The sequence below is a fragment of the Bidens hawaiensis genome, unplaced genomic scaffold (genome assembly GCF_021521415.1).
Source record: "Bidens hawaiensis isolate Kalapana, Puna unplaced genomic scaffold, B.hawaiensis_p1.1 tig00001910_1, whole genome shotgun sequence".
Taxonomy (NCBI): domain Eukaryota; kingdom Viridiplantae; phylum Streptophyta; class Magnoliopsida; order Asterales; family Asteraceae; genus Bidens; species Bidens hawaiensis.
The window spans coordinates 32625-104713 of NW_027491105.1; the positions used below are offsets into that span (position 1 = coordinate 32625).

The 72089-nt window shown below is 36.0% G+C and overlaps 2 protein-coding genes and 1 pseudogene across 4 annotated transcripts; 2 read left to right on the forward strand and 1 right to left on the reverse strand.

Annotated features, from left to right (window-relative positions):
• Positions 1-25387: 25387 nt before the first annotated feature.
• On the forward strand, positions 25388-28360 carry LOC143598831 (homogentisate phytyltransferase 1, chloroplastic-like; annotated as a pseudogene). The gene is made up of 11 exons (XR_013147191.1): positions 25388-25475; positions 25846-26123; positions 26239-26322; positions 26419-26519; positions 26566-26674; positions 26774-26875; positions 27395-27490; positions 27591-27662; positions 27772-27867; positions 27978-28082; positions 28209-28360. The product of XR_013147191.1 is annotated as a homogentisate phytyltransferase 1, chloroplastic-like (transcript).
• A 6932-nt stretch (positions 28361-35292) lies between these two features.
• LOC143598839 (adagio protein 1-like) lies at positions 35293-40988 on the reverse strand. Of its 2 annotated transcripts, none has more exons than XM_077076960.1 (3): positions 40696-40988; positions 35533-37337; positions 35293-35350 (listed from the first exon to the last, which is right to left on the reverse strand). In XM_077076960.1, the coding sequence occupies exons 1-2, from the start codon at positions 40935-40937 to the stop codon at positions 35729-35731; spliced, it is 1851 nt and encodes a 616-aa protein (XP_076933075.1). In that variant the 5' UTR covers positions 40938-40988; the 3' UTR covers positions 35293-35350; positions 35533-35728. The 2 variants fall into 2 exon arrangements, with proteins under 2 accessions (XP_076933075.1, XP_076933069.1); XM_077076954.1 differs by having other exon boundaries at positions 35293-35435; positions 35520-37337.
• Positions 40989-45580: 4592 nt separating this feature from the next.
• On the forward strand, positions 45581-51014 carry LOC143598858 (lysine--tRNA ligase-like). Its single transcript, XM_077076967.1, has 17 exons — positions 45581-45785; positions 46062-46131; positions 47177-47230; positions 47334-47499; positions 47577-47670; positions 47756-47841; positions 47928-48046; positions 48124-48186; positions 48997-49122; positions 49198-49480; positions 49590-49686; positions 49781-49937; positions 50011-50154; positions 50260-50328; positions 50407-50550; positions 50628-50679; positions 50761-51014. Exons 1-17 carry the CDS (start codon positions 45697-45699, stop codon positions 50781-50783), a joined length of 1836 nt encoding a protein of 611 aa, XP_076933082.1. The 5' UTR covers positions 45581-45696; the 3' UTR covers positions 50784-51014.
• The last annotated feature ends 21075 nt before the right edge of the window (positions 51015-72089 follow it).

Below are 72089 nucleotides of genomic sequence, written 5' to 3' on the forward strand. Positions count from 1 at the left end.
AATCGTCCTTTCGATTTGCCCATCGGTTTGTGGATGATAGGCGGTGCGAAGGTTCAACTTTGTTTCAAGAGCTTGTTGGAAGCTTTTCCAGAAATGAGACGTAAAACGACTGCCTTGGTTAGATATTATAGACAACGGTACTCCATGCAAAGCAACGATGTTGTTTACATAAATACGCGCTAATCTATCCATTGTGTACGACTCATTGATGGGTATGAAATGTGCGTACTTCGTTAAACGATCCACAATTACCCAAATAGCATTGTGTTGTCGAGTCGTCTTCGGGAGTTTGGTAATGAAATCCATAGTTATTAACTCCCACTTCCATACAGGAAGTTCGGGTTGCTGAAGCAATCCTGAAGGCCTTTGGTGTTCGGCCTTGACTTTCAAACAAGTTAAACGTTTCGCAACATGCGAAGCGACATCCCTTTTCATCCCATTCCACCAATAGTTCGCTTTGAGGTTATGGTACATTTTATCACTTCCGGGATGCATCATATACTTAGATTTGTGAGCTTCGTTCAAGATTTTCTCACGCAATCCTCCAATGATTGGTACCCAAATTCGGTTTCCCATTCTAAGGATACCATCGTCACCCTTGACTAACGAGTCAATGGTGCCGTTACGTTTTTCGTCAGAGATTTGGTTTTCATTGATCGCTTGAGTTTGAGCGGATTTGATTTGTTAGATGAGATCAATTTGAAGTTCTAGACGTAACACTCGGACTCTTTTGGGTTTCTCGTGTTCTTTGCGACTTAGGGCATCAGCCACGACGTTGGCTTTGCCTTCATGGTAAACAATCTTGCAATCATAGTCATTAAGCATTTCCATCCATCGCCGTTGGCACATGTTGAGCTCTTTTTGATCGAAAATGTGTTTCAAGCTTTTATGATTAGTGTACACGGTAAATCTTACTCCATAGAGATAGTGCCTCCATATTTTAAGTGCAAAGATTATGGCGCTTAACTCTAGATCGTGAGTCGTGTAGTTCTTTTCGTGTAATTTGAGTTGTCGAGAGGCGTAAGCAATTACTTTCTTGCGTTGCATTAGTACGCATCCTAAACCCGAGTGAGATGCGTCACTAAAGACAACAAAATCCTCAGTACCTTCTAGCAAGGCCAAGATAGGTGCTTGGGTGAGTTTTTGTTTGAGTATATCGAACGCCTCTTGTTGCTTCATTCCCCATTCATACTTGATGTTCTTACGAGTCAAAGAGGTTAGGGGAACGGCGATTCGAGAAAAATTTTCGATAAATCTACGGTAATAGCCGGCCAAACCTAAGACACTTCGGATATCGGTTGGCGACTTTGGGACCTCCCACTTAGAAATAGCTTCAATCTTAGCAGGGTCCACTTGAATACCGTTAACGTTAATGACGTGACCAAGAAATTGCACCTCGTGCAACCAGAACTCGCATTTCAAGAACTTAGCGTACAATTTCTCGGTTCTAAGAATTTCAAGCAAAGTTCGGAGGTGGAATTCATGATCAGCCTTTGATTTAGGTCAAATAAGTATGTCATCGATGAATACTATAACAAATTTATCCAAGTACAGCTTACAAATACGGTTCATCATGTCCATGAACGCGGCTGGAGCATTAGTAAGTCCAAACGGCATAACCGTGAACTCATAATGTCCAAACCTTGTTCGAAAAGCAGTCTTTGGAATGTCTTCGGATTGAACTTTAAGTTGGTGATAGCCGGAACGAAGATCGATTTTTGAGCTTCGTTCAAGATTTTCTCACGCAAGCCTCCAACGATTAGTATCCAAATACGGTTTCCCATTCTAAGGATACCATCGTCACCCTTGACTAACGAGTCAATGGTGCCGTTACATTTTTCGTCAGAGATTTGAGCAGCACTCTAACGCCGCTTGATATTCTTGGTCGTCAAACAATAACGCCAAACTTCAACACTCGTCGACACGCTTTACGAGGTTCATCATCGTTACAACAAACACCTTCTTGTTATGTGGGTGGAGGGTGGACGCACTTCGAGGAAACATCGTACACAAACAAAGGTTCGGGAAACGTTTTACGAGGAAGTAAGGTATGTTTATCGAGGTGGATTGAGGATCGGGTTTATAATACTAAGAGAGATGTTAGAGAGAGATTTGAGAGCTGAATTTGGTGTGAGGATTGCATGAACCCGACTTGCTATTTATAGACCTCAAATTGGTTCCCATCGCGGTACGAGATGGGTCCCAGGGCTGACCTATCGCATACCGCGATATAGGTCAGCTGAGTCAGAGCATAGGTCTGCCACGTGGTGACACGTGGCAGCCGTTACGCCACGTGGCACACGTGTCAAATTGTGTCAGAAGCCCCATCGCGGTACGCGATGGGTCTCTCTAATGATCCATCGCGTAGTGCGATGGGTAGGAAAATCAGAATTTTCATTTTTAACCCTCAAGTTTGGATTTTGGCAATTTTAGTCCCTAGACTTTGGAAAGTTAATACTTTGAACTCGAAATTTTCACGATGTTACAGTACGGGAAGTTTTTAGAACTCTTCAAACAACACCATATCAACATACCTTTTGTCGAAGCCATTGCTCAAATGCCAAAATATGCCAAGTCTCTTAAAGAAGTACTGACAAACAAAAGGAAGCTGGAGGAACTCTCGCATGTCACTCTGAGTGAAGAATGTTCAGCAGTCCTCCAAAGCAAGCTTCAAACAAAAATGACCGATCCATGGAGCTTTACTATCCCTTGTCTTATAGGAAATTTGTTTGTTAGCAATGCCCTGGCCGACCTAGGAGCTAGTATTAATTTAATGCCGTATGCGGTTTTTGCAAAACTAGGGATAGGAGAACCAAAGCCCACCCGCAAGAGAATTCAATTAGCCGACCGATCAGTTAAATATCCTTGGGGCATTGTTGAAAATATGCTTGTCAAGATTGAAAATTGTTTCCCCAGTAGATTTTGTGATTCTAGACATGGAGGAAGACAAAAGTGTACCTCTGATTTTAGGAAGACCCTTTTTAGCCACAGCAAAGGCTATTATAGATGTTTGCAACGGCAAACTCACTCTCAGGGTCAATGACGAGGCAATCACTTTTGACATAGGATAATCTATGCAATATTCGCAACATCACGATGACACACTATACTGTGTTGACATTATCAATTCTATCGTGAGCTGCTATATGCGGAAATCTTCCCTTGATACCTCATTAGAAACACAAATCTTAACTGACACTATTACCAAACCTATTGTAGAAAACGATAATCCCAATATTGTGAATAACTATCAGGAAGCATCAGAAGTAGTATATGAGATCACCGAATGCAATGAAAAATCAAAACCATTAATCGACGAACCACCGGCCTTAGAGTTAAAAAAACTACCAAGCCATCTCGAATACGACTTTCAAGAAAAAGACTCTCAACTCCCAGTAATTATTTCATCTCACCTTTCTAAAGAAGATAAAGACGAACTTCTTCAGGTTCTCAAAACCATAAGAAGGCTATCGCATGGAAGATCGTGGATATCAAGGGCATCAGTCCCTCCTTTTGTACTCACAAAATTCTCAAGGAAGAAGAATACAAACCTGTGGTCCAAAATCAAAGACGTCTCAATCCCAACATGCAAGATGTGGTGAAGAAGGAAGTAATCAAACTACTTGATGCCGGATTAATATACCCAATCTCAGATTCACCTTGGGTCAGTCCAGTTCAAGTAGTACCCAAGAAGGGAGGAATGACAGTTGTAATGAACGAGAAGGATGAAATAATACCTATGAGGACCATTACAGGCTGGCGAGTTTTCATTGACTACCGGAAGCTTAATGATGCCACAAGAAAAGATCATTTTCCACTTCCTTTCAACGATCAAATGCTTGAACGATTATCTGGAAAAATGTTCTATTGTTTTCTTGATGGATTCTCCGGATACTTTCAAATTCCCATTGCTCATGAAGATCAGGAGAAAACCACTTTTACATGTCCGTATGGAACCTTCACCTACCGAAGAATGCCATTTGGACTAAGTAATGCTCCAGCCACCTTCCAACATTGCATGGTGGCCATCTTTCATGAGATGATCGAGCACTCTATGGAAGTTTTCATGGACAACTTCTCAGTCTTTGGAGACTCCTTCGATCATTGTCTGAAAATCCTCGAAAAAATGTTAGCCAGATGTGAGGAAGTAAATCTAGTGCTCAACTGGGAGAAATTCCACTTTATGGTTAAAGAAGACATCGTTCTCGGCCACAAGATTTCTCAAGAGGGATTAGAGGTCGATAAAGCAAAAATAGAAACCATCTCTAAACTTCCGCATCCAACCTCAGTAAAAGCCATTAGAAGTTTTCTAGGTCATGCAGGATTTTACCGACGCTTCATAAAAGACTTCTCCAAAATTGCTAGACCTATGACCAAACTTTTGGAGAAAGATACACCATTTGTCTTCTCTAAAGAATGTGTTGAATCATTCAACATATTAAAAGACAAACTTGTCAACGCACCAATCATGACTACACCCGATTGGACTCTTCCATTCGAAATCATGTGCGATGCAAGTGACTTTGCAGTTGGAGCTATACTCGGACAACGCAAAGAAAAACACTGTCACCTAATTTACTATGCCAGTAAGACTCTTAATGATGCACAAGAGAACTACGCCACAACATAAAAAGAGTTACTAGCAGTAGTTTTTTCCTTTGAAAAATTTAGATCATACCTCGTTCTTTCCAAAACCATAGTTTACACCGACCATGCCATCATACGATACCTCTTCAACAAGCAGGATGCCAAACCCAGACTTATCCGATGGATCCTACTACTCCAAGAATTCGACAGAGAGGTCAAAGACAAAAAGGGAGCAGAGAATGTAGCCGCAGACCACCTCTCACGTTTGGAATGCCCAGCTTCAGAAGAACTTCACAAAGAAATTATCAACGATAATTTCCCACACGAAATTCTCATGCGCATCCAAGGGGTCATAGAGGAAAAAGACGAAAGTCCTTGGTATGCCGACTTCGCAAACTACCTAGCTTGTAGAGTCCTAAGAAAAGGACTTACTCATCAACAACGGAAGAAATTCTTCTCCGACCTAAAGTTCTACTTCTGGGAAGACCCATACTTGTTTAGGATAGGTGCCGATCAGGTTGTACGTAGGTGTGTAGCAGAAAAGGAAGCCTTAGATATTCTCAAACAATGCCATGAAGGACCAACTGGTGGGCACCACGGTACAGCCACTACGGTCAGAAAAGTATTTGATGCAGGATTCTTCTGGCCCACCATATACAAAGATACACATACTTTGATCCAAGCATGAGATGCTTGTCAAAGAGCCGGAAACATCTCAGCCAAAAATGAGATGGCTCAGAAAGACATTAAAATTTGTGAAGTATTTGATGTATAGGGAATAGATTTCATGGGTCAATTTCCTAACTCGTTCGGAAATAAATACATCCTTGTAGCAGTCGACTATATATCTAAATGGGTAGAAGCTCAAGATCTTCCTACTAATGATGCTCGAGTAGTTGTACAATTTCTGAAAAAGCTGTTTTCACGATTCGGCACTCCAAAAGCCCTAATTAGTGACACAGGTACTCACTTCTGTAATGCTTAATGGACAAAGTCTTAGCACGATATGAAAACAAGAGTTACATCCAAAGAGGTTAAGGTATATATACTAGATTACTAGATACTTTGTTTATTTACAAATATAATTATTTTTTTATGTACGGGTTTTAAATTATGATGAAACGTCTCCACAAGTTTCTATAAACTACAAGTACTCATTACTATACATGTTTTTTTATTGATAGAGAAAATATTATTCTTTTTCTACAGATAGATTTTATTGAGGGGACAAACAATGTAGCTATTACATTAAACATTACGAAATCTTATAAGTATTATATATTTTTTTATTACTTGTTTATTAATTTGTTATAACTTTATCTCATTATCTATTACATGTGATAAACTTAAAACTCGTTCCCTTTCATTAATTCAAGATTTTGTAAACCTGATTTACATTTTGTGTATATCAATATCTTTGTATTAGGTTTGTACGTAAATGGAATATGTATATTGAAATGTATTTTAAGGTCCTAGACCCGGTTACCCTACTTTGGACGTGGGATTTACTCATAAACATGATTCTAAATATCATAGTGAATTAAAATTTTCGTTGAATAATTAAAACTTCAATAATATATTACAAAACCTTCAAATCTTGTCTTAACCAAAATTCACTTGTCTTTAATAATCAAAACATAATAAAAGAAACATCATAACATTCCTTCTCAATATGTCAGTTTTTTTCAGTCTAATGTCATGTGTCTCTCTCAAGCTAGCTGTTTTTACTTATTTGTCTGTGTGCATACTAAAAGTCAGCTATGCTGAATGAGTTTTGGTTAATCAGACAACATACATTACATACACATACTTATATATGTGTACAAGAGGATACATATTACATACTTAACTTGTTCATCTTTCTTTCATACATACATACATACATGCTTTCAAACCTTCTTTCTTTTCATACTTTCACGTTTTAACTTATTTAATACATACATAACTATCTCTAAATTTTAAAGAGCATTTCGCCCTATGACCTCCGCGGATATTATTAGGGTCTGCAATCCTAAATCATTCGTAGATATTTTTAAGGTTTGCAACCCTTTAACCTTCGGAGATATAATTAGGGTCTGCAACCCTTTAACCATTCAACCATACAGTCTTCGTCGTACAACCATACATAAATTTAGGTTTATACTCCATCCGTCCCATTAAAAGTGTCCACGTTTCCTTTTTATTCGTCCCACTACAAATATCCACTTTCAAAATTTATTAGCTAATTTCCAAGTTTACCCTTAAACACATACAACTAACATTAATAAACAATATTTACGGACCCAATTTCAAAGGGCATTATTGTCATCTGGTAAGAAAAAAACAATAAAAAACAATAATTTAATCTATCAAAAACTTTGTGTTTTTCAAACTAAGACACTTTGACCAGGACGGAGGGAGTGTATATATATATAGGAATGATATTTTGAAAACTTGATGAGTTGTAGAACTTTTAGAACTCAATATGGACTACACAAAATTTAAATGAGTATATAATATGTGGCTTAGATTAAATCTGATTAAAAAATAAATTAGAAGAGAAACTAAAGATGTGTGATGATTACACAAGTGTAAACGTTAGTTACACCTACGTAAAAACTCGATTCGGTGAGTAAAAAAATTCTATAATTTTTTTTTTGCATACATTTAGAGTATGTTTTGCAAAACTAGCTGGAAGATGCTAGCTGATGGTTGAAAGCTGATGGCTAGAAGCTGTAGCTGATAGCTAAGCTTTTTAAATATATTTAAATATTTGGCAGAGTAGCCGGAGCATTAATAAAAGGTATAAAATTATTAAAATGGGCATAACTAAAAAAAATAATGGTAAATGTATTTATTTTGGAATGTTATTTAAGTAAATTAAAATACTAAAAGCTTGTAATTCTTTCTAAACACTACTAGTAGAAGTTTTAAGCTTTAAGTTTTTTCTCCTGACCTAAAATCTTCAAGCTCCTTGAACCAAACAAGGCTTTTAATTGAGTATGAGTTTTTTCTTAAAAGCCTGAAGCTCCTAAAAGCTTCCTGCCAAACATACCCTTAATCTACATATTACATATGTGTAAGAAAAAAAATTTGTTACGTTGAGTTTTTTCGAGTTCTTAAAACTCAAAGTGGTTCTTAAAATAAATCAACTATATATATATATATATATATATATATATATATATATATATATATATATATATATATATATATATATATATATATATAAGAAGAAAACCTCCTCCAGTAGTGAAAACCCTGGAAACTCAAATGAGTGGTTAATATGAGACCACATATTCAATTTGCTTATTTAATTCAATAATAGAGAGCATAGTGGTCTTTTCCCATTGCTTATCTCTCTCTCTCTCTCCTCCTGCACTTTTTTTACTACTAAATCAGATTTCCAAACACATTTTTCTCCTTATCTTCAATATCCATAATTTCTCTCTTTCTCTCTCTTTATGTACATATATTACAAAAAAACAATGGAGATTGTTTTGGGGAAATCTGAAGCAACAATGGTGATTGGTTATTATTTTGAATCTTACTCTTTAATCTATGACTTTTTAGCCCCTTACATACATTTTTTTATTTTCCAGATCTGATCTTGTTTCATCTGTTTTTTCAGATCTGATCTTGTTTTATCCGATTTGGGTTGGTCCAGTGACGGTGGACGATGGCACCCTGATGGTGGTATGTTGGTGACAGTAGGTGGTGTGGCCGTTTTCTCGAAATCGCCGCTCCGATGGCTGACCTTTTTCTGGCAACATGCCGGTGGTTCCAACCATCGATTGATGCTTAGATCTATCATATCAGGTTTGTGTTTATTTTTTGTGAACTTGGGTCTAAAATTGTTTGCTAGTTAATAATTAATTTATAAAAAAAACGGTGGCCGGAACACACCTACGGTTTGAACCTTTACTTTTTAGTTAGAAGTTTTTGTTTGAACTTTTTATTCAAGGATATTCAATTTGTACACAGTTAACATATGTTTTTTAAACATATGTGTTGGTACATGTTTGTTAGTAGTTCATAGTCTAACGATTGTAATCGAGTCTGTAATGTAATTATGTTTTTGATTATGTTTATGTTTATGTAACGAGCGAAGTTGTCAACAAGTTCGCTTAGGCGAACTTGTTGAACAAGCGAAGTTGTTAACAAGTTCGCTCAGGCGAACTTGTTGAACAAGCGAAGTTATAGACAACTTCGCCTGAGGCGAAGTTGTCGTGTTTATATAAACTGTTCACCGTAACAGTTTGAGTGTTCGAGAGTTAGTGAGTTCGCGAGATTGGTTAGGGTTACGTGTTTACAGGTCAGAGTCTGTAATAGTGACCGCGTGTCACGTGTTCGTGTTATCAATATAACGTGTTTCGGTTATTGCTCGTGTGTTTGATTTATACGTATTCTACGCTCGTATCTAACTACGCAGGGATTCCGCACCTGCGCAGATAGCGACATCCCGTGTACAATCCGTCCAGGAACTTACAAGTGGTATCAGAGCCTTAGGCTCTTATGCTATGGTTCGAGATCTGCGTTTTGGTGTTTCTGGCACGTTTCTGTGCGTTTCTGGCCGAACAGCGCCGTAGGCGAAGTTATTGTTCATCAGGCGAAGTTGTCGTCACTGTTCGTAGGGTTTCAGCGAAGATATAAGGTCTGGCGAAGTTGACTTCTAGGCGAAGTTATAGCCAGGCGAAGTTATAGCCAGGCGAAGTTATGAACAGGCGAAGTTAGCAGCCAGGCGAAGTTAGCAGCCAGGCGAAGTTATGGCCAGGTGAAGTTAGCAGCCAGGCGAAGTTAGCAGCCAGGCGAAGTTATGGCCAGGTGAAGTTAGCAGCCAGGCGAAGTTAGCAGCCAGGCGAAGTTATGGCCAGGTGAAGTTAAAAAAAAAAAAAAAAGTATTTTGGTGTTTTCGTCTGTATGGCCTGGTGTACACGATTATTGTGAGACCGGAGATGTTGTTCCGTCAACGAGTGAAACTTGTTATCTCTGGGTCTTACGTGTGAACAAATACGTGTCAACTCTGGATATGGAGTTGAGTTTGTGAATGGGATATTGATTGAAACTGGATATTGACACATATTTGGGTGTTTGTGGGCAATGAAATTGTTGTTGTTCGAGGTGACCAATTGAAGAAAGTCAAATTGAACTGAAGGTTTTTGTCATTACTGGATTGCGGTCAGAGCATATTATTTATGTTACTTTCAAGGCGTTCGAGAATTGGATCCTGAAACGTGATGCTTATTTATTAGAGTGAAAATTCTGGAACAAGTTGGATTTAATCGGGAACTAAAGTGTTTATGTTCTTGATCGTTATCCCTGGTGATTGAAGATGCTTCGGATTAATTAATGGTCATGTGTTAGATTCTGTCAAGGTGGTTTTGTGATGAAATTGATCACTTGATGTTGAGTAGTTGAAGATTAAACCTTATCGTATGCCGACGAGTTGGTGAAGTTGTGGAGGAAGCCCAACTTCATGTGTTGGTGAAGTCAGATGGACTCACGTGATTGGTTGAGATGATCTATTGGCACGAGGATGCATGCATTTCAAAGACCTCAATCGTTATAGTCGGAGATGCTTACACTGAAGGGGAGATCTGATATGGAAGACGCTGGGTGATTGGTAGATTTGTGAAGCTACAGGACAGTTTCAGACACGGCTGGTTGATGAGCAAACAGAAGATCATCAGTTAAGAAGGAGTCTGTTGGTGCATGTTTTGTAACAGATGATCTTTTGTGTTTGTTAGAATTGAGAGCAACGGTCAAAGGGGAGACTGTTGGTGCATTTTGTGACCGTCGCTATGCAATTCAGACCAGCGGAACGCCACAGGCGAAGTTAGCACAACTTCGCCTTAGGCGAAGTTAGAACAACTTCGCCAACGGCGAAGTTGTAACAACTTTTGCCTTAGGCGAAGTTATCACAACTTCGCCATAGGCGAAGTTATGAACAACTTCGCCTACTGGCCCAAGCCCAAGCCCGAGAAGATGTTTTGTCTATATATATGTGTGTCTTGTTTAGGTTTTGGATCTAGAAATCAGTGTGTGTTTGAGCAGCTTGTTTATTGAGAGAGAGTAAGAGACTAGAGTCGTGTGAGACGACCCGAGGTAGAGCTCAACTCGGGTCAGTCGTGTTTTATGTTTTTGTTACGGTATGTAACGTGATTATTTTATATATGAATCTGCAGATTTGTTTATCCCGTTCTAGTATAGAGAGAGACTTAGGGTTAGCCGTTTTGAGCGAGTTTTAGGGAGAGATCATTTCACGTGTTTTAGAGTCTGTAATAGTGACCTCGAGTCACGTGTTCGGTTATCAATATAACGTGTTCGTTCATTGCTCGTTTGTTTGATTTATACATATTCTGCACTCGTATCTACCTACGCAGGGATTCCGCACCTGCGAAGATAGCGACATCCCGTGTACGATCCTTCCAGGAACCTACAATTGGTATCAGAGCCATCGGCTCGATTGTGAGGTTCGGGATTTCACGCGGGTGTAGAAAACGTCTCGTTTGACCTATTCGCGGGACGTGTTTTTGATACTGCAAAAAATGAAAACTTTTCAAAATGCCAAAATGTAACTACTTCAAGTTTTCATAAAAACAAACCTCAGCTTTTCAACCAAACCACAAGATATAACACTTTCAATTCACATAGGTTTGGAAGGCATTACACTCCATCTGCAAGGAGATTTCCTAACAGGACTTACAGGAATTATCCTGATGCTAACTTGAGAAAGCCAGGGTACGGGACGTATCGATCCAAGACCAATTGGTCTTGGGTCCCAAGATTCTAATTCTTTGTTTTATTGTGCAGGAACAGTTGAACAGGGCTGCCAACAATCTTTGGATTGTAGATAGCGGCTGTTCCCGGCACATGACGGGCAACAAACACTTGTTGCACGACTTAAAACCTGTTCAGGGAGCGAGAGTTAGTTTTGCTGGTGAAAGCGGAGGAAGGATTACTGGTAGAGGAACAGTGTCAAATGGAAGGATGACACTTGAGAATGTGAATTTTGTGGAGGAATTAAAGCACAATCTGCTGAGTGTGTCGCAGATTTGTGATAAAGATTACACTGTCCATTTCACGAAGAACGAAGCGATCTTATTAAAGCCTGGTTTTCAGATACCAGACGAATGGATAGTTATGAAAGCTCCACGTGAAACGAATACATATGTGATGGATATGAGGTCTACTGAAATGGCCACCGGAGAATCTTGTTTAATGACAAAAGCAAGCGAATCAGAATCAGAATTATGGCACAGGAGAATGGGACACATTCATCTTCGGAAGATGAACTTCATTGTCAAGAATGGGCTTGTGATGGGCGTTCCCTTAAAAAGTTTTAACTTTGAAGACAAATGCATAGCATGCAAGAAGGGAAAACAACACAAGAAATCCCATCTCACCAAGAAGATCAATTCAATTGCCGGTACTCTAGAACTACTTCATATGGATCTCTTCGGTCCCGTGAATGTAAAAAGTCTAGGAGGTACTTCTTACTGCTTGGTGATCACTGATGACTACTCGCGATATTCGTGGGTATATTTTCTGAAATCTAAAGATGAGACGGCTCAAATGGTGAAGAATCTAATTACTAAGGTTGAGAACGTCATGAGTAAATCAGTTAAATACATCAGAAGTGACAATGGGACAGAGTTCAAGAACTTTGAAATGGAAATCTTCTGTCTTCAGAAAGGAATTGAACATCAATACAGCGCTCCGTATACTCCGCAACAGAATGGAGTGGCTGAAAGGAAGAACCGAACGTTAATTGAAGGAGCCAGAACTATGCTGGCAGACTCGAAGCTTCCTGTGATGTTCTGGGCTGAAGCAGTTGCTACAGCCTGCTATGTTCTGAATAGGGTGTTAACCGTTAAGAGACTTGGAAAAACATGTTACGAGCTTATGCATGGAAGGAAGCCCAACTTGTGCGGTCTTGAACCATTCGGGTCTCCTTGTTCGATTCTGAAGACTAATTCGAAATTTGGTGAAGTAGCCGATGAGGGAATCCTAGTCGGTTATGTTGTTGGGACTCCCAACAGACGGGTCTTCAATACGTCGACTTGCAAGGTGGAGGTGGTTTGTAACACCGACATTACTAGTTACCAATCGCCAAAACCAAGCAATGGACCTGCTGAGCTTTTCGACTATGTTAAGCTTTTTAAGTCGTTTAACGTACCTGATTTGGAAATTTCTGAAGAAGACGAAAGAGCTGTGACGAAGATGATACTTGATGAGGAAGAGAATCTATTGCAACGACAGCTGATTGAGAAATCTCAACCTTCCACATCAAACACTATCGGTACCCCTACTGCCTCGACTGAAGATGAATTTATTAATCCTTTTCACTCTCAGCCAGAAACAACCATTGATGAGATCTCTTCAAATTTGGAAGATAATTTGCATGTCGGTTCTGTTCCGACCACGAGAATACACAGAGATCACCCTTTGGAGAATATTCTAGGTGATGTGTCCACCGGTGTACAAACCAGAAAAAGCTTGAATGAGCACACCTGTGTTTATACAGGCATTAAGGAAACGGGTATACTGAACGAATGTTTGTACTCCTGCTTCATAAGCCAGATTGAACCAAAGAATTATCAAATGGCTTTAAAGGACAGCTCGTGGGTCGAAGCCATGCAAGAAGAGTTGGCTCAGTTCGAAAAGATGGAAGTTTGGACTTTGGTTGAAAAACCAAAGAATGTGCATGCTATAGGCACAAAATGGGTGTTCAAGTGCAAGAGAGATGATAAGGGGATTATCATAAGAAATAAGGCGAGGCTGGTTGTTAAAGGTTTTAATCAGCAAGAGGGTATTGATTACAATGAGGTGTTCGCTCCTGTCGCCCGGTTGGAGGCGATTAGATTGTTTTTGGCATTTGCTTCTTTTAAAAAGATGAAGGTATTTCAGTTGGACGTGAAGAGCGCGTTCCTAAATGGGAAAGTTGATGAGGTTGTGTATGTTGAGCAACCTCCGGGTTTTCCTGACCCAGACTTTCCTGATCACGTATACAAGTTGAGCAAGGCGCTGTATGGATTACATCAGGCACCTCGTGCCTGGTATTCAACGTTATCAGACTACTTGCTGGAAAATGGTTTTGAAAGAGGTTTGATCGACAGTACGTTGTTTGTGAAGAGAGAAGGAAGCGACTTCCTACTAGTTCAAGTCTACGTGGATGACATCATATTTGCTGCATCAAGAGTATCCATGTGTCAGGATTTTGAGGCTGTCATGAAGAAGAGGTTCGAGATGAGTGCTATGGGTAAACTAACTTTCTTTCTAGGATTGCAGGTTGATCAGAAGAAGGACGGGATGTTCATTCATCAGACGAAGTACGTTCATGATGTACTCAAGAGATTCAAGATGGAGGACAGTTCTCCATATGACACTCCAATCTGCGTCAATCACAAATTGGGCGCTGAATCAGATGGTGACGCAGATGTGGACCCAACTCTGTATCGGGCGATAATAGGTTCATTAATGTATTTAACTGCTTCTAGGCCTGATATAATGTTTGCTGTTTGTCTTTGTGCTCGTTTTCAGGCAAACCCAAAGGAATCTCACATGAAAGGTGTGAAGAGGATTTTGCGGTATCTCAAAGGCAAGCCGAAGCTAGGGTTGTGGTACCCAAAGGGAGGAGACGTTGAACTGGTGGCATATACAGATTCTGATTATGGAGGATGCAATCAGAGTCGGAAGTCGACAACAGGAGGCTGTCAGTTTCTTGGAGGAAGATTAGTTTCCTGGCAGTGCAAGAAACAGACATCAGTTGCAATTTCAACATGCGAAGCTGAATATATGGCAGCATCCAACTGCTGCTCTCAGGTTTTGTGGATTCAGCAACAATTACGCGACTATGGTCTGAATTTCTTACTCGCTCCTATTTTAATTGATAACACTGCCGCCATCTCAGTAATTAACAATCCCGTGAAGCATAGTAAAACTAAGCATATTGACATTCGTCATCACTTCATACGGGATTGTGCTGAGAAGAAACTGATCAAGATCGAAAAAGTTGATTCACTGGAAAATTTTGCTGATTTGTTTACAAAAGCATTTGATAAATCCAGATTTCAAAACCTAATTGAGCTGAAAGGGATGATCAATCCCGAGTAACCATGTCTTTGTGTTTATTTAAAATTAAAAAAAATCATTATTGCTTAAAATTAGTCGGTTACCTCAGTTTGATGGACATATCCTCGGATATGTTTTGGTCCTCGTCTCTACTTAGAGAATGAGGATCGCCATTAACCAGAAGACTGAAAGTGACCGGGGCAGTTATGATGTGTGTTCTTTTAGTCGCTGAAAATTAGTCGGTCATTCTTAGTGAGAAGGACACATACTTGTATGTGGTCGGTCCAGTTGATCCATTGGATCTTCAGGATTGCCGTTTACCTGAATACTTTGACGTGATCGGGGCGATTGAAATCAAAATATTTTAAAGGGAAATGAAATTACTTTTCAAGTCTAATACTTCGTAAGAAGTTCTTTGCTATGTTTAACAGAAAATTGATCCAATCTTGGAAAATGATATATATACTGATTGTGTGTGCTTAACTAGTGAAGTTTTTAAGCTTAAAAGGCATTAGAACAGTCATTGTATGTCAAGGTAAATTTTTTTTAATGGTGTGTAAAAGTCTATGTGAAACAAATTAAATGTACTTGATTTTACGTGGAAACTACTTAAGAGTTTTCCATGTGTCCGTATATATCTTTCAGCATGATTGGCAGAAAAGCGCTTTTCCTAGTCATACACGAGCCCATAAGTGTTCTGATTCCCGTGAAGAAGGCGTTCCAAGACACTGCAGTGATCCAGATTCGGGACTTGCAGATGCTTATTACTCTGGAGTCAATAAGTTTGTTAATAAAAAAAAAGGGGGAAGAAAAAGAAAAGGTAAAAGAAAAAAATATAATAATATTAAAATTCGTACTTATGAGATACTGTTACATTCAAGATTTCAAGATTTCAAGACTTCTCTATCATTGAGTAAAAGTGATGAACGGGAAACAGATCAAGAATACTTACAAGTTAATCAGACACTATGGGTCGAAGTCAATTCGGGGTGACTTGGGGAAAACTAAATACGCCTCGTGGATAGATAGGAGACATCGAATTCTCTGAGTTATTTTCCATTTAAAATTTTAAGTCTTAATCTAACTCGTATCACAGAAACTATGAAAACCGCTTTAAGTTTTTACCTGCTTACAAGCTGTCACTATATGTCATAATACAGCTAAACACGGATCCAAGTGACAGTCACGTAGTTAGTATGATTCCTATTAGGATCTTTTCTAAAACGTAGTGGTCCCTGACTAGACTGAAATTTGATCCCTTATTTCGTTAAATTTTTATAAGTTTTTCTATTTTTGTAGTTATATTATTTTATAGCTGGTTACTGGGTCATGATCATATTTGTTTAACTCTTTTTAGAAGATTCTAATGTTAATTGAAAATTGTTCAAACTTAAAGGGTTGATTCTGAAATTACAGGCGAAGTTGTTGAATCAGGCGAACTTGTGCCTAACTTCGCCTAGGCGAAGTTAAGCGTAACTTCGCCTGATCAACTCTGGCCCTATATAAGAAGTCAAACAGTGTAAAAAGTTCATTATTTACAACCTACGGCGAACTTATAATCAGAGCGTATTTTCCGGCGAACTTGATTTTCTTTCCGATTTCGATCTTTGATTCCAGTTTCTATTATTCATTGAGGGTATGTGTTGTCGATATCCTTCATAAACATACTCGTTCTTTATAGTTTTTACCCGGTTCGAGACCTCGGGTCATCGGACCTTCAAAACCTAGTTTTTCGACCTTGTAATACGTGTTCATGGACGAGCTTTTCGTCTTAAAACCATTATTATGTGTTGTTCTTCACTCCTGGATAGTCAAATCGTTGCGAAATCATCGGATCTTGGCCTTTGAATCTGAACAGTCGCCGTTTCAGATTCAGGCGAAGTTAGGGTTTAGGCGAAGTTATCCGCAACTTCGCCTGGGGCTTAATTTTGCTTGAGGCGAAGTTTTCCACAACTTCGCCTGAAGCTTAATTTCGCCTAACACTTATCTTCGCCTGAGGCGATGTTGTGATAAGGCGAAGTTATCTTCAACTTCGCCTAAACCAATTTGTTTAACAGTTATTTAGACGAAGTTACAGATGAAGCGAAGTTGTTCCCAACTTCGCCTCACCTTTAAGTTCGCCTATACGGTTTTATTCACAACTTCGCTCATGGTATAACGCGAACTTGTGAGTTGCTTAACAGTTATCTAACTTGGTTTGTTTAGTGCAGATATGGCTGCTGTTGGCGGTGCTAGTGGTGATGACGGTAATGATCAAAGACAGTTCTTTCCAGCGCATAACCAGTACATCATGTTAGATCCAGACTCAAGTGGCGTGGAGGACTACAGGGAGATAATCACATTTCTCCTGCGCACAAGGATCTTCCATACGATCACGAATACCCTGCCTATATCACTACCTAACATTGAAGACTTTTGGCAGTCGGTAGAGTATGATTGCCGGGTTGATCCACCGGTGATGCGAGCAACCGTAAATGGTCACGTTGTGCAGTTCTCTTCAGAAGATATACGGTTGGCTTTGCAGTTTGGAGAAGAAACTAGGGATGACCCAACGGAGTTCGTCGCTCCTTTTCGTGATGGGGCATATCTCAGGATGGGTTATTCAGGTCCGTTGGGGGACACGCAGAGGAGAAAAGGATTTTTGCTAGATCAGTGGCGCTTCCTAATGCACGTCTTGATCGTGTGCATGTCTGGGAGGAAGGCAGGAACTGATGGAATGGGCGCGACGATGCAGTCTGCCATGACTGCCCTGACTTACAACAGAAGATATTCATTTAGTCAGCTGATATTTTACGAGATTGATCGTCAGAGGAGGGCTGTGGCGCGCGAGCGATTTATTATGTATCCTCGGTTCTTACAAATGATTCTCAATCATGTGGCTCCGTTGCTACCTCAGAGACGCCCTATTAGATACGTTGAATGTGTGACGAAGCGTATCTTTGCTCAGTGTCGCACTTCTAGCGCACGAAGCAAGCCTGAGCTGCGTCCCAGGCATACTCCACTGTTCGGGTATCTTGTCAACCCGGAGTATGTTCCTGCTGGTGGGGACGAGTTCAGAGACCCAAGACCACATCAGGCGGCAGCACCCCAGGCTGTATCGGCTGCTCCTGTTGTATCTACTGTTGCCTCTGCTGCTGTGCCAGCTGCTGCATCTCCTGCTGTGCCTACTGCTGAAGAAGTAGATCTTGATGCTGCTTTTAGCGGCCATGGATTGTTTGATATGGATGTCTCAGGTTCTCAGGTCATGGAGGTTACTAGAGCAGTTACTTCGGTAGCTGACTCCGATCTTGACGAAACATTTGCTGAAGCGAGACGACTAATGGTGTCTCGGGAGAGAACGACTGGAAAGAGGCCGAGAACTGTTGACGATGATGATGAGGAAGTTGATGAAGAAGAAGCAGTTCAACTAGTGCTCAGGCGTTCAAGAAGAGAACGGACAGGTATGGGTTCGGGAGCTGGAGAATCTTCAAGGCTGGTACGTTTTGCTCCACCTGCCTTGTCTGGTATGTCTCTTATTCCTTCTACAGCACAGGTTACTGCCGTCGAGACGTCGGCTCCAGCAGTTGTGTCTCTACCACCCCAATCGCTTACTCCACCGGTGGTAGTTGCACGATTTGTTGAGTCCACAGTTACTACTACTGCAGGGTTACCAAGTGTACCACCTGCGGTCACTTCTGCTGCTGATGTCCCGCCGACTCCAACGTCTACTTCAGACTCCGAAAGGATTGCTTCGCTAGAGCGGATTGTAGCTGAACAGTCAAAGACCATACAAAGCCTAGTGGAATCCAATCGCCTGCAAGCATCCCTCCTGGTTGCGCACGGGAAAGTAATAGATGCCTTCAAAGAGTTCTTGGCATCTCAGGGGGAGAAGACTTGTAGGGGAGATGAGTTGAGGACAAAACGGAGAAAAGATCAAGACGATGATCCCAATGCACCGGAAGGTGCAGGTGGTGAGCTGCCAAGAATCTCTCAGGCTCTTGGGGCTTCCACAGCTGAGGGGGAGTCTACAAGTGCAGCTGGTGACGAGGTGGTAGCGGTTGATGATGATGTCGAAGACGTAATCGACGCATTAAAAGAGCTGGATGAGGATGATGATGATTTTATGCTGGAAGAAGATGTGCTGCCGGTTGATGAGATTGAGAAGATCGGTGAGCAAATTACTGTTGAGAATGTGATAGAGGAAGGGGAGATTGTAGATGACTCCGTGGAACACGAGATTCCGGAGGTTGAGATGCCAAAGATGGGTGATAAGACTGTTGAGGAAGATACTGAATGGGAGGAACAACCGAATTGGAAGGAAGGTTGTGCTCACTGGTTCATAAAGACGAAGAAGCCGGCGATCCCTAAAATGTTCAAAAAGAGTTACAATATTAAGGGATACGCAGAAGCAAAGAAAGGTATTATCTGCTGGATATATGATGAGCAGCTGCGGCTCTTCGTGATCAAAAGATACGATGGAATTCAGTACTTCAGGAGAACGTTGAGATCTTTAAACACACTGCCTGAATGTGAGGTAAAAGATTTAGCCAGATTGGGATTGATAAACCGAAGTGAAGACAACATGGCTAGAATCATCGGGAAGATCGTGTGGAAGGAGTGTATTAAGGAGAAGAAGTTTGAGCTGATGAGACCACAAAAGGGGAAACTTGTCGAAGACAAGGATAGAGGTCTGAGAGCTGATGGAAAGCCTTGGATGATAATGAAGTATAAACCGATCCGGTGCCTTAAGAAGTACCGATGAAGCTCATGCCCAAGGACGTGCTCAAAGATCTAAAATGGTGGTTCGTGGACTGTGAGACAGCGGAGGCGGTAATGGAAGATGTGGATGAACAAGAAGTGCTTAGGGTTTACGACCCGATGCATCTTGTTAATCTATCGCAGGCTGATCTGAAGATGCTCAACGAGAAGAAGATCTTCTACATTCCTGCTTGGAAGGATCAAGCTAGGAAATATCAAGGGGTGGTGTCGGTATGTGTTAGAGAAGGAGCGCACGCGTAAAGGTACAAGATTACAAGACTCAAGCTTTGAAGATCAAGACATGAAGCTACTGCCAAGGGGGAGTCTGTTGGTACATGTTTGTCAGTAGTTCATAGTCTAACGATTGTAATCGAGTCTGTAATGTAATTATGTTTTTGATTATGTTTATGTTTATGTAACGAGCGAAGTTGTCAACAAGTTCGCTTAGGCGAACTTGTTAAACAAGCGAAGTTGTTAACAAGTTCGCTCAGGCGAACTTGTTGAACAAGCGAAGTTATAGACAACTTCGCCTGAGGCGAAGTTGTCGTGTTTATATAAACTGTTCACCGTAACAGTTTGAGTGTTCGAGAGTTAGTGAGTTCGCGAGATTGGTTAGGGTTACGTGTTTACAGGTCAGAGTCTGTAATAGTGACCGCGTGTCACGTGTTCGTGTTATCAATATAACGTGTTTCGGTTATTGCTCGTGTGTTTGATTTATACGTATTCTACGCTCGTATCTAACTACGCAGGGATTCCGCACCTGCGCAGATAGCGACATCCCTTGTACGATCCGTCCAGGAACCTACAATATGCTTTTAAACAAGTAACATATGTTTTAAATAAGTAACGTATGTTTTACATTACTTCCAGACTGGAAACCCGATAAGAAATCGGCTTGTGGTGTGACGGATTTTCAAAGAGTGCCGGGAAAACGCAGATTCATTTAAAACCTAACGGATTTTCAAAGAGTGCCGGAAAACCACCGTCGATATCATAAAGAAAAAGAGGAAGATGGTTGGACTGGAATGAGGGAAGATGAAAGAGAAATGTATATTTTTGAAATATGGTGACTTTTGTGTAGGAAAGAGAGAGTGATAGTGACATAAAGTGTGTGATAAAAATGTATGGATATGTGTAAGAGAGAGAGTGTAATTGTGACATAAAGTAATGAAAAAGTAAGAGTAAAAGTTATTACTTTGATTTAATTGATTTTTCATAAGTACAATTCATGTCACTCACACTATCTTTTGAATTAACTTTATCACACTATAATTAACTCTTTATAGGGGTTATTTAAAAATTTAAAACTCTTTACCTTATAATGGTTATATAGAAAAAATTAATAGTTAAAATGATGGTTTTGATTTGATTGATTTTTTAAAGGTACAATACTTGTCTCCCACACTCTTTTTTGTATTAAATGTTCATAAATTTTGTATAACCCGTCTCTCACTCTCTCTTGCGCATGTATGGGTTATGCAAATATTATAATATACAAATATTAGAATTTGTCCACTTAAATATTAATATTCCTATAAAAAAACATATGTTTTTGCATATTAAAACATACGTTTATAGACAATCGTAACACATGTTTTGCATATTAAAACATTCGTTTATAGACAAGCGTAACATATGTTTTGAAAATGTACGCATATATTTAAAAAAAACTAGATAATAATATTTTTCAATACAAACTCTGAAGACCACCTCACCCCGCCGTCTTTTTTTCCCGTACAAATAAGTTGAAGATATAGTACAAAATTCAAGATTTATTTAAGAATCGCAACAAAAACCAAAATAAAAAGTTTAAATCTTTTTAAGGGTCAACAATAAAAAGAAAAATGCAGCTCCTTTTCTACTCTAAAATTTGTCCACTTAAATATTAATATTTTGATACAAAAAAACATATGTTTTTTTCATATTAAAACATACGTTTATAGAAAAGCGTAACATATGTTTTGCATATTAAAACATATGTTTATAGATAAGCGTAACATATGTTTTAAAAATGTACGTATATATTTTAAAAAAACTGGATAATAATATTTTCCAGTACAAACTCTAAACACCACCCCACTCCACTGTCTTATATTCCAGTAAAAAATAAGATGAAGATTTATTACAAAATTCAAGATTTCTTCAAGAATTGCAACAAAAACCAAAAAAAGTTTGAATATTTTTAAGGGCCAACAATAAAAAGAAGAATGAAGCTCCTTCTCTACTCTAAAATATCAAATTTCAAAAAATGTAAAATAAGATTCAAATCCAAACAAAATTTGCAAGAATATCTTAAAAAAACAAAAATACTAAAATTACCAGATCTGAACTCTGTCAACTTGGTACCAAAAAAAGAAACTAACAACGACGAGATCTTAGTAGTTTTCATCCATAAATTATTGTTCTGAACTTCGTCAATACAAAATGTCCAGATCTGAAAATTTTGTAGAGGAAAATCACTGGATCATGTGGTAATCTCTACTCTAAAATAACAAACTTCAAAAAATGTAAAATAAGATTCAAATCCAAACAAAATTTGCAAGAATATCTTAAAAAATCAAAAATACTAAAATTACAAGATCTGAACTCTGTCAACTTGGTACAAAAAAAAGAAACTAAAAACGACGATATCCTAGTAGCTTTCATCCATAAATTATTGTTCAGAACTTTGTCAATATAAAATGTCCAGATCTGAAAATTTTGTAAAGGAAAATCACTGGATCATGTGGTAAACGCTACTCTAAAATAACAAACTTCAAAAATGTAAATAAGATTCAAATCCAAACAAAATTTCCAAAAATATCTTAAAAAAACAAAAATACCAATATTACCATATCTGAACTCTGTCAACTTGGTACTAAAAAAAAGAAACTAAAAACGATGAGATCCTAGTAGCTTTCATCCATAAATTATTGTTCAGAACTTTATCAATATAAAATGTCCAGATCTGAAAATTTTGTAGAGGAAAATCATTGGATCATGTGGTAAACGATCGGCCGCCGCTACGTGGTGGTGGTCATGGTGTCATAAAAAGTTTCAGACATACCAAGATCTTGACCGCCGCCATCACCTTGCCTGGAAATTGGTGTCGAGGGTTCACGAAAGATGTTATTTTGGTTGCTGGAACATGTTGGTTGTTGATAGTTTAAAGACATAAGATGATGGTTTGGTTTGAAGAACAAGAAGAAAGAAGAAGGTGGTTGGAAGAACAAGAAGTTGAGAGAATAATGTGGTTGGAAGATTAATGGGGTTGGAAGATTAATTATTTTTGAATTGATTGTCTGCATGTGTTTTGATGTGTGACATAAAGCAAGTATACATGAAATGTCCATTTTGCCCTTTTGTATTTTTATATTATGTTTTTTAATATAGATTTTGTACTACCATTAAACATTTAATCTCAACCATCCATCGAACAAGATTAAGGGCTAAGTAGAGTTTCCTGGGTTTTCACAACCGGAGTAAGTTTTTATTTTAACATTTCCCTATATATATATATATATATATATCCACATACATCTACATACATACGCTATCTATATCATTCAATTAACATTCATTTAGCATACACTTACCACTTAAGGTAAGTGTATTAACTAAACGCATAGGGGTATGTCAAGTCCCGTATCGATAATCAACACACGAATTAAACGAATAACTCTCGTTTATATTAATCAGTAAATATAACTCAAAAAACTGATTACAAACTATCAAACCCTAACTCGGTTTGACTCTTGATGAACCCTAAATCGTTTACATCTAGATGAACCATAACTCGGTTACATCTCGTGTGTGTGTGTTTTCAGATGAACCTAACTCGGTTACACCTCACACCACCACATTCTAATGTCTAACCATGACTTGGTTTATATAGACTAACATAACTTGCTAGCCAAGACATTACCTATTATAATTACAATACAATTAGGAAACATAACCACTATGACCTACTTGTCAATATTGGTCCCTCAAGTTTACCGAATTGTGACTTTTAGTCCGAAATTACTTCCAACAGTATGCACACAGCCCCGAAAAACATAACAAATAAAAAGGGCTACAAACTCACATGGGTCATGTTTCTTTCTGAATTAACCGTAATACATTTCCTCAACTGGGCACAACTAACTTTATATCAAGTATAACTATAAATTAACTATCTTTCTATTTAAACAATACTACCCTAGTTAGTGAACTAGTTTTACTTAGCTAACGAGTTTACTGTTTAGAATCGGGTCGCATTCACATACCCACGAATCGTAACGCACGAGTTTACCAGCGCCCAGGTTTTATAGATCAAATAGATACGTTAGTTTGACGAATTTATTTTTAGATTTAATTCCGCTACTGTTACAAATGTAGTTAAAACTAACCGAATTCACGTTGTCTCATCGCTGCAACACCCGGGTTTTATCGACCAATTTCACCGTAAAACGGGCGGGTAAATTATTAGTTATAAATAAAAGAAAAAACACGAAGAACGTTCAAAGACAGAAACATAACTGAAATTACACACCTGATTAAAAGAACTACAGCCTCCAAAATGAAAGGGGAAAAAAGGTAGCCGCCAACGTACGGTCAACAATGGCAGTTTTAGTAAGTCACCGTTGTCAATAATGTCGTTCATTTGTTACTAGTATTGTATAATATTTGTATGGCAGAATTGACTTTTCATATTCTCATTTTCAAGACGATTGACTGTTATTTGAACTCTCCCACCAATCACGTACTATGAATCTAGCTAGTATTAGAATTCAAATTGGCAAGTGCATGACCGGTTTTAATCTTTGCTTTGGTTTTAACCCTGTATTAAAGCCCAGATAGTTCGTGGTTCAAACAATTTAGTATTTTCTGCTGTTGTAGAGTAGATTTGGCCGATCAATCTTTGTTTCATCGACTAAACTAAGAACAACCTTTGAATCATACTGTTCGGGTTGAAATCGATTGTTTTCGAGGTATGTGTTTTGCTTTTAAGTTATATCTTAACGGTATTTAATGTATGTCATTCTGTAAACATACACTCGTACATGTACATATATGATCTATAAGTTATAGCATTCTTTGCTTCTTATATTGGTCTATAGTAGAATATATTACGCACCTACACATGTTAAGATTAGATCATTACAACATCAACTATGTATGCATTTCAATAAATGGAAAATGTAATTCACGAGTGATCAAACACACGAAAACATGGCTTGACAACCAAGACATTTGGTTTTTTTTGTTTTACCATTTGTAGTTTTCTTTTGGTTTTTTTTTATGTATGAGGCTATGAAGCTACTTAGTCGAGTCTAACATATCATGCATATGAATATTATGAATCGAAGATCTATAAAAGTAATTTTCATAAAACTTAGTTTTGCTATTTATAAAAGGCTAGCGGCGTAAGTTATTACCCATATGGGTTCCATTCAATGTAAATAAATGTCTAAATTTATATTGAAGGTATGTAAATATATCTTAAATCTTAAATATATACAAAAGAAACCTTCGAACATTCTTCAAGCCACCAGATCGTTTACTTGTAAATAAATGTTTCTCATGTATTTGACCCGAATTCATGGGTATGGGTCTCATCAAAACCCAGATAGATCTTAAAAGGGTTATAACATCTATTAAATTTAAAATTAATTTCATCAAATATTTGATATGAAAAATGCTATAAAATATGGATATATTAAAACTTAATATCAGATTTCTTTTTAAACAAAATATTATTTACAATAAAGAAATAATTTTATAGTAAAAAAAATAAGCGGGTCATTAATCTCACCAACCCTGATGGTTTTTAAATCAGGTTATAACATCTCATTTATATGTGAAACTCTTTCATCATCAAAACTTAAGTATATTGTTAACTTTATAAAAAATAAAATTAAAATCCCAAAACATATATAGATATTAGAAACGAATAACGTAAAACAAACCATGTAATACAGAGAAAACAAAGCTCGTATAATATAATAAAGTGACAGAAGTTAATTACTCTATTTCAGGAAGGACAAATATGGCTTCTCTTGCTATGGGCTCATTTTGTAAGCCATCTTCGCTTTTGTTTTCTGGAGTCGTGAAGTCGCCTTCCTCTCTTACCATAGGTACGTTTACTAGTTTTGACGTTAATATTGCTAAATGTTTTTTTAATGTGTTTTATGAATTCAAGTCTCTCAGATGACAGAAATTCGTCTTTAAAAGAAATTAATAGTAATTAAAAACAATTATTTTTGAGGGAAAAGTATGTAATTTATACATTTATATTTGAAATTTTAAATACCTCTTTCAAAAAAAGAAAAATATGAGTGAATAAGCTACCAATATCTTATTAATTATTAATCTTTTAGTTTAATCTTTGTAGATTTAAATCAGTAATCTACAATATTTCTTGAATTTAATTGTGTCTGCTAATATTATCTCGTTTTTCAGTATATATTTTTATATTTTCTTATAACCAATGCAATGAACATATAGGATCACAACCTTTAAAGTTTCTTCGGATATCCAATGCTGATCATATGAGCGAGTCCTCAACATTTCAACGAAGAAATACTAATAATCACACGGATAAGACCTTCTATGAACAATTTACACCTCACCTAATGAAAAAAGAGAAGTTTGAACTAAATGCAACATCTAGCAACAATCATCAGTTTGATGCAACTCATGATTTAACAAATCCCATGGAAAAAGCAATCCGTTTCGTGGGCGTTTTGTATAGATTTATAAGGCCGTATGCAGCAGTTGGAACGGTATGTTATAAGAATTTTGAAATATCAATATCATTGGTTATTTATAAAATTCCATTAACATAAACTATGATCGAAATTACACTGACTAGTGACTATGTTTAATACAATTATGTAGGTATTAAGTGTACTAGCCATGTCTCTTCTTAATGTCCAAAAGCTATCAGATTTTTCCCCACTGTTCTTCCTGAAAATGATTCAGGTATTTTAAGAATGAACCAGCCTTCAACCGCGAACAGTTACAATACGCGATTTTCTTATAATAATATTCTTATTGTCCGTGGATTATTACTTTCAGGCTCTTGTTGGAGGCATGTTTATGCAAATGTATGTCTGTGGATTCAATCAAATATGTGATATAGAACTTGACAAGGTTTGGAAAAGAAAGGAATCTTTAGTGTGAACTCGACATGCACTCGCACAAGCGTGTCTATATCATGTATAGAACTATTGTTGACAGTATAATGAATCTCTCAGGTTAACAAGCCATCTCTCCCATTAGCTGCTGGGGTTTCGTTGGGTGGTTTGTGGTTGGGACTGCATATTCAGCCAATGTGGTAAGGTTCTAATGATGTTATGGACTCAATGGCTCTAAAATATGTATGTACACAATATACTTAATTAGTTAAATTTTCTTGTGTGTACCATTCCAGCTACCCTGGTTGAGATGGAAGAGGTTTCCTTTCACGGCAGCTTTTTACATGCTAATGGCTAGAGCACTGGTAGTTCCCATTGGATATTACATGCATATGCAGGTCTTTTTTCCTACTTCTATGCTAGTTTGTATCATGTTGTGTGTAAAAAAAAACATATTTACACTATATCAGAAAAACATAAATAAAAAACAATACAAAAACTCATAGGAATGAGATAATGTACTTGAGGATATTTTTTGGGAAAACTGCGTTTATTTAAACCTAAAATATATAAACTTTTTCTAAATGTCTAAAAGGGCAACTAATTTAAGTGCTCATAAAAATTGCATAATAGGTTCATTGTATAGTTATAAGTAGCTGAAACCAAAGTATAATACTTCTTTGACCACCTTTTCTATCTCTTAGAAAATATTTGCAAATTGAAGTCACCATATGAGACATAGTGACAACAACAAAAGATAAATTTTGGACAGTACGCTGTACGTGAAAAGAATACAAATTTTGAGGAAAAATAATGTTACATAACATTGTTCGCTACCGGTTCTAATTTTGTCTAACCGTCATATTTACTGTTCTTTATGCCTTATTTATATGTACTAAATACATGAAAATCTGCAGAATTCTATCAGTGGAGGGTCCAGTTTACTTTCAAGGCCAATACTATTTGCAGTAGGAATGCTTAGTGCCTTCTCAGTCTCAACAATATTCTTCAAGGTAAACACCATCATAGCTGATCAAACTTCTAACTTTAGTAATCTTCATGTAGTAAGTTAATGGCAATGCTTATCACTGATTTGATTCTTCCTTTTAATAGGACATCCCCGATATTGAGGGAGACCGAATGCATGGAATTAAGTCGCTAGCTATAAAATTGGGTGAAAAACGGGTTAGTATCAAGTACTAAATGTTGTCAAAATTTACACGAACCTTTAAACGTTAAGACGTATTCGGATAAAGTCATTCAGTTTCTAGCACTAACACCTAAATCTTTTCAGATGTACTGGATTTGCATTTGGATTCTTGAAATCGCTTATATTGCTGCTGCATTGGTGGGAGCAACTTCACCCATCGCTTGGAGCAAATATGTAACGGTAAGCTATGAATCTACGCAGTAATCAAAGGAACTTAAACTAGAAACAGAACTTCTTACAGTAGTAATAACATTTAGAATTTGGGTAATGGTAACATTTTTTATGTGTAGATTATTAGTCATCTAGCGATGGGAACAATACTTTGGATACGCGCCAAATCAGTAGATTTGAAGAACATGGAAGTCGTTCAATCTATGTATATGTTCCTTTGGCAGGTAAATTCCATAATTATTTGTATCCGTTATCCTATTATTATACATTGTTTGAAGTAACATAAGTGTTTTATTTGCACCACTGTTTACTTTTCTTTGGTTTGGAATAACTTTTTATATGTGTTGCAGCTCTTCTATGCTGAATATGGCCTTATTTCGCTTGTAAGATGAACTAACAATTTGCAATCAAGAATATTCATATACACCATCCCGGTCGAATAAAGTAAATCTCCGAGGGGACCTTTTACTATATATGAAATTCATCCAGATGAAGGTTCCAAGAAATAACAATACCCTGTGTCATAATAGTTTCTTTTCTTCGTTCCTTTGTAATTTGAGTTATATACTACTCTGGTTTTGGATGAGTCTATGAAATGTGCTCAGGCCTCAGCTCTACATGGGAGTTGAGATTATGTATGTCAAGCATTCATCTTCGTATTTATTGCGTGATTCACACATAACTCATAATCTCCTGAATATATATCTTATCTAATATATCTAGAACTATATTTGATGCACGTACACACAACATATATATAGAACAAACGAAATTGGTACTAGAATACTTGGTGAATTGTTTACATATGGATAATACAATTAAACTTATTGTGGGATTTGGTGGGTTCTAAGAGATCATATATGGCCGTTGCAACTGTAAATATATTCCTTCACCGCTTAAATGATGGGCTGAAAATCAAATATTCTTCTTTTGCCTAACTTCCATGCTCCTTCTTTATCATATCCCATCGTATATGTCTGTTGGGGTTAGATCGGTTCAAGCAAAAAGGGAGAGAAAGGATTGAAATTTAGGAAGAAGTATTTTCTGAATAATATTTCCAAACAAAAGCTTCCCTTGTAAAGGGTACAAAAGACTCCACAACTAAACTACTTCTCTACTAAATTGGAAAACATGGAAACCCATGCATAAACCACGATTCCCTTTATTCCCTCAAAACTAAATTGACTTGAAAAAGTGAACAAGACCAAGTAAAACATGAAAATAATTAAAAACAATAAAACCCACAACAGCAATTAGCATGGCTGCTGCATGCATGTGCATGGGCCTTCACTTGCATGGGCTACTCGGGTGCATAACAATCGACCCCGCTTGAACCCACCTTGTCCGCAAGGCGGAAATCCGGATAGGCCTTGGCGAACCTCCATTTCGTCTCCCATGTGGCTTCCTCACGACCCTGACCGATCCATTTGACAAGAATTTCTGTACGCGGCCGATATTTCCCTTTTCGTATGACCCTCTCGTCCAAGATCGATACATTCTGGTTGTGGTTGAGTAGGAGTAAGGGTTGTGTCATCTATAATCGTTGGGCAGGGCACCATAGCTTGACCCTCACATTTGTGTAGAAGGCTTACATGGAACACATCATGGATTAAAGAACCTGGTGGTAACTGAAGTCGATAAGCAACCTGCCCCACTCGCTTAATAATTTTGTAAGGCCCAAAAAACTTTGGAGCAAGTTTGTTAGACAAACGATTTGCAACAGTAGCCTGCTGATATGGTTGGAGTTTAGCAAAAACAAGGCCCCCTTCCTCAAACTGAACCTCGCGCCTTTTACGGTCTGCTTGTATTTTCATTCGGTTCTGTGCCTCTACTAAATTCGGATTTTTTTGCTAGAATAGGTGACTTTGCAAAAAAATAAGTGGTTTTAGGTGGCTTACTTTATTTTAAGTGATTTTAGGTAATCCTCTATCTCAGATAATGGATTAAGGTGACACTTTAGCAACATTTCCAAGTGGCGATCCATATCATCCAGATTGGCGTCCATGTCATCGCATGTGTGATGTGGCATGGCATGTGGAAGACTCTATCTCAAATAGATGATTATGAATAAAATAAGGATTTATAAAATATACATGTTAGTAACAAAACATACAGAATAATAATATTAACAATAATAACCATAATAATAATCTGATTAAAAGTCATAAATTTATGATAATATATATAATAACTATAATAACAAAATTAGTAAATTGATAATAATTTATATAATAATAAAAGTGGGAGAAACATGCTTTAGTCTCTTGTACATTGTGCATTCAAGTTTGTATCATGTAATATTCATTTTTATATTTCATTTTTTTTACTTTGGTCCCTACACTTTTTCATTGTTTACAAATAAGTCATAAAATATATGTTTTTCACTTTCAACTTTGGTGCCATATACTTTTCAACTTCTACATTTTTTTTGTTTAACGTTTACGTTTGAATTTAACTAGTTAACGCGCTGCAACGCATGCGTGTGGTTGGATGTGATGTCTATTTTCCCATTTAACAGAACCATCGCTACGCGTAGATGTTAAGTTGACTTAGTTATTTTTTTCTATATTTTATGTTTCGGTCTAATTTTTGTGTGTTAACACGATGCAATGAGCGTATGTGGTTCAACGTTATTACGTCTACTTTTTGTTACTTTTTCTTAATGGTTAATATTAGTTACAGACTGCGGAAGAGGGGATGGCGAACGAAGGCGGTGGTGGTGGTAACTTTATGCTTTCGAGTGGAGTGGATATGTAAATTCAAGGTTTTACACCTCCGTCGCAACGCAGGGGTGTAAATACTAGTAACAGTAATAATAATAATAATATTTATAATATCTATTTAGTTAAATGTGTGTTATATATGTTAAAAGCATTTAATAATTTATGATTCACTTTTATAAATAAAACGAAAATAAAACTAGAATTTAATAAAAAAAATATACAAAATAATACAATACAATAAAATATATTATTAGCGAGTGACCAACATTTTGCCTTAAACACTCCTTGAATTGCTTTGAAAATTTAGACTTATAGGTAAACATAACACTATAATATATCACATGTCATGAAAGTATAGTTTGCTTGGTTTTTTGAGGTTATATATTGGTCACCCACCAATATTGTATTTTGTTGTATAGTTTTTACGTTGTATTATATTTTTATTTAATTGTATTTTATAAAGTACGCTGTATTTTATAAAAGTACATCATAAATTATTAAATGACTAACATATACATCACATATTTAATTAAATAGGATGGAATTCTTATTAAGGTTTATTATTATTACTTAGAATATTTATTATTATTATCATTATTATTATTGACTTACAAGTTTTGTTATTATAATTATTACGAGATTATTGTACTCAACTTATGATTTATTATTACTATTATTGAGTAGGTTATTTATATACTAATATGATTATTTATAAATTCTTTATTTTATTTATAACTCTCTATTTGAGATAGAGGATTCCACATGTTCTGCCACCTCACACCTTTGATGACGTGGACGGCCACTTGGATGATGTAGACCGCCACTTGAAAGGGTTGTTGATGTGTCACCGTAATCCTCTATCTAAGAAAAAGAATTACCTAAAATCACTTAAAATAAAGTCGGCCACCTAAAAACACTTCTTTTCTTTTAAACTCACCTATTCTAGAAAAAAAAATCACAAAATTCGCCCGGAGCCGAATAATAATTGCCTCCCGATCACTCAAGTATTCATCAACCGCTTGCACTTTGGTTGTACCGGAAATATATGGAACAATCTTACGAGCCGGCCGACCATAAACAACTTCAAACAGAATCATTTTAGTGGACGTATGGATCGATGTATTGTAGCTGTACTCGGCCCACAGAAGTCAATCCACCCACTTCTTCGGCTGATCACCCACAAAGCAACGTAAGTACTGTTCCATTACTCGATTAATAACCTCGGTCTGCCCATCCGTTTGAGGATGGTAGCTAGAGCTCATGCAAAGATTAGTGCCTTGTATCTTGAACAACGATTGCCAAAAGAAGACTTTATCCCGGTCACTTACCACCGTTGCCGGAATTGTATGAAGCTTAACCACGTGGAAAATGAATTCCTTTGCAACTGTGGCAGCCGAAAAAGGGTGCCGCATAGGAATAAAGTGAGCATATTTTGAAACTACAACCATTACCACAGTAAACCCTTTAGAGTTTGGAAGGCCTTCAACAAAATTCATACTTAGATGCTCCATACTCGTTCCGGAATTGGTAGCAATTGCAATAACCCCGATGGCAACATGCTATCTGTTTTGAAACGTTGACAAACTTGGCACTTCTTGATAAAACGCTTAACCCGTTCCTTTAGCCCAGCCCACCAAAATGTTTGCTTTACTTTGTGAAAACCAAAATGACCCCCTCTGGTGTTGCATGACAAAGATGCAAAACAGTCTCTAACAATGGAGAAGTAGGACTAAAGAAAATAGCTCTATCTCGAAACCAAACCTCATCCCGTAAAACCAATTTTTTGAAAGTCTTGAAAGTAGGAGTCAGATTGTACCTCTTGTCGTATGTCCTACCAAATAGTTGAACACGGGTGGGAAATAGCCATGAAGTGATACTCGGGAGTGTAACACTCATCGCAGTAGTAGCACAGGCCATTCTCACGACGTTCTCTAGCCTCATGGTTGGAGATCCGACGGATCGGAGTAGGAGCTGGAAGTGACAATCTGCTGGATGGGCCGGGGCCTAAGAGGCCAGCCGATGTGGTTGTTTTGGAGGGTGTTGTAGGGCTTATGGTTTTCGGGTTCATATTCAATTTATTTTCCACCAAACCAATAGCTTTTGATAAAGTACGTGGTTTCTTAATCTTGACTCCCAAACAAATCTCATCTTTCAGCCCTCCAATAAAACAACCCAGGAGAAAAATGTCTAGCAAGCCAACCACCCGGTGAGAGTCGTTCAAAGGCTTTTTGGTAAGCAGGAATCATAGTTGTTTGCGTGAGACAGGATAGAGCTTCGGATATATCTTCGAAAATTGGTAGGACCAAATCGATGAAGCATGGCCGTGGAAAACTTGGCCCATGTAAGTGGCCCGCGCGACTTAGTGAACCATTTGTGCCATTGAAGAGCAATGTCATCAAGGTGGAGCGAGGCTAAATGGGCTTGATCCACGTCGGGAACCTTCTGGAAATCAAAGAATTGCTCGGCCTGGTAGGGCCAAGCCCTCGGGTCGTCTCCGCTGAATCGTGAGAGATGGAGCTTCAAGTATGACTTTGGATCAAGTCATCGGGTCGTCTCCGCTGAATCGCAAGAGATGGAGCTTCAAGTATGACTTTGGATCGTGTTCGTACACCAGGGCATTATCAGAGTCGCCGCCGGAATGAGAAGGGTGGTTGGGATTCTTCGGCTGCGTCGTTTGAACCATTGACTGTAGGGATTGATAATCCTTTATAATCTTTTCAAGCATGGTGTTGAGCTTCTTGAGTGCAGCTTGAGTTTCTTGCTGAAATTGTTCATTGGCTTTCTGTCGAGTATCCACGGAGATCAACCTAGCTCTGATACCACTGTTGTGGTTAGATCGGTTCAAGCAAAAAGGGAGAGAAAGGATTGAAATTTAGAAAGAAGTATTGAGGCAATTTTCTGAATAATATTTCCAAACAAAAGCTTCTCTTATAAAGGGTACAAAAGACTCCACAACTAAACTACTTCCCTACTAAATTGGAAAACATGGAAACCTAAGCATAACCCACTATTCCCTTTATTCCCTCACAACTAAATTGACTTGAAAAAGTAAACAAGACCAAGTAAAACATGAAAATAATTAAAAACATTAAAACCCATAACAACAATTAGCATGGTTGCTGGGCCTTCACTTGCATGGGCTACTCGGGTGCATAACAATGTCACAGATGCTTTGAGTTCCTTTTGGCCCGGACGGAGTGCTAGTCTCCCCTATCCCTTGTGTATTATTCATTTCAAACCAAATCAAGACATCAAGATATTTAATGTAATGTGATTGGTTGTTAAGTAAGGTTTTAAATTTCCAAATCAACATGTCTCCATCTTCTTTTTCTTTCCCAAGATTTGCAGCCACTAGACCCAATAACCCATATTAAGTAACAAGCATATATATATAACCTCCTTCCATTATTTTACCAACAAATATAATTCGAAAATGTCCATAGTGCTTCCATTGCACAATGTGGGAAGAAAGTAAACATACAAGAACCACTCCACCATTTAAAAAAAAAACTTTAGTTTTCAATATTGCTTTATAATTTTAAACAAATTTCAAATCTCCAGAAAATAAGACAGTCTTCATATGCATCGATTTTTAGGTTCTAAACTTCTTGAATGTTTAATGAGAGAGGTGCTAATGCAATAGTGTTGGGAGAGGGGAGAAAGGGGGTCATGGGTGAGTCCCACTATCTATCTTCATTTTGATTACTTTGGTGTGGTATGCTTTTACTATCTATTTTTATTTGATTCTTTTGGCGTGGTGGGCCTCACTATTATCGTCAAAAACTAACTTGGTTAAACTCTATTAAATAAAAGCTCGGCGGAAGAAAATAGGTTAAAATTTAGAACTATTCTTATGCATTTCTTTAGTTAGGACCAGCGTCGGCCAATAACTAAAAAATTTTGGTTTTTAAAATTTAATTTTCCTATTTTTTTATAATACCTTTTCAAAGTGGGTATTCTCTTAAAGATAGACTAGTTATGCAAAGCAAAGAGTATTTTATAGCTTAAATTGTAAATGCTCTATAGGTACTTGCATTTCTAAACATAAATTTGAAATTTTGAAGTGTTGAAATAAAAGAAGTTGAACTTAAAACAGGTTGTGCTCTATCAACTTGTAAATACATGTTCGAGTTCATGTGTTACAATTTTCCGGGGCAGTGTCACACTTTTGTCTTGTAAAATTTCTAGATTCATTACATGTTTGATAAACCATTACATGTTTAACACGCCGGACCGCAATACGCTAGCACATCTAACGTTGATACGAAAAAATTTCTAAATTCGTTACAGGTTTGACACACCGGACTCGCCTAATCCAATACGCCATTACATCTAAAGTTGGATTCCGGCATCTTCTCGCTAGTGTAGAATCTAAAACATTATAAGAAAGCATTTCACCTCTACTATAGACCAAAAGTATCAAAGAACATATTAATGTACGCATCTAAATCATTTTTGATGATCTTTTTAAGTAAATAACATATGAACAAATTAGCTTGATGATCTTTTAGGTAAAAAATAACATAGACATGGTTTCTTAAACACAACCTATAAAAGTATTATCGATCAAAAAATTTCTGTAATTTTCTCACCATTTATACACACACAAACATATAACCTCCCTGCAAAATGGAAGTAGTCATCTATGGCCGAACAAGGAGCCGAACCATGGACAAACGCGGCTGCGATGGCTTCCAGGGAACACGGTAAAGGAGCTGAATACAGCTTTCAGCACAGAGGATGGGTTTTAAGGACAAATTTGTCATTTCCTATGTACAAGCAACATTAACATTTTAGTTTTGGTTCATAACACAACCATACCATTACATGTGCATACATTATAAATTACAAGACCTAAGTATATTACCATATTATACCCTACCCACTGTGTCAATTACTCCATACCATTACATGTGCATACATTATAAATAACAAAACCTAAGTATATTACCATATTATACCCTACCCACTGTGTCAATTACTCCTTAACCGAAAAACGTGACACTCGATACGAAACGACGTTTTCAGCACAAATCTGACAAAATCGTACTTTCACACGGAACACCCTCTGCAAGATCTCCAGTCTCCACACACCTGTAAGTGCTGAGCCGAGCAACCACACGTGTTGACTTTTTTGTACAATATGTTTAGATAACAGAACTCGCTAAAGATAGTTCATGAAGCTCACTTAACATCCATTCCTCACCCGTTTGACCACCGAGAACAATGGCCCGTGTACCACCAACAACACACGTACTATGACCCCAAGCGAACCGTGGGGGCAGCCCAGGTAAGTTTAACATGCGCCACGTCGGTTTCTCCTCGGTAGGGTCAAGAATATAAAGCTGTGAGGCAGAGTGAAGACCCGCAACTGAGCCACCGAAGACCAACATCCTACCACCCGGGAGGCTAACGGCTACATGGTCAAGCCTAGGCGGTGGAGCTTTGCCACCTGGATTACCCGCACCGGGCATTCCACTTCCAGTCACTGACCTCCAACACGGTTCATCCTCACTCAAATCCATGGTGAATACGTCACTCGACCGGAACCGAAGAGGCCCGCTTTTAGCAAGACCGCCAAACATCAAGATTTTGCGACCACCATACACCGATAACGTGTGACCCAAACGTGAAGGTGGGGTCCACGTGACCGGTATTTCCCTCCAAATCGGTTTCTCCATTGAAAGATCAAGTAGAAACGTATCGCTTAAAAGTACACCCGAATCCGCACAACCGCCGGACACGATTAATTTAGTCCCGTCAAGAGTACACGAACTATGCCATGATCGTGGAAGCGGAGGGGCTAAACCGGAAATTTCCCGCCATGTAGGATGTTTGGCATCTAAATCCAAAAGAAATACATCGTTGAGTAACCCTTGGGTCCCACACCCTCCAAACACCACCAAATTAGACCCGTTCACACACGAGAGCGTATGACCCCACCGACCCGGGGGCGGTGAGCTGACTTTCACGTGTTGCCACTCAGGTTTGCTAGAGTTCAAATCGAGTACAAAAGTATCATTCATTGGTTGCATGTTGACACCCTCACCGCCAAACAAAACCACACGGTTCCCGACTGCACACGCGCTGAAATTACACCGTGATGGCTCCACCGCACCGCCGACCGACAACTTCCTCCATGCAGCTGCTTCAAGAGTAGTAAGTTCTCTAGCTAACCGACCCCATCCCAACCGTTTAGCCCCGGGAACCGCCTCTAACACCCGAGTTGTTTCGCTACCCCACGCGTTTTGACACACCATTCGCCACAAGTCCTCGTTTTTCGCCACCTCATAAAACCGCCTGCAAACCGAACCGACAGATGCGATATCGCGTGGGGTCAACCTTGAGAGTATTTTAAGGGAAATTACTTCATCAGTTAATTGTAAAATCCCGGAAAGTCCAATGGAGGAGTTGCGGGTTTCATCTGGTGTCAGCCGACACGAGAGGAGACTGGACCGAAATGGGTCGGATGATTTCACGGTTACTTTTGCTGTGGACCCCGTTAATGGGCCCAGATCAAGATTAACTTCTGTGAAGAATTGTATACCGATGATATGTGTTATTACCTCGTCATCACCGTATATAGGGGTCATACGCAGCCTGTTCATTAATGGGGTACCGTCTTTTGTGAAGTTCAACAACTCTCCTTTGAATTCAATCCCGTCCTCAAGGCATCTCCTGATTTCTGAGACTACAGTAGAGTCCACTAGGGGGTGTCTTCTTTTTGCGTATGGACCTCTGCATTGCAAGAACCGGCTGAAAAAAAGATCCAAAAATTAGATTGAATAAAAACAAGTGTACTCACATGTAGACAGCGCGATGATATAGCATTTGGAAAATAATACACCATATTGGAGCAATAAAAAGTAAAGGTGGCAAGATGGGCTCTCTGGCGAGTTGGGTAATGGGTTCGCTGAATATGGTTACAAATACTGTATTTTTAAAGTACTCATCCAAATTTTCCTAAAGCTTTCAGGATGTTGATTAAAATAAACTTAACAGACTTCTGACATTATTGGCCCATTTGACCTGGTGTCCATTTCAGCTAAGTTTGTTGTTGGCCATTTGACCCGTTAGATAAAAATAGTCCAAATTGACTCATTATGTTACTTCCTACTAATACTATTTGTTGATTTGTTCGGAGGGAAACATTCCTAGTTTTTTGTTTATTAGATTGCCCTTTACAGTGCTACAAGCAAATGACATTGTGCATTGTAGATAAACTACAAAACTAAATATAGAAGATAGAAAGAAATCATTAAAAAATGTTGCTTAGACCTTTGTAAGGTAACAACCTAGTTATGGTGTGCATCGAGTGCAGCTACTTTAATTCAACTACAACGCATATCACATTTACTTCGATATATATCGTGTGTGACTCCCTATAAACGCATCTATGTGTAGACTGTGGACACGTTATTCAGTTTGTGAATAAAACATGAAGACTTAAAAGTCCCTGTGAGGCTGTGATAAATTTGTAATGCTGATTCGCAGCTCTAGGACTGTAGTACAAACCAGGGGAATTCGAAGAAAATAATGAATCATAGCTAAGATCTTTAAATCTAATGTAAAAACTATGAAATCAGCCATAAAAGTATGTGCTAAAACCCTACATGTTAATGCAATTCACCTTGAATTTCATACAGAAGACGAATAAAAAAATATATGATTCTAAGGCTTCCCCTTGCGACATTAGAACTTAGGACTCGTTTACATCCCGCAGCTCAACTAACAATGGTTATTTAAACATTAAATGAATCTGTCAACGTGAGCATATCTGAAGTACAAGCTGAAATCCACTACTACTTAAGTTCTAAAAGAATTGGCAAATAAAACTTGAAACCAATGAACCAGCACTGTATTCAAGAGCACATCAGAAACACAGCACCTAAACAATATGCCTTCGATTCTCACTTGAAAATAGTGCCGTATGCATGAAATGAACGTTTACATTTTTGAAATTATAGTGCCAGTGTACAGACGAAAACTGAATATCAATCCATAAAGATTGTCAAAGCAATCAGTGAATCAACTAATGTGGGATACTGCCTCATTAGTCATTCCCTACTAGATGCAATGGGCAGTACATCTTCCAAAGTATATGACTCTGTAAAAGAGTTAGAAAACTCACAAACAAGAAATGTTGGGAAATTGAAAGGCTGGGTATGAACTTTAGCATTGTGGTGTTTTAAAAGTCATAACAAATTTATTAAAAAGATATTCCAACACCACAGGAACAAAATTGATAGACCTCAATGAATACTATCAAAATAATCAGTCATACATCCAATCTCTTTATCATACTAAAATTCCATTTGTGTAACCGCACACAACAGTATATTTCAAAGGGATTATAGCTTCAAAGAACAAGTTCTATATCCAGATTCGCCTAAGGCTTCTATCCTAGCATAGTGGTGTATGGAAGGCTTAATAGATAATAATACGGTTAGTGCTTCATAATATTAAAACTTAAAAGTTCATGGTGTAGGATAAGATTCCAAAAGAAAATCAGTGAGGAAAGGCAAAAGGTCAAAAGAGAACAACCGGTATGCAGTAACTATCAGCACAAACCAGGAAGAAAAATAAATGGGGATTACCAAGTAGAAGCAGTAAGAAAATGCCTATCACAAAGAGGCAAGCAAGCAGGCAAGGCAAACTATAACAGTAATTGTTTGATCTAGCTCATCTAGAAACTGTAATATACTTATGTCAATATAGCAGGCATGATGTGGTGTAATCCAATCCCTATATCGTTGGTACAGTTATAACATATGAAGCATCAAGCATCAAATGCAGTTGCAAAGCTGTTAATGATTAACGCAACACTATTTAGAAGGAAGAATAAACAAATCTAAAAGTAGACCAAAACAGTCTAGAAAACTACATCCTAAGTTACTTCTACAAATCAGTTACAATAAACTTTTTACAATATAACATTATTGAAAAGTGGAAAAAGCCATCAGCTAGATTTGGTGCATTGAAAATTTGGTACAACAACTGCAAATATATATAGTAGAATAAAAAACCAAACTATTGTTCCTATTCTATTCTAAGAATGGGATCATGGGCTATGGCTATTCATTTCTTCAATCTTCATTTCCTTGAAGTTCTATGGGCATGCCAATAAATAGTAGGCAATAACAAAGTTCAGCTTACAGTCAAATGACTTAAATCTATCATACCATTATACACTACCAAAAGATAATCTTATCAAATATATCAACCATGAAAAGCCGAAGCTTCTATGTTATGTTCTTTTAGCTTAAAGCTAAATCCATCATACTATCATACACTACCAAAAAGAAATTATATCAATTATATCCCACCATCAGAAGCTAAAGTTTCTAACTGTATGTTAATGTTATGTTCTTTCTTTATTCTAAGAAGACCTAGTGCCATGTGCCCCTATAAATAAGCACCCAAAATCTCCATGAATTCAAATGTAAACTAACTTTTTTAACAGCGTTTGGAACTACCCCAACACCCGAGTGAGCCTTCCAGAGACGGGATGTCAACCGTCCATACTAATTATGACGCTCAAGGCCTACCTCACCCAAGAATACCATCAAAGAAGAAACCCTCCACTGTGGGGAAAACACCCTTGAGTCAAGTTTCGAACCTCAAACCATAAGGTTAATGGCAAATGTAAACAAATTAACTGAAAACTAGGGATGAGATCAGTACCATACCCGTAATCGTACCGGTACATGTACCCAAAAATCAGTAAAACTGGGTACCGAGTACCGGTACCCACTTTGTTTTTTTAAAAAAAAGTTTCCACTAAAATTGGTACGAGTGCCGGTACGAATGAATAAACGAAATAGGTCCGCGTACCGGTAAACCACTGGTACCAAATGGTTAAATTGATATGGGTACCAACTGCCGAGTTCCAAAATACACATACCCGTACAGGTACTTGTAAATACTAATTTGTTTCTGTCCAGAGCTATAATCTTAACTACTTCCTTCCGCCGCATATAACATTTCCCGGAATATTCTTCTCAAACACCTAATTCCTTTCAATACAAAACCCTAATTAACCTACACAAAAAGCCAAAAACACACTAACCCTAACCAACTACATCAACCAGATTACACGAAACACATGACTTACCAATTCCGACCGAGGACTTCTTCAGCGCGATACCCGGTAATAATCTCGAACACCGAATTGACATAAATAATGGGATTATCCGGCTCCAAAGCATCCGTAACAACAAATCCACAGGGCGCAGGCTGAAGCAGCGTATCGACGGGGAACGGGAGCGGACCGCCATCGTTTAACAAGAATCCTCCTCCGTCATCGTCTCCGCTTAGATCAGAACTGCTGCTGCTGCTGCTACTGTCCCACTCCATACAACTTATTCAATCAATCGGTTGGTTCAATTCACCCCGTTAGCAATGGATGAATGAGTAGATTGATGATTATTGAAGGATTGGATTGGATTGAATTGAATCGAGAGTGAATTAGGGTTGGTTTGTTTGTATATCGTAATAAAATGAAATGAGTGGTGTTGACGAAGCCAAGTTACGTTTGGTTTGGCTGAATAGAAGAATACCGAACTAGTACCTAACCAAGGTACAAAAGTTAGCTTCAACGCCCCGTCATAGGCCAGTACACTTCGACGGGTGTGGGATCAATGTTTTTAAAATCGGTTTTTTATTCGGATCGGATTTGATTTTAAATTTGTTGATTAATGAATAGTTGTTTACGGTGTTTATTCGTTTCAATTTTATCCGTTGTGTTAAAAGTTATATTTTAAAAATACATGGGTCGCAAAAATATATTAAAAAATCTATTGGGTTTAAAAGCGGTTTGTCATTTTAAACCGGCGGTACGATTTCACACGTTAGGCACACATAACCAATTTGACTATCATTCTTCAAAGGTTGAATCAATTTTCATTTCAAAATATTTTAAGCTTCAAAAGAACTTTTAACTGAATAATCATATCACTTCACAGAAAATGTTTTAGAAGACATTTTAAATCCGGTCGCCTCAATCACTTTCAGTCTTCATGTAAATGGCTATCCCGTATGTCTACAGGTATATGACGGGACCAAACATATAAAAGTACATGTACCTCGAACTTAAGTAATCGACATATTTTTAAGCGAAATAATTAATCAAAACACACAACAGTCGCCCCGGTCACTTTCAGTCTTCAGGTGAATGGCTATCCCGTATGTTTACAAGTAGATAACAGAACCAAACATATACAAAAATATGTCCCTCAAACTTGAGTAACCTACAAATTTTAAGCGAAAAAGTGCATTTTTTTATACAAATGTGTTCATTGGCATAGTTGTGTGTTTGTGATTTGTAGTATTGTGATATTGTGCTTATTATAAGGGAAACATTATTGATTATTATATATTTGGTTATTGTTATAGCAAAATTACTGGTCTCTAAATACCGATTGCCTTACCGAAATCCAGTATAACCGGTTCAACCGGCCGATACCTCAAACATTATGTGGAATTGCTTTTTTGATATAAGTTATAAAAAGTGTTTGGAAACGTAGGTTATTGTGTGGGGATAAGTTAATAAGTTACAATATTGTAACTTATTAACTTAACCCAAAAGTTATAAAGTGGTAAAATAAGGAATTCCAAACACCCTCTTCTCTTAAATGATCTTAAATGAAACCGTTGTTTAGAAGCGTTTGGTACACTGAAATTTTTTTAAAGAAATTTAAATTAAAAATGGAATGAATTCGTATAAAAAATCAATATTGTGTTTGTTTGGTAAACTTGTTGATAAATTTGGAGTTCTTGATACGATCATTAATATTAATTATATTTAATATGATTATTTAAGTTTTATATATCATTTAGTTTCTTTATTATACTCTAATTGTGTTTCCTTATATTGTTTATCTTTTCCTATTATTATGTCTTTGATTTTCCTATATATTGTAATCTTTGTTTGAGAAAAAGAATTATTATTTTGTGTCTCTTTTCTATTCTTCTCTTGTGTTCTTAGGAGATTGACGGTTGTCTCGAATAAAACGTAACAGTTCTCCTCTTTTATCCCACATCCCTTGCCCTTAAGATAGACAAACAAGTTGTGTCGGGTGGGTTTGAATCGAAACGGGTCGATGAAAAAAACAACCCCTAATCTTAAACCCACATCTAAGGGTGCCAACTTACGTCCCTCTGTACCATATTATAATACCATTTAGTTCTCTTAGTACTTCACTAATATAATTAAAAGCTGATGTACCATGTCATCAACAAAAATTAGAATTTCGTTTTGCTGTATTTTATATATGCTAGTTTTTTTGTATTTTTGCAACAAGTTGTACGAGTGGCGATAATGTAACGAACTTATTATTTGTACCACAAGTGGTAGGAGTATCGATATTGCCTTATGAGTGTCGATGATCTTCGAGTTTCGCTACTCTTTGTTTTAAATATTTTAATTTTTTATCCTAAGATATACGAGTACCGATACCTGTTTAAGAGTACCGTTACCCAAACAAACTTTTTTTCTCTTTTTGCACATAAATTTTTTGAGTGTCAATAGTATTTTACGAGTTTCGCCACTATATTAAACATTTACAGATGTATTTTTTTTTTAATTTAATGCCTGTACCCGGGGGCATAGGCAGCTTTAGAGGAACGGGTTCGGTCGAACCCGTACAAAATTTTGTTTTAGTGTTATATATTAGTGTACTAGCTTTAAAGCCCGTGTAATACACGTGATTCTTTAAAGAAATACTATTAAGCTTATAAAATCATTTAACTTGATAAATTATATTTTATCAAGTTAAATGATTTTATAAGTACAAATTATATTTTGTAATTGAATATTCATACGAATATGTGGTGGATTTTTACACAGCTCTTTCGTAATCATGAAAAATATGCACTAATGATTTTATAAGTTGTAATTATATATTTTTTTAATAAAATAGCAAATTCTAACTAAATATGATATAATATTTCATTAATAATGACAAAAAAAAATATCATATATAAAATTAACATGAATAAAACACGATTTTGTATTACAGGTTCAAAAGAGATAGATGAAAACTCCATGGATCTATGGAGATTGAATTAAAGTTATCACTTTTACCTGAAACCCGGCCCAAGAAAACCCGAGCCCGAATCAAAACTAACATGACCCGAAAAACCCGAACGCTAGAAAAGGCCGAACCGAACCGGAACCTAAGTAATCCGGTTGTTTCTTGGGTTTGTTGTCTAGGTTTTTGGTCAACATGAAAAACCTGAATAAACTATTTGTTTAAAAACACGATATTATTATTAGGTATGTACATGTATAGGGAACACTCTAAACATTTCACTTGTTTTTATTCCATCTACTATAGTTGATCGACTATTTACTGTTTATATATATCTTTTCTACTTAGGGCTAATAACATCTGTAATCGAAATATATGTTACTTTACCGGGTTATGTTTATTTATTATTTGGTTATTTACATAAGGAATAAAAAAAGTATATGTTGCTTTAGTTTTCACGTTGTAACTTTTATTTACTTTTTTTTATTTACGTTTTGTTTTGTTAGACACCCGAAACCCAAGTAACCCAACTTGAAAAACACAAACTCAAATAACCCGAACCCGAAAAAACTGTGACAGATTTAGGTTGGGTTTCGGTTTTAAATTTAAAACTTTGAAACCCGAATAACCCGACTCGAGAAACCAGAAACCCAAAAGACAAATTCGAAACACCCTAGGTTGAATAAATATGTAAGAATAAAATTATTACAATCATTTTAGACTCATATTTGATTTCATTAAAGATATAAATAATTTAATTATATTTACATACATACCTGCATATTTGTAATTTCTATAATTTAGGTAATTAGTTATTTAATTTGACGATAAATTGATTTGTTTTAATTACACTAACATAAATATGGTTTTTTTATTTACGTTTTGTTTTGTTAGACACCCGAAACCCAAGTAACCCAACTTGAAAAACACAAACTCAAATAACCCGAACCCGAAAAAACCGTGACAGATTTAGGTTGGGTTTCGGTTTTAAATTTAAAACTTTGAAACCCGAATAACCCGACCCGAGAAACAAGAAACCCAAAAGACAAATTCGAAACACCCTAGGTTGAATAAACATAGAATAAAATTATTACAATCATTTTAGACTCATATTTGATTTCATTAAAGATATAAATAATTTAATTATATTTACATACATACCTGTATATTTGTAATTTCTATAATTTAGGTAATTAGTTATTTAATTTGAAGATAAATTTATTTGTTTTAATTACACTATGGTTTTATTAAAAATAGAAAATAATTTGAGCGGGAAATTGAGGCTAGGAATAATCTTCAAGTGACACGTGTCCCAGTTATTTTACTTTATTTGTAGATTTTAACATCGAACCCATATAAAACCCAAATCTAAGTGATAAACAATTAGTCGTACATCTCTTGAAATTTTCCAAACCCGTAGGATAAAATTTCTGGGTACGTCGCTGCGGCTATACCATAAGCTATATAAATATAAGCTATATAATACATCTTTTTGTATTAGAACATTCTCAACCTATTCTCTAAAGTTGTCAAACCCATATTATTTAGGGTAAATTTTAAGAAAGCCATCAAAATCACCTCTCCAATCCATTCCCTATTATATGGATGCGTTATATGGCAACTAAAGTAAATCCCTAAATATAGGAACTTATTTTTGATCCATACCATATAATATATCACATATCTCCCAATCATCCTTTTACTATATAATAAGACAAAAGAGAAAAATATAATAAAGAACTAATTTGTGAATACGAATAGGGAATAGAATGTGAAATAATTTTTTAAAAATGATAGATAAATTTATGAAATATTGTTTTTTTTACCTGATTATAGTGAAAATATACGAAATAAAACAGAGTCCCCGCACCATAAAATTCTTAATTACGTGTTTCTCAAGGATCATCATCATATTCCTTGTCCACCAAGCTCGACAAATCGAATCCTTTAGTTGACGAATATGCCCCAACCCACCCGAATAAATTATCGATCCTACCCTTTTCTTTTAATCCCACTACACACAGCAGCCATTTCCAAAACCCTAACGCCATTACAGGCTTACACCTTCTTCATCACCGTTAACAATGGCGGAACCACCGGCGGCTGACGTCCCAATCAACAACAACAGCAACTCTACACCTGCACTGGAGGAATCAGAAACATTAAGCAAGAAGTGAGTGTTCATTTACGGTTTTAGTGTTTATTGTTAGTTGGACGGTGGGGTAGGGACTGGCGATTAATCGGATTGGAATTTATACGTAATTATATTTTTTTAATGTATACATACATTTACTAAATTTTATATATAAGTTTCTCAATTGTGATCGATTTTGGCCAAATAGCAGTTAATTGGCGCCTAATTGGTGTGGGGTACCGGCTAGCAGGATTTTTACAGCCATTGTTACGTGATTATGTGACTCTAGTGTTTAACTGTTTGAAATTTGTGAAGTGCTCAGAAGAAGGTGCAGAAGAACAAGGAGAGGGAAAAAGAACGGCAGCGGAAGGAAGCAGAGAAAAAGGTGAATTTGTCTGGTTATTTCATGTTTTAGGGTTTAATTGTTGTGTTTTTGGTTTGTAGGCTGAGAATTATAGGTTGTATGAATGATAGAAACCTAATTGAATTGTTGATGCTTTGAAGTTAGGGTTTCTAGAGTTGAATGAACAGTTAAACAGAGTCTAAATGTTTGATTATTGTGGATGCTAGAATAATAGAAGTTTATTTTTTGGCAAATTGAATTTTAACAATCCTACCTGTGAATATTATCGCCACCAGTCCCACCATTTGCACTATGTTTTTCTCATTGGACCTCTGTTAGAAAAAACTTTAACTCCGGTTATTTTCATCCGCATTTCAAATTGATGTTTTAGGGCTTTTATTTGGAAGGTGATACAAGTCGATTAATATGAAACGTACCTCGAAATGATGCTCCAAACGATGGAACATTGCTTCAGTTTGGTGTTTGAACTTCCAATTAATCTAGTCGATTGTCGTTTGGAGTACTATTTCAAGGTAATCGACTCGTATCTTCTATCCGATCAAAAGCATTAAAACATGAGTTTGAAATTCGGTTTATTAACGGAGGTTCAATGAGAAGTGGGACTAGTGGCAAGAATATTCTCACTTGGGATTATTACCGGCCAATTGCAAAAAGGTGGGTTTATTAAAATCCAATGTGCCTTATTTCAATTATTAACTTATTAGAAGCATGATTTGTTCTATATTTTATTATTAGCTTATTAGAAGCATAATCTGTTTATTGTAAACTCAAATATGTAGGAGATAAAAATTTTCTTTATAGCTTTGGTTCACAATTCAACATTTTGTACAAAATTATAACTTTAATTCTTTATTTTATATATATATATATACACACACGGGATCATAGTCAGATACTACAGATTTTCACACAGAAAGTTGTAAATTAAAGTTTCAAATTTACTGAATCAAATTCTTCTTACACCTCTCACGAATATTTATCTTCACATATGATCCTGATTCCAATAGTAATAAATTTTAGCATTATAGTCTAATTACAGGATAATATATCATTGTTTTTGTTTTAGGCTGCTACCATGCAAAGACCTGCTGCCGCAGATGATGAAGATATGGATCCAACGGTATGTTTTTTCTTGGTTATATATTTTACTGATACTAATATAACACTGTTTTAAACCATATGTCCATAAATCATTATCATGCATGTTTCTTGTATCATTGCAGCAATATTTTAACAATCGGTTGAAAACACTTGCTGATCAAAAGGCAGCAAACATAATAGTATATCCTCACAAGTTTCATGTCTCGATTCCGATTCTTGAATTTATAGAGAAGTATAAAGATTTAAAGGATGGGGAGCATCTGGAAGATGTTGAAGAATCATTGGCTGGTGAGTATAATTTGATAAATATATTGTTATAATATATCTATAGAGGTGTTGATTGTTGATAAATACCATCTTATCAGGGAGATTGATGAACAAACGGTCTTCTTCATCAAAGCTGTTTTTCTATGACTTGCATGGTTCTGGTGGAAAAGTACAAGTTATGGCTGATGCAAGGTAACTATTACTAACTACTTACTTCATATCTGTTTATATAATTTACGAGGTTTTTTCAGTTACTGAAACACCTATGTTTTCGTAGGAGGTCTGAGTTGGATGAAGCAGAATTCTCCAAGTACCATTCTGGTGTGAAACGTGGAGATATTGTTGGTATTGTCGGGTTTCCAGGTGTGCAATTATAACCTTCAGTTATGATTTCTTGAAGCATTGTTTATCAGTGTTATTAAGATCAAGATTTGTTTATTTTGTTGCAGGAAAAAGCAAAAAGGGAGAGCTGAGTATTTTTCCAAAATCGTTCACGGTTTTATCACATTGTCTTCATATGCTGCCAAGGCAAAAAAATGCAGCTGCTGCTAATAATGCCAATGCGAAGGTAAAAACTTGTTATAAATGGTTATTTGGTTCTGTTTCATTTTTTTAATGACTTGAAGTTGCAATATTAATCTACAGAAAATTGACGCATGGACTCCAGGAAGTGGTAGAAATCCTGATGCATATATATTAAAAGATCAGGTATAAACTAATAACTACTGTTTCAGTTTCAACTTTTAAAACGTGTAAAGTCGATGAGTTGATTAAGAAGGAATTGGGGAAAATTGGTTGGAAGTCCCCTCCTAAATAATTTCTTCAGAATTTTTACATTATCGTGGAATATATTAGTATTTATAACTATAGATAAAGGATAGAATACAATAATCCTTAACGTATATTCACGAAATTGATCGATGAAATCACATCACATGATCTCAAAATCATCAATACATACCCAATTAATCATCGATTGACCGAAAAAAACAGATTTGGATCGTTAAACGATCGATTTTTTACTTTTCTTCACGAAACCCGTTTAGAGCATATTACGGATTCTTGAGTGTTTTTTGTATTTTGGCTTTTGCGTGTTTTTGATTTTTCGCCTTGAGCGTTTTGTGTTTGCCTTTTGAGTGTTTTGTTTTTGCCTTGAGCGTAATTCGCGTATGTTTTTGTACATTAAGGATTATTGTATGATAACCTAACTATATATGGCGCTAATTTTTAATGTAAGCATCAAATGGTTTTGTCAAAGTGTTTCAGACGAAATTGGTTCAACTCTACACATTTCAGTTAGGTCAGATCATGGTTCGAACCATGAGAACCGAAGAACCGAACCTTGAGAACCGTATAGACCAACCCGCATTTTAATCAGGGTTCCATTCTTGGTTCTGAGTTTCATATTAAAATGCAATTGTCAATTCTGTTTCAAAGTACACTAAAATTGCCATTTTAACTCGTTTTTTTTCACTATATGCACACTTGCTAACCCTATTGATGCGTATTCTGTGGTAGGAAACGCGATACCGTCAACGATACTTAGATCTAATGGTAAACTCAGAAGTTAGACACATATTCAAGACTCGGTCAAAGGTCGTATCTTACATTAGACGTTTTCTCGACAATCTCGACTTTCTGGAGGTAAACTCGACTATTAACCAACTGTTCCTTGAGTAGTTTGTTCTCTGTCTAATTATTAATTTTCTTTTATCAAAGGTTGAAACTCCCATGATGAACATGATTCCTGGTGGGGCTGCTGCTCGCCCGTTTGTGACCCACCACAACGACCTAAACATGACGCTGTATATGCGTATTGCTCCTGAACTTTATTTAAAGGAGCTTGTTGTTGGTGGACTTGAGCGTGTTTATGAGATTGGAAAACAGTTTAGAAACGAGGGAATTGATTTGACGCATAACCCTGAATTCACAACGTGTGAATTTTATATGGCATTTGCTGACTATAATGATTTGATGAAGTTAACTGAACAAGTGTTGAGTGGTAAGTGTTAGTTTTATTATATATTTTCTTTTTTTATTTTTATAGTTATATTTGAACTCATCTGTGTTGTTCGGTATGGACCTATGGCCACTAACACGCAATGAACCAGGTATGGTGGAGGAGCTGACAGGTGGCTACAAAATCAAGTATCATGCTAATGGGTTAGATAATGACCCTATTGAGATCGACTTCACACCTCCTTTCAGGTCATTTGTTTGCATAAATTTCTTTATCGTGCCACGTTTTTTTTTTAATTTTTGAGCGTCAACTGTTTTACTAACTTGATTTAAATGTTTTCAGAAGGATTGATATGATTGAAGAATTGGAGAAGATAGCAAATCTTAACATACCCAAAGACCTTGCAAGTAATGAAGCCAATAAATATCTTGCTGACGCGTGCGCCAAGTTTGATATTAAATGTCCTCCACCTCAAACAACAACACGTTTGCTCGATAAGGTAATTGGTTTTGCCTCTTTGTAATAATATCAAACCTCTCATTGTAATATTCTTAATATTTTCTATCGTGCAGCTTGTGGGACACTTTCTGGAGGAGACATGTGTTAATCCAGCTTTCATAATTAACCATCCTGAGATAATGAGTCCGCTTGCAAAATGGCATCGATCCAAACCAGGCTTGACTGAACGTTTTGAATTGTTTATCAACAAGCATGAGGTACATATGTCCAATTTGTTTTTTTTTTAAGTTTTCTATAAGAATTAACATGTCAAATATGATTAACATATATAGTTTGATAATAGTTTATTTTTATTTTTGCAGCTTGCCAATGCGTACACTGAACTCAATGACCCCGTGGTTCAACGCCAGCGATTTGCAGATCAACTAAAGGTACGGAACAATTTATTATGGGAGTGTCGGTGTTTTATGATGACTTATACATGCATTTCGATTGTGAAAACTTTTCAGGATCGACAATCAGGGGACGATGAGGCAATGGCTTTAGATGAGACGTTCTGTACGGCTCTTGAATACGGTTTACCACCAACTGGTGGTTGGGGTTTGGGTATTGACAGGCTTACAATGTTGCTCACCGATTCACAGAATATCAAGGTTTGTGCATCATATTACTTTTGGTACTTGTTTTTGGGAGTTAACTTAAACTTGAGTTTTCCTTTTTTGGCAAACAGGAAGTACTACTTTTTCCAGCCATGAAGCCACAGGATGAACCACCCGTCAAAGGTATAAACACAACTTCTGTCTTTGTGTGCGTTAATTGTTAAATAAGTATTTGACAAATTAACGGAGTTAATGATATTGCAGCTGTAGAAAACCTGAAAATCTGAGCTCATATATGGATGGCATCTTCAGTTTTGTCGTTCTGAGATTATCTACCGAATTTTATTCACAACGATTCATGCTTGATTTATCATGTTACCGTTTAATAGTTGTAAATCAAAACAAACTAGTATGCTTTGGTCTATAATTGTTGGTTATGTTTTACAATTAGGGGTATTTGTTTTTAATACTCTCAACTTTCACCCGGTGGCTGATACCACCCCCAACTTTTGATTTGTTATCCGCTACTCCTAACTTTCAACTTATTTTCTTCCACCACTCCCAAACATAACGGGCCCCAACTCCATTAGTGTTTTTGCTGAGGTAGCATTTTTGAGATGACGTGGCATGCATTGGTGCGTTTTTATCTAGTCCTACACCACAACTTCATTGAAAATTAAAAAGCCAAAAATAAAATCAAAATATAATATCTAAATATACCAAGACTCTCTTTTAACTCTTCCAAACTCAAATCCTCCAGCTCCTACCACCATTGACCACCACCACCGAGCTCCACCACCACCATCGAGCTCCACCACCACCATTACCCACCTTTCCCCAATGAATTTCCGGTCACAAACTTTTACCTCCCTTCTAGCACGTGAGGTTAATTGCCACCACCATGAAATCGCTACCTCCACTCCTTAAATCACCACTACCACTATGCACCCCAGTCTAAACCTCAGCATCACCTCCAGCGGCCCCACAACAACGCATCTCCTCTTTCAATCGTTTTCTACCACAACACAAGATCTAGGCTTCAACACCGGAGAAAGGAGATATATGATGACCTGCAACCAAATGAAAGGTATAGATCGAGAGAGATACAATGGATGAAGTCAACTTCTCCGTTTTCGGAAAATTGAGATCTACGACGATCTACAAGCAAATCGACTTCTCTGTTTACGACTGTTGATTGAATCCCTACTGTTGAGTGAAGCCCTTATCGGAAAATCTAGGGTGAGGTTCCCGATGCAAAGTGTTTTTGGCGTCCAGTTTTGGGGGATTATGATTCTAGTTTCATCTTGAGTAGAGATGGTGGTTATGATGCAGCTATGGTGGTGGGTCGTAGAAGGTGATGAATGGGTGATGAGTTTTGGATTTTATATGTGAAAGTGAGTTGGGTATAATAGATTATAGAAGAATAAAAAAAAATGCCACCTATTCATGCCAGGTCATTAAAAAATGGTCACGTCAACAAGATAAACTAACGGAGTTAGGGTCCGTTAAGTTCGGAAGTGCCATAAACAAATAAGGGGAAAGTTGGGAGTGATATCAACCAACGGGTGAAAGTTGAGAGTATAAAAAACCAACATCCCATACAATTAAACTAGTGTTATTTTTTACTTTAGTCTAATTTCTAGTGATATTTACACTTTCAAACCTTTTAAACAAGTGTTGATGCCACAAAAAGCCAAAATACAATTTTTGTATGTTAAGTTCTATATTAATTTGTTAAAGTTATACATACCTGAAATTAGCAGGTTAAAACCCTTAAATCATGTTCAAATCAAAACAATATGACCGCTTCAATCGGTTTAGGATTTTTAAATTTTGTCACTGGATTGAAAAACCAGGTCTAATAGTTGAAGTGTTGAATTGACAGCCAATGCATCTGTTTCTCTTCCATAATTTAATTTGCACCAGCACAAGTTGTTTGGTCTTTGGCTTGTCAGTCAATTCCAGATTAAACACATTTCCTACCGGATTTACAAGATAACATGTTTTACCTTTGTTACCGGAATTACAATTTTACCTAAGTTACATGTTTTAACGTTATTAATTCAGTTATCTCATCCCTTTGTTACTAAATTCACTTCAATATGTTTTTTTTTTTCCTTTATTAGAGAAGCTAGAAGTGTGTTTAATTAACCTTTAATATGTTTTACCTTTGTTACCGGTATTACAATTTACATGTTATACCTTGTCTTACATGTATCTTTGCATGTTTCTATGTTATTATTAGAAATATATAAATTTCAAATAATTGTTTTACATTTGTTACCAGAATTACAAAAGATGTTATACCTATTATTCCTTGCCTTACATGTATCTTACATGTTTCTATGTTGTTATTACTGGAAATATAAATTTTACATAACTTACATAGCCATGTATCTTACATGTTTTCTCTAAACATAACTTAGATACGTGTTACATATTTTAGGTTAGTTACACTCATACTATATATGTAACAATCAATATAAAAGGAAAGAAGAAAGGGTGGCTAGAAAAATAAAACATAATTACACAGGATATATTTTAGGTTAGTTACACTCATACTATACATGTAAGTACAATGAAGTAGGTCTCAGTTCATTAAGGCTGAATTGATTGGATATATAAGATTCCCAAGTTCTATACTATAAGGAGTAGTCGCTTCAAATGACCAAAAAGTGGGCCAATCATAAGCTTCTTCATATTCATGTTGGGGGGGGGGGGGGTGGTTGATCAAAGTCGTAGTTTAAAGCTCACTAAACAACAAAAGGGTTCCCCACAAACATTTTGAATTTTAGGTTCAGTTTTGGGAAAGACCGTAATAGGAGGTAGAGGTTAATGTTACATGTTTTATTGGGCGGAAGTAAATGGATGGTGTCGTAAGGTTCGTTTATGAAGCAAACTATTCAGCGGAGCGGGGGCTTTAATGTTGAAAGTAAGGATGTGGTTTTCTTCAAGTTTTGGTGTTTCTAAAAGAATCACTTTCTACTACTAGAGTTGTTTTGTTTTTAAAAAGAAGTGAGAATGAGGCTTGGATGGATGGAGTTGTATATATAGTAACGTGTGTAATGATTTCAAGTGACATTAGTGATTTTAAAAGAAGGATGAAGAGAAATAATAAAATACGTTAAAAATGTTGTTAAATTAGATTTACATATCTATATCTATACTGTATATAATATAGGAGTGAGAAACCTCTTAAATTTTAAGAGGTACCACTCTTATTGTATATAGTACAAGTAACAATGCACTCTTAGTGTCGTAAGGTTCGTTTATGAAGCAAACTATTCAGCGGAGCGGGGGCTTTAATGTTGAAAGTAAGGATGTGGTTTTCTTCAAGTTTTGGTGTTTCTAAAAGAATCACTTTCTACTACTAGAGTTGTTTTGTTTTTAAAAAGAAGTGAGAATGAGGCTTGGATGGATGGAGTTGTATATATAGTAACGTGTGTAATGATTTCAAGTGACATTAGTGATTTTAAAAGAAGGATGAAGAGAAATAATAAAATACGTTAAAAATGTTGTTAAATTAGATTTACATATCTATATCTATACTGTATATAATATAGGAGTGAGAAACCTCTTAAATTTTAAGAGGTACCACTCTTATTGTATATAGTACAAGTAACAATGCACTCTTAGTGTCGTAAGGTTCGTTTATGAAGCAAACTATTCAGCGGAGCGGGGGCTTTAATGTTGAAAGTAAGGATGTGGTTTTCTTCAAGTTTTGGTGTTTCTAAAAGAATCACTTTCTACTACTAGAGTTGTTTTGTTTTTAAAAAGAAGTGAGAATGAGGCTTGGATGGATGGAGTTGTATATATAGTAACTTGTGTAATGATTTCAAGTGACATTAGTGATTTTAAAAGAAGGATGAAGAGAAATAATAAAAAACGTTAAAAATGTTGTTAAATTAGATTTACATGTCTATATCTATACTATATATAATATAGGAGTGAGGGACCTCTTAAATTTTAAGAGGTACCACTCTTATTGTATATAGTACAAGTAACAATGCATATAGTTTTAAGAAATTAGAGATAAAATAGTCTTTACTTATTCCAATCTATACTATATATAATATAGGAGTGAGGGTCCTCTTAAATTTTAAGAGGTACCACTCTTATTGCATATAGTACAAGTAGCAATACATATAATTTTAAGAAATTAGAGGTAAAATAATCTTTACTTATTCCAAAATAATATATAATAATGGTCCTTCAACTTCAATCAAGTTTTGTTAATATATTAAATAGTTACACATTTTTCCTTTAATTATAAATTACCTACCCCACGACTTTTTAACGGCCGTAACTTTTTCACACGTTAATATTTTTTCTAAAAAAATACACCATAAAAACGAGCATTTTGTTCTCTTTTATTTGAGTATAGTATTGCTATAGTTTATTAATTTTTAAAAAACTAACATGTCACGTGATCATTTACTACCGACAGCGGGTCGGACATGTTTGGCTAATGGTGTTGGTACAGGTTAATACAAAAAGGGTTAATTTAGTTCATGTCATGATGAGTTTAGATCGAAAGGGTTCATGTCAAAATGGGCTTCGGGTTAAAACATTTTCGGGTCGGAACATGTCCGTCAAAACGGACTGAGTTTTGAAATTACTGCACATTTCATCTTTGCTTCTTGCCTGTCGCCACCAGTTACCGCGCGTTCAAGCATCAGTTACATGGATGGTGTTTTTTATACATACCGGGTTTCTCGCGTATAGGCATTATGTGACGCGCTTACTGGCACTGGTTAACGTCCGTACGAAGCCGCGTGAAATGCATATCACCTTCGGGTTACGCACATACCGTGGTGAGGTTACAAACGTACTAACACCGGTTGCGTTTGCACATACACCGCTGCATCGCGCAAGCAACTGACTAGTATTATTAAAGCAATAGTCTTTTTGGACAAATGACATCTATCTATTGGTCAATCACTATAGTTTTCATACATACTAAGGCTTCTCAAAATTTTTTGGTAATTAAATAATTCAAAACTAAATAATATTATTTAAAAGTAAACAATTCAATTCAAAAATTAATGTTAATGATTGTGATATTAAATAAAATTGTAACTCATAATTTACATATGGAAAGTTTACTACTATTTAACTCTACATATTTTGTTCATATACATTCAACACACAATGTTGGTGGGCTAGACACTTATACATTAACGAGTTTATAATCATCTATGCCGTTTGTAGTTAACCGTTATTCTTCGTATCCAGTAAACTATGTTATTTATGTTTTCCGGGTAATGTTTATAATTTCCATATTTTTACAATTACATTATGAACATCCAATAGAAAAGCTACAATTGTGACTAAACTTAATACTCTCTATTGTCCTGTTTTTCTAATTATTACGTTTTGTATATTAAAATCCTTCATTAAATCAACTAAATTAGACAGCACGCTATATACGTTTTTTTCGGTCAACATTTATGGTGTTCCTCATTTTCATATGGTAACATTGTTATACTATACCACAGTTGTCTTCAAAATTAAAGAAGCATAATTTTGTTCAATCAACCTCTTCCGGTACGAGGAGTGATTCAAACGGTTAGTTATTTTAATATTCTTTATTTATCTTTCAAATGTTATATAATAATGTTTTTTTTCTAAAAGTGAATTTTATTTGTTATGTTATCAACTTCAAGTTAAAGCTTACATCAAAGGATACAATATACTACAACAATGAACAAATGGTTCTACCCAGTGCATTGCGGCAGAGCAGGTTAAATGTGTTACATGTTCTAAAGCTATCACGTTTTGCGACGAGAGTAAGTTGATATTGGTTCGGTTCGTTATGGTAAAAGTTTTGCGGCAAAAGTTTCATTACCAAAGTTGATGGGCCAAAAAGTATTTATATGAAACAAAAGTTGAGAGGTCAGATAAATACAAGTGTAAAAACCATTATGCCAAAAATCTAATAAACCAAAGTTAATTATTTGAAAGTATTGCGATAAAATTATAAGAAAAAAAACTTTAGTGTTTACTTTTTAAATGCATATATAATACTTATGCAATGGTTAGTTATACATTAGGTAGGAATATTTGAACGTTAATGAATAGTAAATGTGTGAGTGTAGGAAATAATGGTTTTTAATATATATATATATATATATATATATATATATATATATATGCATAGTCAAATAACAATTCATTTTTTTGTACTATCAATTATATAAAATGTAACATACATAATTAGTAAAAAATAAGTAAACTAACATAATAAAATATGTTGTAACCATCCTTTTTAATGTTGATTGACAACATATTTTATATACATATTAAAACTTGATGTCGATATTCAACTTTGGTTGTTTTTATTAGTTTGTAAAAAATACAAATGTAACATAAGATGTAATAATGACACCAACCTAAATATAATTAAATTATTATGTTATTTTAAGTAAATATGATGAATATTAACTATTAAAACTTATTGTTTAGATATCCTATTGAAGTTATAAATTTTTAGAAATATATTATATTCTACAGATATTAATACCGTATTAGTTTACTTTCCTCAGTACAATTGACAACATTTTTTTGGGTCCATTATAAATACTTAGCCAATTCACCTAAATCCAGTTATATTATAATTTATACATAATGTGTACGTATTTTTCGGCATGATGCTTCGTAAGGACGATCGACATGATAAGTTTCAGTTATTTTTTTGACAATATAAATTCTTATGCTAAGTCCTTAAGTTCTACGTTATGTGTTTTGTAGTATTTATTACAACATTTATTCGTCCTCATTTATTAGGGTATGCTAACAAATGAGGGTAACGTATGAAGTCATTTGTTACGTTGACGAATGAACATAACGTATAATGACGAATGAGAGCTCATTCGTTAGGACATGTCTAACGAATGAAGTTATCGTCTATATATACACCCTGTAAGTTATCTTATTTTATAACAGTTCTCATTTATTCCAATTCCTTCTCATTACTCCACCCAAATTTCCCCTCAACACACACACTAACACACAGTTAACGTAATCAATAATAAACCTAAATGTATTCATATCAATAGACAAGATCCGTAATGTAATAAGCTCGTAATCAATTAGATCAAGGCTTTTCAAGTGGTATCGAAGCTTGATGTCTGATTGAGTGCATTTAGGATTAAATTTCGATTAAGTTGATGTGTAATTGCATTGCTAATTGTGATTAATTGTATCGTAATTGACATACAAACTACTAGTTACGTAAATTGATCAATTGAGGCTTAATCATTGATAATTGAATCTGAATTGTACTTAGGATTATTCGTAATGATTCACAGATTATCTGTGTTAGTTTAATTGTATTGATTTGATCAATGAAATTAGTTTTCGTGGGAAACTATTCATCATGTTAAAGGTATTTTGGTCAAATTGGATTGGATTGGAGATGTTTATGATGTTCGGATTGGTTTGTTGAGGTTCAGAATTGAATTACGAGTAGTTTGAACGGTTGATTGTGTGATTTGGAGGTGATATGAATGTGTTTGGATTGGTTTGGATCTGGTTTGAATATGGAAATGATGAACACGATGAATTTTCATTTGTCAATTTCTTGAGCACATTCGTTCTTTTCAAGCTTCATTTGTTAGACGATTATTAAGTTGTTGTAACCATTTCTAACAACCTATTCGTTACACAATTCACTCATTCGTATCACTCACATCCGTCCGTGATTATTGTTCCTCATTCGTTAGCCTATTCGTTACCCGAGTCACCACATTCGTTACTATTTCATTAGTTATTGCTCATATGTTTGAACAATACCATTTGTTATCTCATTCGTGGTGTTCATTCATGAAAGAATTCTCTCATTCGTTATCTAAAGTTTCTCATTCGTTTCTCTCAGTTTGCTAAATTGATAATTTTAACCCTTGAACTTTTCAAAGTTTAATATCATGGCTGATCTTTTTGCTTTAGCATCTCAAAACGTGCTCATGAGCAAATGTTGACCATTGATTCTGAGATTGGGTCTGACACTAAATGCCTGAGGCTCAATAAGTTGTGTGATTTTTCAAAGTGGGAACCAAGATTTAAAGCACATTTGGGATCCTGATGAGTGATTGTTTAACACGCGCTAAATATATATAAATAAATGTTTTTATTCATAATTATATGTTAAACAACCTATGTATAAGTGATTTTAATATTTTATAGGCTATAAAGATAAACGAGTTAAGATGATAAGTTTTGAAACTAACATGACATAACAAATAAAGATCGTCTAACTTAATACTATTATTATATCTTAATAGTATAAAGTCAATAGAAATAAGTTACAAGAGTTTATTTTTGTTATTGGTTTGCATTGTAGGTGCACGTGGGGATTTTCTTTCGTGAAGTAATTTGTTTATCAAGATATATGGCCACAAGAAATAAGTTATTATATGGTGTGTCTTGACGTTATTTATCTATCGCATGAATCAATTGGAATACACCATACTGAAATAGTTACTTAACTGGGCTTTCGAGTATCTAAACTGATATATGTGGACTTGGACTACTTATTGGACCATCAATAACGAAATAAAAAAAAAAGATGATAGCGGACACACAAGTCTGAGGGAGTTTTGGGAGGTGGATACGAGGTTAAAATTCTGACGGCAGTTAGGAGGGCAGGAGCCGCACGGAAGGCAGCAGCCTCTTGGCTGTTTGGCGCACAAATTAAGAATTGACTATAAGGATGAGTGGCTAATCTTCTTGTAACTTTCTTCGGGTGAACTGTTCGTATAGGTTTAACACTTTTCTCACTTTTATTCATGTTTAGATTTGTTTTTGGCATTTACAACATTGTATGAACATATTGAGATGTTGGTTTATTTAAACTATTTGCATGTGTTAGCAATCCTCGCTTTACAACATGTTCGGTTGATGACAAAAACTAGTAACTTGTTGGGTGACATAGAGTAGGTCGATTCACACTAGTAAATAGGGTAATTGAACTCTAAAAGATCCGATGACAAATATCTGTTTTTGATTACCACCTAAATTAACCGACTTTCCAACACCATGTATATGTGGTGTCCAATTAATGAAACGAGTTTTGTGTGAAACCTAGAACCTGAAACCTAGAGGAGGCTATATTTTCCTTAAATTGTTTTTAAAATCAATCTTTAATTTTTGCCTGGCATCGTTTGTCCGCCTTAGTTAGTTAAATTTATATTAAAAATCAGACAAACTTTGTAATATTGACCACATGCTCCTCGTGGATACGATACCCTACTTACTCACTATTTAGTTTAACTAAGTTTTTGATTGACTAAAACGACGGTCATCATATCCATTTATCCTGAGTGTATGCAGAATTTAGATCATGATTATGTATCGATAATAGTGATCTCTGTTACACTGGGTAACAATGCATTAATGTGAAGTTATTTTCTCAAATGTCTGATAAGGAAAAGAAAGATTATGAGATTGAGACAAAAGCTTACTTAACTTTGACTATGGCGTTACCCGCAAATATTTTTCACCAGTTTAGTCACATTATGATATGTGCTAAATTATATCAAGCCTTGAAATCAATAAGTTTGGGAATTACAAAGGAGAGCAAGAAGTCAATGTTAAAGTATCAGTCAGAAACTTTAACGTAGTTCCTAGAGAAAATGTTGGTGAATTGATCACTAGATTCTGTCACTTAACTGCTGAAATGCACAATTTCAAAATGCTTCTAGTTTACAGTGATCTTATTGACACATTAAATAATTCTCGACCTTCTTCTTATTCAACATACTTGATGGTACTCATAGAAAACGGGCATTTCAAAAATGAAGACCTAGCTGCAAATGAGTTTATACAAAAGTTGGAGGAAAGGTTGTCAAAACTTGATTCATTTCGTTATCAAAATGATCAACTTGTTTATGATCTCACTGTCATTCGTGATAACTATCGACAGGTGGTTGAAAGTGTGTAAGGCCCCGCTACCGGTGCCCTACTTTGGACGTTGGATTTACTCATAAACATCGTTCTAAATATCAGAGTTAATTAAAAACTTTAACAGAATATAAAACATTCATAAAACATTACATATTAATTCATAACTTGTCTTTAAACAAACATCTTGTCTTTCAAATTCAACATTAAGTCATAAAAACATCTTGAGTCTTCAGATGCCAGCTTCTTTATTCAACTGCCATGTGCCTTGCTCAAACCAGCTGCCTCATTCTACTCACCCGCATGCATACTAAAAGTCAGTTACGCTGAGTGAATTCTAGTTAATCATACATCATACAATACATACACTTCCTTCATTTATGTATCCAAAGACACACATTATGTACTTTAATTATTACTTTCATTTTATACATATGTTCATACTTTATTACTTCTATTCTATATACTTACTGTCCTTTCTATCTCATATATTATTAGGGTCTGATCCCTTCCTTTTCTATCTCAGATATTATTAGGGCCTGATCCCTCTCCTTTTCTATCTCAGATATTATTAGGGTCTGATCCCTCTTTCCTTGTTTATCTCAGATATTTTTAGGGTCTGATCCTTTACTTCTCTATCTCAGATATTATTAGGGTATGATCCCTTACTTCTTTTTCACCCTCGTGCATACTTCTTTTACATACCCATATCATATTATACCTTTATATATATATATATACATACTTTCTTTAACATTTATACATACTCATATGTCATACATATATCTTTCATACCCATTCACTTTTCATATACATACCTTCCTTGTCAATACGTGCAATATCCGAAGATCGTTCACGTACCGACAAACTTCCGTTCACATTCAAGACATATATTAATTAACATGTAAATCATACATGACATACACTTACCATTTAAGGTAAGTGTATTAACTATCACATCAACTATGCACACAACCCCGAAAACATAACAAGGAATGGGGCTATAAACTCACCTGGATCCTGTTTCGTTCTCCGTTAATCGTTATCCCTCTCTTTAACTATGCTCGGCTAACTGTACATTAATTACATGTATCAATATCTGTCCTATTCTCATTATTCAAGTTTCAGCCAAAATGGCTAAGTCTGGTCTATTCTAACGGATCTTGTTTTTGAATACAATTTACTTAGAATATTTTATCCTTAAACACTAATGTATTCAAATATGGAGTATTCTTTCTTTCTTTATTGTTCATTCAATGTTTACTATAGCATTCGGGTTACACAATGGATCTTGAATACATGTATAATGTATTCTAGTCACCTAGTGTATTTGATCATGCTATTGTATTTGAATCCTATGGTGTATGCTTACATGCATATTGTTTTCGAAAATGTATGTATTCGAATCATATATTGTATTCGAATCATCATTCATGCATTCGGGTGGCCATTGTATTCGAATGTACGTGAATGGCTATTGTATTCGAGTACATAGATGTATGCGGGTATCCCTTTGTATTCGAGTACATAACATGTAATTGAACCATGTAAATGTAATCGAATAGGGCCTTGTAATCAAATTGGGGCATTGTAATCGAGTCTTATTGTATTCTAACTTGTCCATTTCAATCGAACTCCCCAATGTATTCGAACCGTGTAATTGTATGCGAGTTCTTATATTGTTTTCGGGTTTCTCCATTGTATGCAAACTTTAACAATGTAACCGAATGCCACCATTGTATTCGATTTTTATCATTGTAATCGAATAGCTCTAATGTATTCTAATGCATGTATTGTAATCGATTGCAGCATTGTATGCGAATTTAACCGGGTAATCGAATACATGCATTGTATTCGAACATGCTCATGTAATTGAGTCACCATGCAATCGATTCCTCTTAGTGTAATCGGATATATATGTGTATTCGGGTTTATGCATTCTAATTGAATGGGCTGCACTTGTTTGGTCTTTATTATCATTATCTTCACTTGTTTTAACCTTTAAACCCTTATTATGATATTATATTACCCCGTAAACGTTCCCATGACCATTTCCGGCTATGACTTGACCCGTGTAACCATAAAGCTTGAACCTTTATGGCTTAAAACTCTCAAAGCAAGATATAGGGTTTCTTTATGAGCCGTATATAACCACGAGTTTGTTAAGTCCGTTTTAAGCATCAAGTTTGCAACTTTAAGATTTATCTAGACCCGATCTACTCTAGGGTTAAGTCTCAAGGCAAACCGTTCATAAACAAGAAATCTTTAAGATAAATAACGTACCTTTACTCGTTTTTAGGCTACGGGTTAGCTTGGTTATGAACTATAATCTTGTATCTTGCTTAAATATCTAAGATTTATCAAGAATCAAAGCTCTTTTGGTCTCGGATCTCCTTCTTTTTGCAGTCGTAGGTATGGAGGTGTGTGTGTGTGTTTGAGTGTGTAGAGAATAAGGAAGATAAGATTGAGGGTTTTAGAGTTTTAGGGAGGTTTAACGGAGTATTTATACTCTCTTAAGCCCATGGACCTAAGGTCCATCCCATCCCTTATTCCATCTTTTCCCACCCAAGTCCATACTTTTCTTTATATTTAATTTTAATTAAATATTAACACACATTAGACAAATATAATTCCTTTTATTTATTAATATAAATCTTAGGATGTTACAAGTCTTCCCTCCTTAAAGAGGTTTCATCCCCGAAACCTAACTATTACTAAAACAATTCTGGGTAAAACTTGCGCATATCTTCTTCAACTTCCCATGTAGCGTCCAATACTTTGCGGTGCTTCCATATCACTTTTACTAAGGGTATAACCTTGTGACGGAGTTGCTTTTCCTTGCGGTCAACTATCTCTATAGGCTGCTCGATGTAATTCAACCGTTTGTCAACCTCGATGTCTACCAATGGCACATGAGACGTGTCATCAGCTAAACACTTCCTTAGGTGAGAAACATGGAAGGTTGAATGAATTCCTTTTAACTCCTCGGGTAAATCTAGCTTATAAGCCACTTCACCCACACGATCTATAATCTTAAATGGTCCAATGTAGCTCGGACTCAACTTACCCCTCTTCCTAAAACGAATAATTCTCTTCCAAGGCGAGACCTTGAGCATCACATTGTCACAAATGTTAAATTCAATCGGTCGTCGCCGCTTATCAGCATACGACTTCTGACGGTCTTGAGTAGCTTTCATTCTTGCCTTGATCTGATCAAACTTTGTAGAAGTTTCTTGCACAACTTCCAAGCTTCCAAGATCTTTCTGACCAATTTCTCCCCAACATACAGGAGTTCTAAAACGCCATCCATACAACCTTTCAAACGACTAAGAAGCTCAAGAAGACAAGCTATGAGTTGCTTAACAACCGTAAGCCGAACCTTTAATTCCTCGAACCTTTTGGGTGTCCTTGCATAGTGTTGAAGAAAGAAACAGATAAATTTGAAGAGAAATCCATTGAAGGATTCTTTCTTGGGTATGCATTGCCTAAGAAAAGGGTATTTAATTTCTCTTCTGGGTGTGTTTAAAAGTGGTACCATGTTGATTGTCAAAGGTACATCACACCACCAACCAGTAAGGGACCTGATTGGATTTCGATTATAAAAGTCTTTTCATTTCTTTCACTCCCTCGGTTGATGTTAAACAAAAATATTTGATTCGTGCTTATCTTGAAGAAGAGATCTTACGTAAGCCAAGCTTGTCTATTTATGAAGATTCTGTTGCAAATGTTCAACCAGAGACATCTGATGATGCTTCTATATCTTTTGATGATGCCGAGTTTGAATATTCTCCTCCGCCCCATTTACTGAATCTCATAATGCTCGTGAGATACAAGTTGAAGGATCTTCCCAATCTTTGAATGATCAATTGGCTGAAGAAAACGTCACCAACATGCAAGACAATGTTGAAGTTCCTAAGAATCTGACACTTAGGATTAATTATTATCATCCTCAGGACAACATTATCGGTGATGTAAATGAGGGGGTTCGTACGCGACGTCATGTTGCTAATGTATGCATTGATAATGTATTGTGTGCGTATGCTGATATGCATGCATCGGGGATCATAGGCATAGCCAAGTACACTTTCTTTTTATCCCAGATTGAACTGGCAAGTGTTTCAAGAACCGTCTTAGGTAGAAGCTACGTAATAAGAATTGCAGCAATTTGTACGACTAGGTGTTTGGGATCTCATTAATCAATCGGTTCGGATGAAGAAGGCGATCCCGACAAAATGGGTATTTAAGTGTAAAAAGGACGAGCGTGGGGTAATCATGACGAATAAGACACAATTAGTCGTTCAAGGTTTTAACCAGCAAGAAGGCATAGAATACACCGAGGTATATGCTCTAGTTGCTCGACTGGGGGCTATACGTATATTATTGTCCTATGCAGGTTTCAAGAACTTTAAGTCTATCAAATGGACGTTAAGAGTGTGTTCTTGAATGGGGAAATTCACAAGGAGGTGTACGTGAAGCAATCTTCTATTTTTGGAGATCCAGACTATCCCAAGGGTGTTTACCGATTAACCAAGGCTCTATATGGTCTTCACCAAGCCTCGAGAGCTTGGTATAGCACGTTGGCTGACCATTTGATCGATAATGGCTTCAAAAAAGGGAATGTGGATTGTAATCTCTTCTACAAGACTGTGGAAGATGATCTCCTTCCGGTCCAGATATATGTCGATGATATTATTTTTGGCTAGAAAAACGACAAGCACTGTAAGGACTTCGAGTAGACAATGCAAACCAAGTTTGAGATGAGTTTTTTCTTGGGGTTGCAGGTTCACCAGTGTGATTCGGGTATTTTCATACATTAGACGAAGTACGTGAATGATGTCTTGAGCCGATTCTAGATAACTACCGAAAAAGTCCCCTCGACGCCTATTCCCGTGGGTCATTATTTGTCACTGGATGAATTGGAGGACACCGTTGATCTAACTCTTTATCGAGATATGATTGGTTATCTAATGTACTTAACTCTGTCTTGTCTTGATATCATGATTCCTATTTGTTTATGTGCCAAGTATCAATCGAGTCCCCGAGTGACTCATCTGGCGGCTGTTAAACGTATTTTCCACTATTTTAGGGGGAATCCTAACATCGGGTTATGGTATCCAAATGATAATAGTTTTGATCTTACTGCTTATACAGATTCTGACTATGGAGGATGCAAGGTAAACTTCAAGTCTACCACAACAGGATGTCAATATTTAGGAAACCGACTTGTTTCCCGGCAGTGTAAGAAGTAAACAACGGTCTCTACTTCAACCTTCTAAGCCGAATACGTGGCAGCCTCTAGTTGCTGTTCTTAGGTTTTCTGGATCCAACAACATATGCAGGATTATGATTTGAAGTTTCTTACTACTCCCATATTTATTGATAATTCTGCTGCGATAAGTATCTATAAAAACCCCGTTCACCACTCGAAAACGAAATATAATGAAATAATATATCATTTTATCCGTGATTGTTGTGAAAAGAAACTAATCAACGTCGAAAAGATTCACATGGATTTTTAGAAAGTTAACCTTTTTAGCCAAGCATTTAACAAAACTATATTTACTTATCTGCTTGGTTTAAATGATTTAAAAAGTTTAAAAGAAATTCAATTGCCCAATTAATCATTTTTCTTTTGTATAGTTTTTCTTTTATTTTTCTTCTTTATATTTTTGATTTTAGGAGGAAAAATGGTAAAAATAAAAAAATATTTTGATTTATGTTTGTATAGATAAAATCCAAAAACATTCATATAATTTGAAAGCCCAAATATAAAAAAAAGACGCTCCTAAATGAGTTTTTGAAGCACTAAGGGAAAATGATGGTACATTGATCATTTATATCATACATCTAGTAAGAAATAGGCAAAAAATGTGTGCTTAATTGTATTGGTGCATTGGTAGGTCTGAAACAAACGAATAAGAAAGAGTATGTGATATAAAGATAAAAATTGCCAAATTGAAAGAGGTGTTAGTCTCTTGCAAAGGCTTGGTAATGAAGGCATAAATGTGATAGCCTGTCATACTAAAGCCTTAAGTCAGTTTGATCACCAAAAATTGTTACAAATAAAAAATGTTTAAAGATTCTAGTTGACAGTTAACACTTCAACGATGTATGGCCTTATGGCCTTAAATCCTGTTTTGATGCGATACTTTGAAAGTTCCGGACTCCATTGGGTCTTTATGCGGTTTCTCATCTGGGTATTCTTTTCAATGAATATTATTATGCTCAAAAGGCGAACCTACAACTTATCTGCCAATGTAAGTCATTAAACTTGATCACATATGTACTTCATTGTACAAATTCAATACTGACTTGATCAAACCACGCTTTGAGTCATACATTGTCCCCTTGCTCGCGTCTTATTACCATTAAGAACCGGACCACAAGGGACACAATTTGTGTAAGCCACACAGATGAAATCATGCATACTCATCCATGGGAAAGGAACTCGGGGTATTGCTTGATTGCTTGATAATGAGGGTATATCTTGTAGTGGGGTTTATTTGGTAGCTTGCTATTGTAAAAATTAAAATTCGTGATATTTTGATCTGCTAATTCTAAGGTTTAAGTCAAGTTGAGGTGAAATGCTAAAAATCAACATAAGCCTGGATCAAGATTACAGGCTAATACTTTTTGATATTTTGTGACCTAATTAAAAATTTAAGCGTATCATGGAAATTTCTGAAAAATTTGTTGTAAGGCTTAGGTGGACAACAATACCAATGACTGACTTAACACTTGTCATAATAAAGCCAAAATATAAAACTATGATGGACAGAATTCTAGGTCAATATGACCCCCCTGCTCGAACTCACAAAAATATGTACTACTTTCTTAGTTTAATTTTTAGTTTTGGTTTGATTATATGAAAAATTTGAAAAATACTTTTAGTTTGTTTTGATTTAAAATTTAGAAAAATCCAAAAATATTTTATATTCTGCTTTATTTTTGATTACTGAGCTATGCAAATTTTAAAATTTGAAAAAGAAAAAGTTTACCCACGTTTTAAGTTAATATGGTTAATGTAAGAACGTTAAAATAAATTCTTTTAAGGTAACTTTTATAAAAATGGTATCAAAAAGTTGGTTTTGATGGTTAATTTAAAGGGTTTACATGGTAAAATCCGTTTCGTTAAAGTAAATGATTCATTCGTTACTAACGTGTAACGAATTTGTGTTCATTCTTTAAACTAATATAATGAATGTGTCACATTCGTTATTTCATCACAGTCGCTTCCACTCATAATTAATGAATGAAGGCTTATTCGTTAAATTATTAACGAATGAAGAACGAATGTATGGTCACTCGTTCATTTATTAACAATATAGTGTTATTCGTTGAATTTTTTAACGAATGAAGGTTCGCTCGTTTATTTAATTTACATGAATGAGACATTCTTTTGTCTTGGGGAATGTGCAAGGGTGTACGACATATATAAACCCTAAGAGACGAATTGGAGCCCATTTCGTCTAACCACTGTTACCCTTGAAAACCCCCTAGTACAAAGGAAACTCTGTCATAATTCTTCTAGTATTGTTATGCATCGATTTTGATTATTTGATCATCTACGAGCAATCATAAGATATAAATGATCTTAGAGATGGTTTTACGAAGATTTTGTTCACGAACTTAAATCAATCACTGGAACACTAAAACTGATATTAAAACTTGATTAGTTGTTTTGGATTTGTTATCGATATACTATCGATGCTTTTGAAACAATTTTTAAAGTAAGTGGTCAAGTATTGAACAAACTCAATCTGCACATTTGACATTTTGAGTTCATTCCAATTTTATTCTTGACTTTAATAAGTCATCATATTGCATTCGTTAAACTTCATTCGTTTATCAAGTAATGAATGACTCTCATTCGTGTACTGTTTGATAACGAATGACTACATTCGTTGTTATGTTTAATGAATGGCCTCAATTGTTGGATACTCTAACAAATGAGCATTTGTTTTACTTAACAAATGTGCAATGTTTTAACGACCGTGCCCATTCGTTTTAAGGAATTAACGAATGTGTCTATTCGTTAATAATATTTAACAATTTAGTTGTGATTAATTCGTTATTCCTTAAAGTATAATGAATGTTTAAAAGATATGTCAGGAGTAGGATCGATACGAATTCATCTACTCTTTAACGTAGCGACCAGAAATCATAACGAGATGAGAAATCACAAGAATTACTTTAACGTTTAAGCTTTATATCATCAAAGGATGTTAATGTATTAATTGTGGCTGATGATTTGCAGTTAAAGTATTCTACAACTACAGAAAAGGGGGAGTTTGTTAGTGCATTATTTGTTGTCCATAGCCGATCGAATAAGTTAGGGATTGTCTAGTCTTTATGTTTAATGTAATATGGCCCATTCACTATAAATTGTATAGCGAATGGGGTCCATTCGTTAGACTAGCTAGCCCATTCGTTAAAGTATGAGCACATTCTCTAAGGATGTAGGATGTCCATTCGTTATGTAATGTAACCAATGGAAGCTCATTCGTTAATGAGATCACCCCATTCGTTTGAGATTTAACGAATGGGGTCTGTGCCTATAAATAAGCAAATACAATTCACATGAATATAAAAGTGATCCAGGCTTAATGTATTAAAGTACCGTTACCATGCCGGATTCTCTCCCTAATGTACTCATAATGTATGAACAGTAACGTATCAATAAAGTATTCCTTAATGTATTCGTCCTGTGCATCTTATTGATGTATCGTGTGAGCGACTAGATCTTGGCTAGTATAACGTCGAATAACACATTTACAACACACTTAACCTTTTAACCTTTCTTCCATACATACATTCATTTATTCTTTCTTTTGTTATTATACATAGTGCATACGTAACTATCTCTATGTTTTAAAGAGCCTTTCGTCCTATAACCTCAAAATTATTATAAAGGGTCTGTCCTATCTTCACAGATATTATAAGGGTCGGGTCCCTAACATCACATATATTATGACTCCTCACAGATATTATAAGAGTCTGGTCCTAACATCACAGATATTATAATGGTCTGGTCCCTTCATTCCATACGACCATACAACCATACGTTCATACATACATTTCTTCATATTATCATTCATATAATTACATATATACTTTTAACCATTTTCTATATCATTCAAACTTCATCCATAAAACATTTATACGGCATACACTTATCACTTAAGGTAAGTGTATTAAATAATCACATAGAGTATGCACACAACTCCGAAAACATAGCAAGGAAATGGGGCTAGAAACTCACATGGGTCCTGTTTCTTTCGGAATTGATGGTAACACCTCTCTTCAACTAAGGACGGCTAACTGTTTACCATATATAGGTGTTAATAAACTACTCTCTATCTAAGTCTTATCACTCAGGTCATCAAGCAAATATGACCTACGGCCAAACAAATCGAATCTAGTTTCCCAAATGAATCGAGTTGAATTTTCAAATGAAATGAGTTGAATTTCCAAACGAATCTAGTCGAATTTCAAAATGAATCGAGTCAAATTTCCAAACGAATGAAGTCAAATTCTGGCAATCCAATCGAATTGAATTCTTATAAATTCAATTCGAACTGGGGTTTCCTACTCTTTCTTTATAAACTTTTTCTTACAACCCCTCCTCATTCGTTTTACCAATATAACGAGTTCTAGGCCTTAAAAACCTTACCCACTTGTTTCAGACATGGTTCGAACACCACCCGTCGGTCCCGAATCTTCCTAAAAACTTGTTTAACATCAAGTTTATGTCTTTCTTACTTGTTTCAAGCCGAATTACTTTCCTTTCAAATTTCATGCAAAACCGACTTCATTTACCAGTCCTTTTCACGAACCGAACACTACTTGTTTTCCCCAAACCTAACCAACTTACCCATTTACTTACAATTTCATAACTTTATCAATAATCATGACCCGATCTATCATGCTACTAAATATCATGCCATTCTGTACACAAAAAGTAAGCCTTTTAATAAAAACGTGCCTCTGAGGTTTATTTTCGAAATCAGTCGAGAAGACCAAAACTATATCAAATGAACTCGGAATTGAGTTATTCAAGTGGACAGGGTCACCGAGATCTACTGGTTGTCGCCCACTGCCGTCGATGGATGCTGCAGCTACAGCTGCCGAAAAACCCAAACACTTGCCGGAAAACTCACTTTTCCACTTTAACGTTTTCCTTGATACAAATTAGACTTCCCAATCTATCTGATCGATAATCCGACTGGTGGAAATCTTCGTTTACATGCTATTAACACTTGGTTAAAATTTGAGACCGATCTAACAGTTAGATATCCGGGAATTGTCGGATCTTTGTGGGTTGCTATCTTAAAAATGGGAATTTTGTGTTTGAATGAGGTTGGAGGCCAAGATGGTTATAATGAGATGGTTACTACATTTATATGAAGGGGTCGGGTTTTATGTTTAACTTTTCATCTAATGGCACTTAGCCCCTCATACTTTAGATAATTTTATTTGTCTTCTATAATTAATTAAACCCAATTTCATTTAAATACCAAACGAAACTTGGGATGTTACATAAGTTCATATCGTTTCATACTATGTTGTTTTGTTTTTTTAATCAATGTGAATTGAGCATCATCTTCTCCACTATTTTTTGTAAGACTTTAGTGGAAAACTATTTAATTTCCCTTGTTTAAATAATGAATCTTTCATGAGACAAGGATTATAAAATTCAAGTTCTCAAAAGAAACTAAAATTATTGATAAGTACTCACAATAAATTAACATTTTCCATGCATATGGTTAGTGTTTTGAGAGAGCTTATACTTGAGCTTAATATGTTTAATCAATTCATATCGATTGATCTATATGATCTAGTTATGTGATAAGTGTATGTGATAGACAATAGATTAATGTGAACGAAGTGTTGAGTAGAGATTTGGGCATAGTAATGGCTAGTGAGAATAATTCATAAACACTTGTTAAATTATAAGACTGATAACAACAGTCTATATATAGAAGACGAGTGCCATTCCTTGCACCTCCCGTAACGAATGGCCTCATTCGTCTTCATTAGAATACATAACGTAATAGGTATAGTGAATGACTCATTCGCTATACCCCATTCGCCAACATTCCATGACGAATGGATACAAAATAATAATGATAAGGTCCATTCGTTAAACATTCCTAAAGAATGGACACGAACAATAACTTATAATCTCTTTCGTTAAACACGCTTAACGAATGAGCATAAATAATCTAACGAATAGAACGGGTAATTACCAAACTGCCCTTACATTAATATAATAATATTATGCATAAGATACAAAGACTCGAGACAACCAAAACCGCGCACTAACAAACTCCCCCTCGTCTCGTGCTCTTTGTCTTTACTTGAACCGCTTGGTCTTCCAGTCAACACAGCTAAGAACTCCAAACGCGTGATAAACACGAACAATGCGTTGAAATTGCATAGCGCAGTCATAATCTTCAATGTTGACAAAAAGAATCTTGTTCTGGAGCTGTACGTCATTATCGGTCTCGTATAAGTTAACGAGCCACATTGGATCGATGACTCGTATAAACTCCGTGTTTAAACCAGTTCCCAAAATGATAACCACTTCGCCCATTCGGTTGTGGTAATACCACCTGCTTAATGAAGAGTGAAGATTTTGTGGAAACGTCTTCACTGGCACTCGTTTCATCATTCTTGGTGCTTAACCTTCA

Bases quoted from the DNA above. Each gene is read 5' to 3' on its own strand.
- LOC143598839 (XM_077076960.1), bottom strand. From the start codon at position 40,937: ATGGAGTGGGACAGTAGCAGCAGCAGCAGCAGTTCTGATCTAAGCGGA. The intron at 37,338-40,695 runs GTAAGTCATGTG...TCTTTTTTTCAG, and splicing joins GAAGTCCTCGGTCGGAATTG to CCGGTTCTTGCAATGCAGAG.
- LOC143598858 (XM_077076967.1), top strand. From the start codon at position 45,697: ATGGCGGAACCACCGGCGGCTGACGTCCCAATCAACAACAACAGCAAC. The intron at 48,187-48,996 runs GTATAAACTAAT...ATTCTGTGGTAG, and splicing joins CATATATATTAAAAGATCAG to GAAACGCGATACCGTCAACG. The intron at 49,123-49,197 runs GTAAACTCGACT...CTTTTATCAAAG, and splicing joins ACAATCTCGACTTTCTGGAG to GTTGAAACTCCCATGATGAA.